The 72,089-nt window shown below is 38.9% G+C and overlaps 4 protein-coding genes across 4 annotated transcripts in view; all 4 read left to right on the top strand.

Annotated features, from left to right (window-relative positions):
• Positions 1 to 637: 637 nt before the first annotated feature.
• On the top strand, positions 638 to 27,919 carry LOC127438077 (granzyme B(G,H)-like). Its single transcript, XM_051693358.1, has 6 exons — positions 638 to 773; positions 21,365 to 21,460; positions 21,683 to 21,845; positions 24,609 to 24,750; positions 27,194 to 27,445; positions 27,693 to 27,919. Exons 1-6 carry the CDS (start codon positions 638 to 640, stop codon positions 27,849 to 27,851), a joined length of 948 nt encoding a protein of 315 aa, XP_051549318.1. The 3' UTR covers positions 27,852 to 27,919.
• A 5,058-nt stretch (positions 27,920 to 32,977) lies between these two features.
• Positions 32,978 to 36,857, top strand: LOC127438078 (granzyme E-like). The gene is made up of 5 exons (XM_051693359.1): positions 32,978 to 33,035; positions 33,167 to 33,317; positions 33,808 to 33,949; positions 36,423 to 36,677; positions 36,777 to 36,857. The coding sequence occupies exons 1-5, from the start codon at positions 32,978 to 32,980 to the stop codon at positions 36,855 to 36,857; spliced, it is 687 nt and encodes a 228-aa protein (XP_051549319.1).
• Positions 36,858 to 52,812: 15,955 nt separating this feature from the next.
• Positions 52,813 to 60,017, top strand: LOC127438079 (cathepsin G-like). The gene is made up of 4 exons (XM_051693360.1): positions 52,813 to 52,870; positions 58,649 to 58,781; positions 58,929 to 59,044; positions 59,992 to 60,017. The coding sequence occupies exons 1-4, from the start codon at positions 52,813 to 52,815 to the stop codon at positions 60,015 to 60,017; spliced, it is 333 nt and encodes a 110-aa protein (XP_051549320.1).
• A 5,959-nt stretch (positions 60,018 to 65,976) lies between these two features.
• Positions 65,977 to 72,089, top strand: part of LOC127437971 (granzyme-like protein 1) — a 9,026-nt gene continuing 2,913 nt past the window's right edge. Inside the window, exons 1-4 of the mRNA XM_051693157.1 lie at positions 65,977 to 66,604; positions 66,818 to 66,968; positions 67,117 to 67,249; positions 67,984 to 68,235. Coding sequence (XP_051549117.1) covers positions 66,550 to 66,604; positions 66,818 to 66,968; positions 67,117 to 67,249; positions 67,984 to 68,235 — 591 coding nt within the window. The 5' untranslated portion in view covers positions 65,977 to 66,549. The remainder of the gene's footprint in view (positions 66,605 to 66,817; positions 66,969 to 67,116; positions 67,250 to 67,983; positions 68,236 to 72,089) is intronic.

The following is a 72,089-nucleotide window of genomic DNA, read 5'->3' on the forward strand; positions in this document are numbered from 1 at the left end:
GTTCAGTGGAGAAAGCTTCATATGAGGAGCAACACGGATGCCGGTTATCCCACATCATCATTCCCCATTCTCCAATCCTCTCGGAGAGGAGTGTGATGATGCACGCAGTCTTCATAGTGTCTGAGGAGTACGTGGAGGGCTGCAAGGAGAAGAACAGTGAACATTGTGAGAGGAAAGCCCTAACAGACAACTCACCTGAGAATGGCGGTGGAGGAATGGCACGTGCCTCTGGTCGCCAGGGGGCGTGAGAAGCTGCTGGAGGAGTGGGGGATGCATCCTGTGCTGGACTTGGATCAGAGGGAGAGCAGAGCTGCTGAACCATTGTGGTCAGATTTGCGAGCTGAGACACCATTACCTCTATACCACGGTTAGAAGCAGATATCTAGTCTTGTTCTCATCTGAGCAAAGCTCCTTGTTGAGAGATGGCGGAGTGTAGAGTCATCTCCTCCGCTGGGTTCATCTGGCCAGTTTATTCTGTCACGGTTGGGGAGTGAGGAGGATAAAGGACCCAAAAGCAGAGAGAGAGTTCAACAGTATTTATTCACAAGTTCAAGTCAAGGTGCACCCTGCGCCAGCTGAAGAAGTCGGAGAACCAGTGGGCCACCAAGAGCTAGTGAAGAATGTGTTTATATGAGGAATGTGTGCGTTGTGGAAGTCTGGAGCACTCAGAAGAGAGTCTGTAGAAGCTGGTGAGGTGCAAGCGAAGCCCAGACGAATCTCCCAAGATGGGCAGAAATCGAGGAATCCTCCTCCACAGTCCTTGGCACCAACTGGTGAGAGTAAATGCAAGCAGACAGGTAACCGCACCTCAATAGAGAGGCAACCAACAGATACTTGAGCTTGTGAAGACGGTTCCTAGAAGCTGGTGAGGTGCAAGTGAAGCCCAGACGAATCTCCCAAGTCGTGGGCAGAAATCGAGGAATCCTCCACAGTCTTGGGCACCAACTGGTGAGAGTGAATGCAAGCAGACAGGTAACCGCACCTCAATAGACAGGAAACCGACAGATATTCAAGCTCGTTCCAACTACACAAGAGAGAAGAGTTAGGCTTCATCGTAAACAGCACACATGTTAACAGTAACAGGGAACAATAAACTGGTGAAGAAAGGGAGTAAGAAGGGAGTGCAATTAGAGGAAAGCAGGTGGCAGCAGGCAATTAACTCATCACTGTGAGCAGCATCTCCACAAGATCAATCAGCATTCCCATGGAAAAACATCCGCCAGCATACTTCCCATCCCCTGCCGCACCATTTGGACCTTCTGCCAAAACTAAGCCCCTCACTCCTCCCCCTTTTAGATTCTGCTAAGTGCAAAGAGGACTCACCCAGTTCACACTCATTTCTCCCTTTTTCTCAAACACTCCAAAACAGACCACTCAGGATGTGGTCGTAGCATAATGATATCTAATATCTCCAGCTTCTTCTGCCCCTAGACATCCATGGTTAAATATCTGCAAACTAGTTCACAATTCACATCTGACCCCTCAAATTTTGCACACTTATTCAGAATTGGTATGGCCAAAACCACTGCTCATCAAGGACTATCAGAATCCACAATCAAGATGTTTGGCCACTGGCCTTCCTCATCATACCAGAAATATATTCGACCCAACCCTCAAATCATCACACACGCTCAACTCTCCATCAGCCGTAAGTTTCATTCACCTGGTGGCAGCCTGGGGCCACTCACTGTTACATTCACACATTCCATATCACACAATTATCAAATTCAAGCATGTCTATCCTCCTGCAAGGATATCATATAATAATATCTGCCCTCCTCACCAGGGCTTAGACAGTACTAAGCATGGTTTGTCCTTTGCATAGGTACTACACAAGCCTAGCTCACCCTTATTAAAGGGCTAATGCATAAATGTTGTTCATCTTTTGACAAAAGGTATTGCACAACACCATCGACCTTATCGTCGGGCTTTATGCTATGCTGTTCATCTTTTGGCAAAGATATTCCACAAATAACATCCACTCTCATCTGAGGGTTCATAATCAAACTTTGTTTCTTTCAACAAAGGGTATTGCACAACAATGTTGCCCTTATCATAGAGCTTTATGCTACGTTGTTTTATTTTGGCAAAAAAATTCCTCAAACAACATCCACCCTCTTTGGAGGGCACATAATCAAATGCTGTTTATCTTTCAACAAAGGGTATTGCACAACAATGTCGCCCCAACATAGGGCTAACACAAACATTGTCCATCCTCTGACAAATATCACACAATTAACATTCATACGCAAGCAGGGCTATCCTCAAGCAAGTATATCACATGAACCATGGCCCCTTAAGGGTTTCATAAGGGTCATCAGCAAACGCAAGCACAGCTTATCCTATCGCTAAGGTATCGCACAACCATGCCAGTGATATTGCATAATTCATACACCAATGTATGTTTAGTTATCACATCTCCTTTTCTATTCTCCAGACTGAAACTTCAGCCACGAAGACCTAGCTCATAACTCATCTGGAACTCCTCCTCTCTTTGGGGGTAGTATCTGGTTTCTCCTTTTGGTATAGGCTTCTCGCCCCCTGCTTCCTATCTCCGGCAGGATCTGATGGTCCGAGTAGCAATCTAATTAGTCTGCCAGACCTTACACTAAAGAGAAAATATATTCTGTGGTTCAGTATTATTTAATCAAATAAATGTCATGTCAACTTTACCAGGTCTGCGAGTCTTTCTGATAGAAATTTAAGCATAGTTCAAGAGGGAGACTCGCAGCTGTACATCATCACGCCATTATCTAGTTAGCTCTTTGCCAATCACACATCAGCCATTGGTTTAAAAGCCTGCTTTCAATCTACTTCTTTGTTGTTTCAGTGTGCCAGCACGGAAACCTCCACCTGCCCACCACCACAGTCAAGTCCCGTCCTGCAATGGAGTAGGTTCCTCGCCCCCTGCCTTCTATCTCCGTCAGAATCTGATGGTTTGAGTAGCAATCTCATCGGACTGCCAGATGGGGCTTATGCCAAAAGAGAAAATATATTCTGTGGTTCAATATAATTTCATCAAATAAATGTCATGTCAGCTTTACCAAGGCTGCGAGTCTCTTATAGAACTTCTATTAATTTTTTTCTCTCTATACAATGAAGTGTATGATATGATGATTGAGGCTAAAATGATGCCTTGCATCTCCATTTGTGTTCCACGAGGGAACGAAAGTCATCCAGGTTTGGAAATAAGAGGGCGAGTTAATGATTTGAATAGGTGAACTGTCCCTTTAAGTGATATGCTAATCTATGTTTTTAAATTCTTAACAGGGGAAGTCAGGAGGTCCTCTGTTTGTGGAGACACTGCAGTCGGTGTCTTTTCACTCCTTAGCAATTTTGGCTGCAATTTACATGAGTACCCTGAAGGTTATACTAAGATTTCAGCATTTCTTCCATGGATCCACAAGATCACTGGAAATGTTAATTGAATTGAGATTATTTCCCCTATTTATTATCTCCAGATTGTTTTTCTATAAAAGTATCAACCATCAAATCATCCATGAGTCCTGTGGTCTTCATTTTTACAACCTTATAAAACTGCAGGAAATGCACAGCAGTTGTAAATGGCTCCTTCTACTACATTAATAATAGCATAGTGTCATAAAACCAATAAATTGATTTGAGATTAATGTGAGATTACTTTTTTATTTGTAATTCATTTGTACATTACAGTAATGGTATTTGTACTAATAGTAATGGTATACTCTTAGAAAAAAGGTTATTTGGGTATCTATATAGAACCCTAGGGTTCTTTACTTAGCTCCAAAGAAATCTTTATGTGAAAACGGTTCTATTTACAAAGATTTACAAAAAAAGAACCCTTTTTGCATATGAATTTTTTAATTCACACATCCATTAAACGTTATTCTGGTAATAATAAATAAATAAATAAATAATACATTTAAAAACAAAACAAAAACCAAGGGTTGCAATTCCATGTTGGGAACCCCTAAAAGGTTCTATAAAGAACCTTTTCACTTGGCATAAAGAACCCTTTAAGCCCTGTTCACACCACCTGCGACACGATCCCATTCCTTTTCAGTGAGAGCATAGCAACTTTCAGCGACACGAGCTGCCGCGGCCATTGGTGACAAAGATCACCGTGGAGAGCGACAAGACAAATTTGAGAAAATTTCAACTTTATGCAAATGATGAGCGACATTAGTGAGTGACTACCAATGAGAGTGAAGACAGCGGAACTAACGTCGTCTGTCTCCTGGCAGACTGAAGACGAGTGCAGGCAAGATGGAGAAGTTTCAGCATCGTGAGGGATTTACTGTTCTATATAATTTGTCTGTAACCACAGGCATGGATATAATAAAACAATGATGCATGGAAAAGCGTGTCAGAAATGGTCTGCATTCAAGTGAGTTTGATTCATTCATTCATGATTGATTGTCTTGTTAATGATTTATATTGACAGATTGATCACCTTGTTAATGATTTAATGCACTGAACACTGCAGCACGTTTTGTAAAACACTCTACACTGCATTCTGAGAATTGATTCCTTGTCAAATTGTAATGATATCTTAATCTCCGGTAAAATTAGGTCTCATCCATGATCACATTTTCAAAATCTATGGCCAGACGTGCAGTCCTCCAATAACATTACAGCGAATAACAGTAGGAATGCCCACTAGCGTCACAAATTGCAGTCTAGTGACACCAGTCCACAAAGTCGATGGCAGTGTGAATGGGGCTTTAGGCTTTTTTTTGATGGAACCCTTAAAAAGGGTTCTACATAGAACTTTTTAGGGGTTCCAAATATGAAGTGAGCAATAGAACCCCTTTGAGTTCTATATGGGACCTTTTTTCTAAGAGTGTAGAATAATATTTTTGAAAAAATATGTTTACAATCATGTACACTCACATGAGATGAAGACTCTAGCAGTCGTGGAGAAAAACCTGCTTTATTCTACATTTGGTGCTGGGCATTCATTCAAAATGAGAGTCGAATATTACTTTTTTTCCCCTCAATAAACTGGTGGAAATGGATGCTATCACCCGCAGAATAAATAAAAGGAAAAATCTGAGTTTAATACAAGTTGAGCCCAATTGATAGCATTTATGGAATAATGTTGATTACCACAACATTTTATTGACTCGTCCCTCCTTTTCTTAAAAAAAAGAATATTATATATAATTATATATAAATATAATATTAATTATACTGTTTTAAAAGTATAGTCATAAGACGTAAACAATATGCGTGTTAACATGATTTTAGTGTGATCAAATCACTTACGAACCTACAGTACAGTTGTATCCAATTTTACAACTTTGTTGCCATGACAACATAACACAGTAACCCCTGAAAAAACATCATTTTAAACAACTTTGCAGCTCAAATAATACATGAGTTTTAACCGAACAATTAATTTACATTCTTTTATAAAAATGATACACTTTTAAGCCACAAAAATATTACTGGTTTTGAACCCGTAATATTTATTTGATCATGACTGACTGCAAAAAGTGCGTTTTTTGATGACATCGGTAACTGAGAACTTCCGTTTTTTATGATGCTGCAGCTACGCCGCTAGGTGTCAGATTAACATACACAACTATTACTGAGTGCACATTTAAGGCGAATTAAAACTGCAGGTTTTTTTTACATTTGTTCTATGTAATGCAGTTACAGGCATTTTCATTGTTGTCACTGTTCTAGCACCACCTTATGTGGAAAGATAAGGATTTACAGTTTCACATTTTATACCTCAGTTTTATAACAGATTTTTATTTATTTTATTTTTTTTATACAGTTGACATCTCATTCATGGTATTTCATGAATATAAAAAAATGTCAACTTCAAATCCAAATAAGTTCAATTAAGACAGAATCAGATACATTTACACTGCATCATACAGACTTGACATGATAAAATAAATCTTTAAATTATGACTACCTCATCTTACATTCAACCGCACTCTTTTTTAAAGGCAACATGTGCGTGTCACACAGATATGTCGGAGCCTGAACCTTTAGTTCCCCCAACAAAGCGGTTAAAGTCAGCAGTGTGGGAATTCTGTGGTTACCCAGTTTGTAAAGTTTGTCACAAAAAGTATGTCGGATATACAGTATGTATTTTCACGTACTGGATCGTCTCGAGCGCTCAGACGTTCAAAGTATACTCTTTGGACAACAATTTACATTAAGAAAACAGATTAACATCTGGGCCCCACACAAACAGTCTGCATAGTTGACCAAATTTGCATCACACATTCTGAAATTAAGTTTATGAAGTAAAATGAAGCAGATCCGAGCCTTGAGCTGACACACTTTTTACGACAAACTGAGAAACATTAATGGTTCCTCATGGGTCTTTATCATCATGTACTGTATTTCACTTCTTGTTATAAGAAGAGATCTGAATTATGCAAAAATTGCAGTCATGGTGCAGTCTGTTGCTGATCTCTTGTGCAAAATACTCTGTGTATAAACCATCAGTTTATTGACACTGGGACCACAAATGTGACTGATGCCAAAGGCTGAGCTTCTTTTATCAAACAGTGGTGGTGATGAAGCATTCTGATTGCATGAGGCCACAAGTACGCTATCAACTTAAATCTCTCTTTTTATCACCAGTTACTAATAGCACAAGACGATGAAATAAAAGAAGGTATGGGAAACTCAAATGTCTCCACTCCCAACCTTATATTTAAACCATTTTCAGTGAGATCTCACTTATTGTCTTCTTCATCTTGACCACCATCTGTCTGCTTCTGAGCCACCCTACTGCCAAACCTTACCTTCACTGGTAAGATTGATGGAAGAGCATCATAATTGACACTGTTTTATTAGCATCAGATATCGAGGAGGAAATATAAGCAAACACACATTTTCTTAATTAGGCTTAATTTTAAAATCACATCCAACATGTCAGTATAGTTTCAGCAAAACTGTATAAACTGTCTCTCCAAAACTTTCTAAATAATATAAAGATAAGTAGTATGGTGTGAAAAAGATAGTAATACTAATATGCAAGCATCTCTTTCTCAGCCCATGTAAATGTGGGTATAGTGAATGGCACAGAAGTTAAGAATTTAAGGGGCTTCAAAGAATATTATGAATTCAATACAAGTTATGCTCAATCGACAGCATTTATGGCATAATGTTTCACAAAAATGAATTTCAGCTTGCCTCTCATTAAGTAAAAAAATCATGGTTACAGTAAGACACTTGCAATGGAAGTGAATGGGGCCAAGCCATAAACATTAAAAATACAACATAGTTTCAACAGTATAGTCACAAGACGTAAACATTATATGCATTAATATGATTTTAGTGTATAACATCACTTACTAACCTTATCTGTGTAAAGTTATATCCAATACCAGGATTACATGGTTTTGTTGTCATGACAACAAAGTTGTAATATTGGATATACAATTATATACCGTATGCCTTAAGAAGACTTAGAAAATGATGCACAAGTTGCATCATACTTTTTATGATACTTTGGGGTATGGGCATCACTTTGTTTATAAAGTGGTGGGGACATGAAAATTAATTCGGTTCTGTGCGAATAATGTCAAATAATCTTTTACTGTTTTAAAAAATTGTGATTCTTGATTACTGTGATGAGGAGGAGGGCGGGGCAGGGCTGTGAATATGCTCGCCCGGCCCCCAATCGGGCTAATCAGCCGAGGAGAGGGGTAAATGCAGCCGGATGCGGTAGTTCAGGAGAGAGAGAGCCACACGCAGTTGCCGTGTGTGTGTTTATGTTTGTGTCTTTTTGTTTAAGATCTTATTAAAATATTACTTTGACTGTTCAGCCTGTTCCCTCCTCCCCCTTTCCCATTTTTAACCCTGTTGCAATTACCAATTCAAGAGCTCCAATAAATATTTTCACATAATTCATTTGATAACTTGATAAACAGTACTAGGATTTTGCTAGTCAGTGGATAAATACATGGATAAGTAAGATTTTAGCCAGAATGACTGATTGGTCTCAAGGCAAAGTTTTCGCCTCTAGTACAAGAGTTATGGGTTCTAATCTGCCCTAATATAACTTTTTAATTTAATAAACAAAGATTTATCTGTTTGCATTTTCCTTTGCAATTTAACTGGAAAGGAATGCGCAACTGCAAAGCGAATAGAGCGCACGTCTGGATGCACAAGAGAACATAGCTGCCCACTGTCATTTAACACCACTGATAACAGACGCAACGAACACTAATTATAATATTAAAAATAATACATTATAGCGCTGGATCACCACTTATTATAACACAAATTAAATGGAAACTCCTGCTCAAGAATTGGGGATGTTTCTTCTGCATTAGACAATTACAGTACCTGACAAAAGCTATTTCAAAAAGTGGTGTGGACTAAATTGACAAAGGCAAAAAGTGGTAAGGACCTGTCCCACCCGTCCCTCCCATAAATTACACCTATGCTTTGGGGTTCTATTTTTTCTTTTTCTTTTTTTTTTTTTTTTTTAAAGCTGAAGTGTGTAATTTCTGCTAGCGCAAACAGAATTGCTAAAATAAACATTGTTTTCAAACAGCCTTCAGAATACACCCCCATCTGCCGCTGATCAAACATTTGTGTTCTGCATAAGAGAGTAATACGGGATTGGAAAGACATGAGGGTCAGTAAATTATGACGGAATTTTCATTTTTGGGTATGAACTGGTTGCACTGAATCCACAAATTAAGACAGCACTTTAGTGACGTATTTACCTGTGTTTACATTCTTAACAGGTGATTCAGGTGGTCCTCTGGTTTGTGGAGACACTGCAGTTGGTGTTAACATCCTTCGGTGACCCTGTTCTGTTCAGTTCACTAAAGTACCATGGATCCATAACAGCATTGGTAATGTTAATAATGTTACAGCCAGCCAGAGCTAGAAGTAACATAAAATGGACCACAACACTAATAGAGGCTCAAAAAGAGGTATTTTAAGTGGGAGAGATAAATACAAACAGAAAGCCAAAAGTCAAACAGCAACTCTTTCCACACTGAGCAGGTAAACTGGTGGCGATTTATGAAGGAGCTTATCTCCCCTTGTACTGCATCTAATTGAACAGAAGGAGAGGGAAAACAGATCAAAGGGCTGCCAGTAGGCCAGCACAAAAAAAAGTCAAACTGAGGATACTGCCACCAAGTGGACCAGAGGGTCATAACAACTGACTTTTGCAAATGAGGTAAAATGTTTGTTTAAAATAGATTTGAAATTTTATGTCTGAATCATCAATAAATCAACTGGTCCTCATTGTTGCAGTTCTTTAAATGTCAACCCATTTAATCTGAAAACATGTTTAATTGTTGCCTTAAATTTTCAAGTGGTGCCAAAATTACATCTTGCAGTGGTAAGTTCATAGCACTTTTGAACCACTTTTAATTTGATCACTAATGAAGAAAGTCTGCAGAGCTCTAGGAGATGGTTAATTCTGATAAAATGTTATACTGACAAGACGATCTGCTAATGAGGTTTTAACCACATTTATTAACATAATTCTGCATGCTGATAAACACTTCCTGCAGATAAGATGTGCTAACATGTGCTATGCATACAGTAATAATATATTTTATTTCTTTCTTATCTTTATTTTCTGTTATGACTTCACAATAATCCATAAATTATCTGATGTGAAACTGGGAAAACAGGGAAAAATAACTAAAAGGCTTGTAAAGTGCTTGTGGTAAAAGCACACTTTACATAAAATATGAATACTCACGAGACTATGTTGGATAAAGAAGTTGGCAAATTAAGTTGCCATGTTTACAGGGATGTTATATTAACCTTTTATCCACGCTACGAAAACTGGACATATTTGCGGTTCTCAGAAACCACAATGTAATGTTTGGAAAATGTTTTATGAACATAATTTTGTTAGCTGGGTTGTAAGTAAAATAATATTATGTGGAACAATATAATTTTATGTTTGTAAACCAGTTTATGATCATTTGGAAGTGAGTGAGATACAGGCCCGGTTCTTCGGGGGTGCTTGAGGGTGCTAAGCATGCAAGTATTCAAGTATTCATTAGATAAGTCTTGGTTAAAACCTGTTGATGTGCATTGTACCCTCCCTTGGACCTGACATCACTCTGCTTACATTTACAATACAATTTACCGTCCATAAATCTTATTAATGTTGACAAATTATACATCTTTTGAAAGATCTAAAAATTCAACATCAATATCCGGTCTGTTTCATGATAAAAATTCTCCAGCAACAGTAATGTAGTCATTTGTGTCAGGAGTACAAATCAAAACATGCTAAATCAAAATGGGATTTCATACCTTTATTATTAATAAGTGATCGCCAGATGAATCCAATCCGCCACACTTGGGTAAAGTCCATGACAAGCGTCCAGTGAAAAACATCTAATAGCACATTTTGTCCATAAATGTGATAAATCTGAGAAATATTGATATAGTCTCCATTGTTTACATGAGATTTCACCTGAAAGAATTACCTTTCCTCATCGTTTTCCAAAAAATATGCAATATGAGCAGTATTTATGTTGGAAAACCATACATGATCTTACACATTAGAGTCTCACAAACAAAATGAGCCCACCATCTTCTCTCTGCTCCTGCTGGCCACTCCGCTGCCAAACCTGATTTTTACTGGTAAGATTTATCAAACAGCTTATTAATGACATCTGTTTTATTGGCATATATCAGATATTGAGGGGAAAATGAGCAAATGTTAATGCATCTTGTTAATTTTGTTAATCATGATATATCATAGATTTCTCTTGTTCAGTATCTCTCTCTCACAGCCCTTGTGAATGAGGGCATAAATTACACAACAAAAGCGAAACCCTACACCAGACCTTACGTGGTTTCTCTTCTGAAGAACTCTCGACATATCTGTGGTGGATTCCTCACTTCCGATGAATCTGTCTTGACTGCTGCACATTGCAGAAACAAGAAAGCTTTTCATTAAGTCTGAGCTGTTTAGCACAAGTTTTCAGATTATTCAAATTCATAAATAATGTGGTTTCTTCTGGAATAACATGGACACACTTCTGATATAAGTATCTAAACTATAACCTCTTCCTCTTATTGATAGAGATGGATTAAGAATTATTATAATTTACCTTAATAAAAAAAATAAAATTAAAAAAAAAAAGACAGTAGCATAAGGGTTATTGTTCTGAAATGTCCATAATGACATTGTTACTAAATTACTAAATTAAAAAAATGTTTTTTTGAGGGAATGCAGAAAACTTTTGAAAATGTTGAATATACTGATCAATAATAATTAGTTTCTTTCAACAGTACTGACATTCTAAAAGTTCTGACCTAAGTACATGACCTAAGAAGTGGGTGGAGAGGGTTACGCATCAGAGTGAAGTCCTAATACAAGCATCCTTCCCACACCGAAAACCTTTTTCGGAATGACATTATGCTTTTGAGGGTAACAATCTGCATTCATAATATATATACACATACACTCACTGGCTACTTTATTAGGTACACCGGTACATCTACATATTCATCCGATTATCTAATCAGCCAATCATGTGGCAGCAGTGTAATGTATAAAATCACGCAGATATGGGTCAGGAGCTTCAGTAAATGTTTACATCATCCATCAGAATATGGAAAAAATGTGATCTAGACCGTGGCATGATTGTTGGTGCCAGATGGGCTGGTTTGAGTATTTCTGAAACTGCAGAAAGTTCTTCTGGACGCAAACGATTGATTATTTTGAGTAACAAAACAATACTTATATACTTTTTACAAATGTTCTACAAATGTTCGCTTACGTACATCTCTGTGACGTGCGCTCATGAGAGGGATGACGTAAGCTCGTTGGTAAGGTCACGCGTCATGTGGAGGATGAGGCAGGAAGCGCGTCATTGTTTACAAGAGAAACTTGCACAGAGCACAGACCAAGCGCCATTCACAAACCAAAACAATTTTAAAACAATATAAAAAAATTTTTATTTCCAAATAATAATAATAATAAAAAAAATGTAAACAATGACGCGCTTCCTGACTCCTCCTCCACGTGACGTGTGACCTTACCAACGAGCTTACATCATCCCTCTCATGAGCAGACATCACAGAGATGTACAGAAGCGAACATCTGTAGTTAAAAAGTATATAAGTATTGTTTTGTTTCTCAAAATAATCAATCGTTTGGGTTCAGAAGAACTTTATTTGTCGACTGGAGTCATGTGGATTATTTTGATGCACCCTAACTATGCATTTTGGACCGTCAAAAAATGGAGTACATTCACTTGCATTGTTTAGAGGAGGCGGCCTGAAATGAAATCCTAAAAGTCTTAAATTCTGTTTTGATGAAGAAAGAAACTCAGATAAATCTTAGATGGCCTGAGGGTGAGTAAATTATCAGCAAATCTTCATTTTTGGGTGAACTATTCCTTTAAGACTAATTCACACGCACTGTGTTATAACTGGCTTATATCTTTGGAATGCACATCTCGATATCGATTCTTAAATACCAAGATCAACCATTTACTCTATTCGGCAACCCTCTACAATGCGAGTAAATTACTCGCATATGTGACTAAATTTCACGCTATGCGACTAAAAATGTCTGTAATTAGCCACTGGCTGGTAAATCTTTGGATTTCAGTCACCATGATAGAGTAGTATAGTGGCGAAGAAGTTCACCAACAAGATCCTTCACTGCGTATTGAATGTAAAAGTTTGGTTTGATTCGTTCTTTACATTTACTGTACATTTAAATTTAGTCATTTAGCAGACACTTTCATCCAAAGCGGCTTTGTAATGCATGTCCAAAGACCTGATCCACACAATCAATTTGGCATTAAATAATGTCTATTTTAAAATCCTTTCTGTTCTTTACAGTCAGTTGTTAATCAAAAATAACAAAAATAGAAACATTTAATTCTAATCGCACATACAACAATAACATGATAATAACATTAATAACTTGATAATAACTAGAGGTAGACCGATATATTGGTTTTACTGATTAATCGGTGCCAATAGTTGCTTTTTGGAACTTTTGGTTATCGGTAAAAATCTGTTGCTAGTTGCCGATAGATTTTAGGCATTTCATAATTTCAAAATAAAAGCTCCTGGGCTTGTTTATACTTAAGTCATGCGTTATGCACCAAATGTTAATTTTTTTCTGGTTAATATTGGGATTTTGTGTTGTACAAAAAACTGCATCTGGGATTTTATTCATTTTGGACTCTTGGTCTTTGCCCGTCATAGTACAGTAAGGATTTATTTTTTTATTTTTTACATTTTATCAAAACTATCGGCCGATCCCACCACCTTAGCTATCGGTATCGGCAAAATCCACTATCAGTTGACCTCTAATGATAACAACAAAATATGCACATAAACATTTCATTACGCTTATGAGCGGACTTAAATTGAACCACTCTATTTTAGTCTATAACCGACTAGCCGGGTCAGTTATAACACGGGTTAACGCCATTAAATGCGTTGTTGTTGTTTTTTCAGTAAATATAAATAATAATACAAAATAAAATTATAAATGTTCACAATGTATTTTGATTTTCAGGAAAATAATTAAATAAGTAACATCTATGAAGCAACAGTTTTCATTTATTAAAAAAAGATGACATTTTAGCATTTGTTTCTATATACCAATTGAGACAATAACAAGCTATAACTTTAATGCTGCCATTAATTTTGCATTGATAGATCGCCTTCTACACATCAAAATGTAAAAAATACAATACAAATAATAATATTAACCATGTTAATCATAATAACTCACTTTTTTTACACATAATGGTGCCAAAAAACACGATGGTTCAAAATGTCTCTTTGCACCTCTTGGCGAGGATTTTGTGAACGTGTCTTACGTGTGAGAAATTAAAAGTTTTACCGCTGCGTTAATCCCTACGATTGTAATGGTACCACGGATCCGCCTGCCCCGGCTTCGTCCCTTGAGCCTCCCATGGCTCCACCTTCCACGACTTTGCTCCACGGTCCAACCAAGCCCGAGTTCCAAGTCATGGCTGCCAAGCCAGAGTTCCACGTCATGGCCGCCAAGCCCGAGTTCCACGTCATGGTCACTGAGCTTGCGCCACCTTCTGCCCCAGATCCTCAGTGTGCTCCAGGCCATGTCACAGCCACGCCAGAGTCAGCTCCAGGCCATGTCACAGCCACGCCAGAGTCAGCTCCAGGCCATGTCACCACCACGCCCTGCTCCATACCATGTCAAAGCCACGCTTGAGTCTGTTCCATGCCATGTCACGCCTCAGCCTGCTCCATGCCATGTCACAGCAACACCTGAGTCTGCTCCATGCCATGTCATGTCATGCCTCGGCCTTCTCCATGCCATGTCACAGCAACGCCTCAGCCTGCTCCATGCCATGTCACAGCAACGCATCAGCCTGCTCCATGCAATGTCACAGCAACGCCTCAGCCTGCTCCATGCCATGTCACAGCAATGCTCGAGTCTGCTCCATGCCATGTCACCGCCACGCCCGAGTCTGCTCCGTGCCATGTCATGCCTCGGCCTGCTCCATGCCACATCACAGCAACGCCTCAGCCTGCTCCGTGCCATGTCACAGCAACGCCTGAGCCTGCTCCATGCCAAGTCACACCAACGCCTGAGCCTGTCACCACGCCTCAGTCTGCTTCACGCCATGTAACAGCCGAACCTCAGTCTGCTCCATGCCATGTCACAGCCAAGCTTCAGTCTGCTCCATGCCATGTCACAGCCAAGCTTCAGTCTGCTTCATGCCATGTCTCAGCCAAGACCCAGACTGCTTCATGCCATGTCACAAGCAAGCTTTTGCTCCACAGTCCAGGCCCGCCTCCGCTCCACGGTCCAGCAGCCACGCCTGCCGCGGCCAACGAGTCGTCATCCACGCCTCCCATGCCTCCATGTCATGCCATATATCCACGCCACCCCCAACACACACACACGTCAAGTCACCATGCCCACCCCACCCCCCAACTCCCTCACAGTGAACTTTGTGTTTATGTTTTGGGGCATCGGGAGCCACCCCTAGTGGAGGGGATATGTCACATTTATATGTTTTGTTCTTGTTTTCATGTCTTTAGTTCCTGTTCCTGTCATGTGATTTCCTGTTTCCTCATGTTATCTTGTCATGTGTTTCCCCTGTTCATGTGTCTTGTTTTCATTGGTTCATTGTTTGATTACTTTGTTATTAGTCTTGTATTTTAATTTAGTCTTGTTATCTTGTTTATAGTTTAGTCTTGTGATTGGTTGTCTTGTTTACCTGTTACCCATGTCCTTGTATTTAAGCCCTCATGTTTGCCATTGTCTGGTGTCAGGTATTGTTAATGTAACGTAGTCCATAGTCAAGTCAAATCAAGTCATGTTTAAAGTCAAGTAAAGTCTAGCCTATAGTTATGTCATGTCATGTAAAGTTTAGTCGTTCATGTTTATGTTTTGTTTTGTTCACGTTTTAGTCAGGGTTTTGGGATTCCACGTTTGAAAAATAAACTGCACTTGGTTTCATCACTTCATCATTGTCATTGCCAGCAGCAGCCACTCGTTACATACACACACACACACATATATACATTTGCCGATATATATGTATTTTTTTTTTTTTTTTTTGCTGAATAGAGTAAATGGTTGATCTTGGTATTTAATAATCGATATGTATATATGCAATTTCGACCCCGTTTCAACCTGGTATTAAGATGTGTTTCGGGTGATCTGATCACATGTGGTCAGCCCTAAATACAGGTCTAAATGGGGTCTAAATGTTTTGTGATCGGATCACAAAAACCACATATGAATGTCGTCAGAACGCATGTGTCCACATCGCAGGTGTAAAAGCTAATCCATCCTGTATGCATCCCGGCAGCAATTAAGCGACACCCCTCACCTGTCAATCAACCGCTGCGCTAAAACAAGAGTTTAAACTTTGCCGATTACGAGCAGCTTTAAAAGGAAATAATCGTCTGCTCATAAAATTTAAAAAAAGCGGATACATACATAAATCACAAGAGCTTCTCGGATCTTCTGATATCTGTCTGATATCAACACAACAAAAGAAGCACGAACACTTGAAGCTCCTTTAATACAGGTAATACACTAAAATAATGGATAAAGTTGCAAGTTTGTACTTGGATTAAATTTCAACCACATCTGGGAGAAATAGCACGCCGTTTTATTTATTTTTTTTTCGTTTTCTTTGTCTTTTCTGACTTTGTTGCACTTTAATATCATGCATTAACACACTGACATAGTGACTGATATATGTAGTCATGAAACAGAGACCTTCCCTCCAAATCCCAACACTAGTGGTCACAGGAGATGCATTTAAGCATCCAGGTGTAAACAGCAATGTGTCTCACCTGAACACATGTGATCAGATCACCCAAGACGCATCGTAATACCTAGGGGCGCATTAATGCATGGGCTTACATGGGCTGAAGCCCAGGGGCCTACAACTCCCATGGGGCCCAGCCTGCGGCCATGGGGCCCATTTTCACTTTTCCATGTTCATGGGAGGAGCGCGTTTAAATGCATTCAGCAGGAGACGTGGTTGTAGACATGGTGACAGTGCACAACTGTTAAAGGCATCCGTGTAGTGCTTGTTCAATGCACATCAGTTCAAATAACAGTATATGTTCAAGAAAATGAAGTTTGACGTTTTTAGCCTCACAGATGATGTGCACACATGGAAATAAAGGACCCTGAAAGGTATGTAAAATATGTAATTTGATTCACAGAAGTCACATTATTTAATTGTTTTAGTTTGTGGTAAGTAGCACTTAGTGTGTCATTTTTGCACTACTATAGTGTCATCATATGGAATTGCAAATATAATATAATAGTTTTTAACCTCCCCACATCTTCCTCCCACCCCAAACTCACACAAATTGGACAAGCCACTGTTGTGTCAGACTGAACAGGCCAGATGTTTTGATAGCACCACAGAATTACACTTTTAGGTGAAATCAACCTGCAAGTGGCTTACTTATAGTTGACTCTTCATACTGTATTAAGCTGGGATATGAGAGAATGCTACAAAAAACAAAACAAAAACACATTTACACTAATGTTGATCTGTGCTTACATTCTTAACAGGGGGATTCAAGAGGTCCTTTGGTTTGTGGAGACACTGCAGTTGGTGTTGTATCCTTCTCTGCACCTGATCGCTGCAATTCAGATTTGCTTCCTGATGCTTATACCAAGATTTCTGCATTTCTTCCATGGATCATTTCCACAATTCAAAATATTAGGGATGAATTTGAACAGAAAGGGGAGAGTGTTTCTTAAAAACTCAATTGCACTTGGATTTGTTTTTAACAAATTTTCTTTCATTAAAAGTATCATGTGTCAAGCATCAATGAGTCATGTCGTCCTCATTATAACAACATAAAATGGTCCAAAAATGTTCTCATATTGTCTAAAAATTCTGTTGTCCATTTATCTTGAAATACACGGCATTCAGAATCCACCTTCTGTTTCTTTGAAAAAGACATTTTAACGATGCACAAAGATAACCTGTAGGATTACTTAGGTACCAGCTAATGTTACAGCCTAATTAACACAGATGCAAGGAACTCTAGTGGCGATAACAGTAACTGCATCTGCATGTGGGCAATTCTGCAACTGCATTAAATTAAATTTACTTCGGCTGTGGGCTGTAGTGAATCATCTGGCGACCCGGAGGTTTTGCATCACTGAGCGGGCCATATGTTTTGCACCCCTGACATAGATATTGACAGCTCTAAATGCTCAACAAAAACAAAACACTCTAGCACCACCTAGCCTTGTAAAACATTATTACACACATATGAGAGAGTTTCACTGCTGAAAACTTTTACGAACACATAATTTACTAGAAAGCATGAATGATATACTGTATATACTGTTATTCTTTTATTTTTATTTTTTTTTATTTTTCTCCCAGTTTGGAATGCCCAATTCCTAATGTGCTTTTTATGTCCTTGTGGTCGCGTAGTGATTTGCCTCAGTCCGGGTGGCGGAGGATGAATCCCAGTTGCCTCTGCGTCTGAGACCGTCAACCTGCGTATCTTATCACGTGGCTTATTGAGTGCGTTGCCACGGAGACATAGCATGTGTGGTGGCTTCACGCCACCACCAAGAACGAACCTGTTTAATTGCTGCCTTATATGGTGCCAAAGTTACATCCTGCAGTGGTAAGTTCAAAGCACTTTTTGACCACTTTTTGACTGAAGAAAATCTGCAGAGCTCTAGGAGATGTTTCATTCTGATAAGCAATTTCTGATGAAAAGACAGTTTGCCAATGATGTGTTTACCACATGTATCAACATGATTCTGCCCAATGATAAAAACTTCCTGCAGATAAGATGCTACCATGGCATCATGAAATTGCTTAAGTTGCTTAACTATTTTCTAATTGGGATACAAATTTTAAACAGAAGAAATTAAGAATTTGGAATTATTTGAACAGGCAATTTAATAGAATGCATAATAACAGATTTACTTATCTCTTATTTTTTAAATCTTTATTTTATATAACAACTTTACAATAATCCATAAATGATCTGAAGTGGAACTGGGCAAAATTACAAGAAGGTTAAGCAGTCCCATTATCCTTCCCACTTAACAGGGTAAGTTACAACACATTTTTTTTTTTTTTTTTTGTACAGGTTAAGAACAAAGATTGTTAAAATAGCATTAATGTAACATCCTTGTGTTCAATAAAAGTTCTCTCAATGTTATTAGTGCAACATTGTTCATACATACTTTAAACTATGTTACAAGTTTTTCATCAACAAGACTTTTTAAACTACATATCACCCCTACTATAATGTATCTTTTTGTTTATTTATTTTTTATTTACTGCAGTAACACTATTATTATGACAGAAATAATATTGATTCATATTAAATCTAATAGGGCAAATCTATTAGACTGCATTTAATTACAACTGGAAAATGTCTTATGGAAATAACATAAAATATTATACAAATATTTTTCAGAAAGACTATGAAGGGGTTTAAAGTTTGAACCTCCATGAATTATGAAAAAATAAATAAAAAATAAAAAATAAAAAAAACTGACAATTTCCTCCTGTTATATTCTACTCCTGTTCAAACTGACCATGTTTGCCTTCAGATATTCCAAAAGATGACTTAAATGAATAGGCCTGTGTCCTGCTAAACTCATATCATTCTCATCCAAATAAAATGTTCAAACAATTGTATTCAGTTACAGTCTCCAGTTACCTTTATTACTTTTTGTGGGGCAGGGGATTTTAGCTAGTAAAAAACTAACTTTGAAACACCACAAACCACAGTGGCCGATGAGCCAAAACGTTCATGTCAAGCTCTGTTTGAAATCGGACCGAATGTTTTGGTGTGAATCCGAATGCGATCAATATGCTCACTCGGGAAGCTGACATGTTGCTTCTGAGAGTTTAAGTACCCCGGGATCGGCCACATTATGCAGACTCATTAAGCACCATCTTCCATCAGACATTTTTGCATCGGCTTTCACGAGAACAAAAATTAGCGTTTCCCAATCAGTTTTCCAACCGCTTTACATGATTTGCTAACTATACTGAAATTCTCTACTTTCATTGGATAGTTGAAAAATTCCCATTCTGGTTTGACAACGGCCACAGACTGGGAAACGTGCAGTACTGTTCCGCAGAGATCTATACTTCCATGTTAACTTTGCCTTGTGGTGTGGCCAGAAGATTGTTGTGTCAAAAGTGTAAGAGATCTGGGTAGGGTTGTACCAGCTGTGCGTAAGGTCTCACTTATGTTGGGACGTAAAGTTCACACTAAGGGCTTAGTAACTACTAGTTAGTTTGTAACTAAGTCAGTGCTTAATTTGGTTGCACCATCTGTTCTTAAGGCAAGACTTAACTAGTAGGTCGTAAGCTCTCCGTAAGTAATGCGTAGTCACATAATATGACGTTTACCTGTATTGATCCAATAAACAGCCTTGAAATTTGTACACAGAAGTGTTAAAAAGCCGTTAGTTTCAGTTTTATCTTGTTATGGATGATGTTCAAACCTTGTTTGCTCACGTAACTGTCAGCTGTAATAAATTATATCCCCACTGAAATGTGATATGTAATAAAACAAGAATTCATTAATGAAATATTTAGCTTATGTATATAACAATATTCAATAACTGTATCTAAAATGAATAAGAGACCATAAATAAACAAATACTAATACAACAGGCTGTAAAAACAGACATTTATTCATTTTAAGATCTATTTTGTGTATGTTGAAACTTGACACTGGGCGAGGTACACAGGAAAGTGCACCTTTAGATCAGTTTCATGCTGAAGAGGTGCGTTTGTAACGAGTGTAATTGCCAACATCATCATATGTCAAAAGGACTGAAGCTTGTCAACCAAATCATGAGATCATTGATGTCATTAAGCGAGTCTGCATTTTAATTCCAACCGTTACTCCTGGTCAGATGCTTCCGTAAATATTTAGTTTATATGTAGGGTTATGTCCTACCTAAATTTAATGGTGCAACGCTCAAATATTTAGTAGTGCGTAAACTGTGACTTAGTGCCCATTTACGCCACAACTAGGCTAAGTTGTAACATACGTATAGCTGTTGCAACCAGCTCCTGGATTCTGACCCCGGGTTAAAACCAGGAAGTTATCGCGTTCGCATAATTAGTAATGAGCGCGATTTGGAGGTTGCATTTTCCCCCTATTAACATTAAATTTTTACTCCACTGATGGTTAGGTTTAAATTTGGGTATTCAGTTGATAAAATATGCATTCACAAGTCACTTCTGGCACCCCACTTTGGACATTTCACCCAGAAAATGGAGGTGAAGGCAAAGCTCCAAAAAGGGGCGGACATAGGGAGCCCCTTTAGGAGTTGGTGCAACCCCCTTTTGGAGTAACCACGCCTCTTTTGGAAATTCCGTCCCCGTTTGGAGACCTCCGGCCTGCAGCTATACCTACTTTGAAAATGGAGCTCACACGTGACCATCCCATTTGCCTAAAACATTCACTGCTTTGGCCACTAGGGGCAGTTTTTCTAATTTCAGTAAGTACAGATTGATTTTAGCCAAATAAAAGTCAACCTGCTCTTTCTGATTTCACTGTGAGATCAGTCTGGTGCAATTGCTGTGTTCATAAATGCCTTAACTAATTGAACTAAGGAAGTAAATGCACCAGGTTCCAAATCAAATGCTCCAAACAAAGCCAAGTGTGAAAACTTGTTTTAAAAAAATAAGAAAGATTAATGGACTTGTTATGCCAACCAAGAATGTGATTAATCATTATTTCTAACACTTATGACAGATCAGCTCTTTTTAAAGCTAATTTCGGAATATGAAACCACAAGGATTAAAAAGAAATCTATCTTTTCTATCTGTGTTATTGGTAACACAAGCTGAAAAAAGATATAGTTGTGTCCCCCAGTGTCTCCACCCATGTTTACCATATTTAAACTCCCGGAAAGATTGTTTTCTCTCTGAGATCTCACTGATTATCATCTTCATTATGATCGTCTTTCTGCTCCTGCTGGCAACTCTGCTGCCAAAACTGACCTTCACTGGTAAGACTGATCAAAAAGCTTATTAATTACCAAAGGTCAACATATTTCCTTAAATACTGAATGAATAACAACATGTCAGTATGATCTCAGAAACACTTTAGTAACTGTATCTGCATTTAACTGACTTATTAACAGAGTAATCATGGTTGATGACTTATAAAGATGTTTCTACCTGAATGTATGATCTGAAAAAGTTACTGATAGCATTTCTCTCCCTCTCAGCCCATGTGAATGTGGGTATAGTGAATGGCACGGAAGCAAAACCCCACTCCAGACCTTACATGGTTTCTTTTCAAGCCCTCTTGGGTGATACCTGGGAACATAACTGTGGTGGATTCCTAATTTCTGAACAGTTTGTCTTGACTGCCGCACATTGCCAAATTAAGTAAGCATTTTGTTTAGCCTGAGTTGCTATCATTAGTTAAAACCATGATCTCAGTAAATTCAAATAATGTAGTTTAATATTTCAGAGTACAATCACTTTCACTGTTTAAAAAAAATGGAGCTTGATTTAAAGTTGATTAGAATCGTACTGATAATTTTATACTGTAGAATTAATTACCAGTACCTATTAATCATGCAGAACAGGACTGGGCTCAAAATGTAGGACACAGCTAAATATGTAAAAAAAAAAAAAAAAAAAAAAAAAAAAAAAAAAAGATTAGTTAATAATAGTTTTAACTGCTATTAATTGAATATTCGGTGTGTTTGATATTTAAAACTACCTACATTTTGTGTTTGTTTCATATTAGCTATACAGTGCATCCGGAAAGTATTCACAGTGCTTCACTTTTTCCACATTTTGTTATGTTACAGCCTTATTCCAAAATGGATTAAATTCATTATTTTCCTCAAAATTCTACAAACAATACCCCATAATGACAATGTGAAAGAAGTTTGTTTGAAATCTTTGCAAATTTATTTAAAAAAAATAAAAATAAAAAAAAATAAAAATCACATGTACATAAGTATTCACAGCCTTTGCTCAATACTTTGTTGAAGCACCTTTGGCACCAATTACAGCCTCAAGTCTTTTTGAGTATGATGCTACAAGCATGGCACACCTATTTATGGGCAATTTCTCCCATTCTTCTTTGCAAGACCTCTCAAGCTCCATCAGGTTGGATGGGGAGTGTCGGTGCACAGCCATTTTCAGATCTCTCCAGAGATGTTCAATCGGCTTCAAGTCTGGGCTCTGGCTGGGCCACTCAAGGACATTCACAGAGTTGTCCTGTAGCCACTCCTTTGTTATCTTGGCTGTGTGCTTAGGGTCGTTGTCCTGTTGGAAGATGAACCTTCGCCCTAGTCTGAGGTCCAGAGCACTCTGGAGCAGGTTTTCATCAAGGATGTCTCTGTATATTGCTGCATTCATCTTTCTCTCAATCCTGACTAGTCTCCCAGTTCCTGCCACTGAAAAACATCCCCACAGCATGATGCTGCCACCACTATGCTTCACTGTAGGGATGGTATTGGCCAGGTGATGAGCGGTGCCTGATTTCCTCTAGACATGACACCTGCCATTCAGGCCAAAGAGTTCAATCTTTGTTTCATCAGACCAGAGAATTTTGTTTCTCATGGTCTGAGAGTCCTTCAGGTGCCTTTTGGCAAACTCCAGGTGGGCTGTCATGTGCCTTATACCGAGGAGTAGCTTCCATCTGGCCACTCTACCATACAGGCCTGATTGGTGGAGTGCTGCAGAGATGGTTGTTCTTCTGGAAGGTTCTCCTCTCTCCACAAAGAAATGCTGGAGCTCTGTCAGAGTGACAATCGGGTTCTTGGTCACCTCCCTGACTAAGGCCCTTTACCCCGATCGCTCAGTTTGGCCGGGCGGCCAGCTCTAGGAAGAGTCCTGGTGGTTCCAAACTTCTTCCATTTACAGATGATGGAGGCCACTGTGCTCATTGGGACCTTCAATTCTGCAGAAATTTTTCTGTACCCTTCCCCAGATCTGTGCCTCGATACAATCCCGTCTCGGAGGTCTACAGACAATTCCTTGGACTTCATGGCTTGGTTTGTGCTCTGACATGCACTGTGAACTGTGGGACCTTATATAGACAGGAGTGTGTCTTTCCAAATCATGTCCAATCAACTGAATTTACCACAGGTGGACTCCAATCAAGTTGTAGAAACATCTCAGGTGCATCCTGTTTCCACTGATCATCCTTGAGCTCAATTTTGAGTGTCATGGCAAAGGCTGTGAATACTTATGTACATATGATTTTTTTTTTTTTTTCGTTTTTTATTTTAATACATTTGCAAAGATTTCAAACAAACTTCTTTCACGTTGTCATTATGGGGTATTGTTTGTAGAATTTTGAGGAAAATAATTAATTTAATCCATTTTGGGATAAGGCTGTAACATAACAAAATGTGGAAAAAGTGAAGCGCTGTGAATACTTTCCGGATGCACTGTAAATGAGTGCATTTACATGAACACCAATATGCTGAAACTACCAATAATCAGTTTATTCAAGAAATCTGACAAAGAAAACCACATTAATAGTAGATTTGAAATCTTCTGATTATTCTTCTTTAGACATCAAAACATAAACGTGTGGACAACACTTGCGCACACTGGAAAAGCCAGTGAGAACAACGGTGAAAGTGTTTACATGCAACGCAAAATCTGTGTAGATCTGTTTTGCTTAAACTATTTATGAACTTAAGAAGGAAAACCGTAACCTACAGGGCTTCTATACTACACTGCAGCAGTTTAGAGGTCATTGACTGTACTGTGTAGGGTATGTACTGTATCACGTTCATGACACTTGCTCCGATAATTTGTGAAAATGGATGTCTACATTATTATATTATTATTTATATTGCTATATCAGCAAAACATATAGCGACTGACCTGCAAAATTCTCCCTGGTTGATAGAGGTGTGTTTTACATTTTCAGAGGGATCATGATGTGTTGTGAGCAGTGTCGTGCTTGCTGGGTTTGTGTGCAATTTTAAGTCAATGTTTAATTTTGACAGAAAATAATATGTTTTTGAGTGAATTATTTGATTTTGAGGTTTGTACAAATTGGTGTGTAGTTTTGAAATTGTGTTTATAGTTTCAAGAAAATAGTGAATATGTTTTAAGAAATGTGTCTTAGCACTCGAGAAAAACTGTAATGTTAATGATACCTATTTCTTTCAACAGAACAATGCCTCTGACCGTTGTTGTAGGTGCTCATGACCTGAAAAGTACAAAGGAGGGTTCTGACCGCATCAAACTGAAGTCCTGCCACCCGCACCCAGACTATAATCCAGATCCAATACAGAATGACATTATGCTTTTGAGGGTAAAATCATTTTGATCAGGAAACAGTGGTTCTAACAAGACATTCCTACTATATTTTTCTGCAAAGAGTATATTTTCTCTATTAGAGCAACACATTGACGTGAACATCTTTTTAAAGACATGTCTTTTTAAAGACGACTTTCTGTCTTTGGGTGATTCCTGGATGCGGTCGTTATCTCTCCGCCTCTGATGGCCACGGGCGCTGCCTCACGTGTCTGGTCCGCGATCACACTGAGGCAGCGTTTGTGGATGGTTCATGTTCTCATTGCGAGAACATGACCATGGCAACGTTGCAGTCGCGGCTTTCCTTCCTCCAGGGGAAAGCCACTCCAGCCGCCCCCCGCGCTGGGCCTTCTACCTACGGGTACGAGGCCGGCCCGGCTGGCACTGGAGGCGATTTGGGGATTCCAATGGGTGCGGTCTCGCCAGGTAAATCCCCGTGGACCTCCCGTTCCCCAGCACGCTCATTTGCCCCCATCGAGTTCAGAGATGAGACCAGCTCGCCTCACATCCAGCTTAACGTCTCTTTCAGGGCTCGTGAGCAGGTCGAGTCCTCGATCACTGCAGCGGAGAGCGCGCTGGTGATGTCGGACGCCGAGGACTCCGCCCAGTTGGAGTCTGACGCAGAGCTGATCGCCATGCTTGCCCAGGCCGCTGCGAGTGTCGGGTTGGACTGGAACCCTCCACCCTCCCCTGAGCCCTCGTGGCTAGATGATTGGTTCCTGGGTTCGGTGCGCCGCTCATGGCCGCACCCCCCCTCCCCCCACTGTAGGCTTTGGTCGTCTCTAGCGACAGTGTCGCTGGACAGGCCGCCTCCGCCCTGCACGCCATGGTCCTCCTGCAAGTCAAGATTGCACGGCTCAAGGTCCTGTACCCTCTCTGCTCACCGAGGGCGTCCCCCTGCGGCGGCGAAAGCCCAGGCGGCTCCGCCACAGCCTGAGCCCAGTCCTCGGCCCCAGGGTAGAGCCCTCCGCAGGAAGCTGACGCCCCCTGCCTTACGACCCGGAAGGCTCCTAAGTGCACCTGAGATGTACGACCAAGGGAAGGAGACATCAGCTGGAACCATGGAGCTGGTATCCAGACCACTCCATCCCTCGGTGGAGGGCCGGAAGGTAAATCTTATGTTCCCTTTTGTTTTGTGTTCGCCGCACCCCGAATGGGTTGCAGTACCCACATTTTCAAAAAAAGAGTGGTTTCCTCACTCCTTGGGTCACACAGCCGGTGTATACGACCGCCATCATCACGGCGACCAGACACCGAACACTCGCAGTCAGGGCCCCGCGAACGACTGAGGTCGGATGCGCTGTCGTGGCAGGCGAAGCTCAGCAGAGAGTGGAGACCCCAAATCAGCTGAACCACCTGGGGGTGGAGTCAATTCGGCAAAGCACAGGTGGACCTGTTTGCTTCCCAGGAATCCTCCCACTGCCTGCTCTGGTATTCCCTGATGGGAGCCCCCCTCGGGACAGACACACTGGCACACAGCTGGCCCCGGTGGCTGCGCAAATACGTGTTCCCCCAGTAAGCCTATTTGCACAGACCCTGTGCAAGGTCAGGGAGGACGAGGAACAAGTCACCCTCGTGGCCCCATACTGGCCTACCCAGACTTGGTTCTCAGACCTCACGCTCCTCGCTCCTCCCTGGCAAACTCCCCTGAGGGAGGACCTCTTCTCTCAGGGATGGGGCACCATCTGGCATCCGCGCCCAGACCTCTGGAACCTCCATGTCTGGCCCTTGGATGGGACATGGAAGACCTAAGTGGCCTGCCACCTGCAGTGGTAGACACGATCATTCAGGCCAGGGCTCCCTCTACGAGGCAGCTTTATGCCCTGAAGTGGTGTTTGTTTGTGAGTTGGTGTTCTTCCCAAGGCAAAGACCCCCAGAGATGTGCAGTCGGGTCCTTGAAGGTGTATGTGTTCACGTAACACAGTTCAGCTGTTGTGGCATTTTGGCATAGGGACCCCTAGTGTCACTACATTGACACAACGTCGAATGAGTGACAGAAGGGGAACGTCTTGGTTACTGTCGTAACCTCCGTTCCCTGATGGAGGGAACGAGACGTTGTGCCCCTCTTGCCACAATGCTGTACTACCCAATGGAATGTCCGGGACCCTGTCTCGGCTCCTCAGCACAAAACCTGAATGAGTGGTTGCGAGCCAGCTCCTTTTATACCAGTATGTCCGGGGGAGTGGCATGCAAATTCCACTCACCAATTCTCATTGGCCTTTTCTCAAAGATAAGAGGTGTTTGGGGCTCCCAAGAGCGACCCCTAGTGTCACTAGATCGACACAACGTCTCGTTCCCTCCATCAGGGAATGGAGGTTACGACAGTAACCAAGACGTTTCAACACAAAGTAAACAAGGCAATAAAATTAACTGCTGTTACATTTTATAGAATATGATTAGATCTGTCTGATTCTAATGATCTCAGTTTTTTAAAATCTCAGTTACAGAGAAAAGTCAGCAGAAACAAAAATGTCAACTGGATTTCCATACCAACAAAAGAAGGGGACATTAAAGCAGATTCTGATTGCAGTGTTGCAGGCTGGGGAAGACTGAGCACTAATGGCCCAAGAAGCACATGCCTCATGGAGGTCGATGTGAAGATTATGGAAAACAAAAAATGTGAAATTAAATGGGAGGAGGAGTACTCAGCTTCCCAGATGATGTGTGTATATGGTAATGGAGCAAGCTGTGAGGTATATACAAAAGTCATTTGATTCACAGATTGTTCATATAAAACATGAATTTGCTTCAATAATACCAAAACATGGGGTAGATAACCAAAAAAATGTAAATTAAATTATTAACTTACCCACATGTTGTTCTAAACTAACATTTCCTCCACATGTATGTAAAGATATGAGGGTGAGTTAATTATTTAAATTTTTGGGTGAACTGTCCCTTTAAGTGATGTGCTGATCTATGTGTTTACATTCTTAACAGGGGGATTCAGGAGGTCCTCTGGTTTGTGGAGACACTGCAGTCGGCGTCACATCCTTCGGTAGCAAATATGACTGCAATTCACATGAGCACCCTGAAGTTTATACGAAGATTTCAGCATTTCTTCCATGGATCCACAACATCACTGGAAATGTTAACTGAATTGCAAATAAAAAGTAAAATAAATATTTCTCCAAATTGTGTTTATTAAAAGGATCAAGCATCAATCATCCATGAGTCATGTGGTCTTCTTTGTTACAAACCCATGAAACTGCAGCAAGTACAGTACACTACAGTTGTAAACAGCTCAACTTGGAGTTGATTAAAGTGGCTAAAATGGCATCTTCTACATTAATAATAGTGTCACAAAACCAGTACCGCCGCTCCCTATACGTATATTTCTCAGTCAGCATAGGGCACCAACTCCCTAGGGGGTCACCATCTTACCCTAAGGGGGCAACAGAAACTTCACCGGCTGCCTTTCCTCCCACGTTATACATTATTCAACGACCCAATATCAGTCGTGGAACATAGACAATCTCCTGAAACTCGCATCACCTGAGTCATCGCCTGTGACTGTGTGTCACCAGTCAGTGCGCAAGTATGTTTGAAGTCATCCAGAATTGTCTCTCACTCCATGAGCACCTGGATTACTACTGCACTACAGCTGAGAAATAGAGTTAAACTAACAGCTTCAGCATTTCTGCTGACCACAGCTGAGAGGCAATAGAATAATAAAACACATGCAAAGTGCCTACCTGATACCCAGGGGCGCATTAACGCACGGGCTTACATGGGCTGAAGCCCAGGTGCCCACAAGGGGCCCAGCTCGTGGTGTCCGCCACCCCATTGTCCCCTATCGATGTTTGCGGGAGAAGCACGTCTAATCGCTTTCAGCGGGAGACGTTATTGTAGACACAGAGATGGTAAGCAACAATTAAAGGCATCCATGTAGTGCATTTTCAAAAACAGCAGTTCCACCAGCACTTGAACGTGAGTGAAATACTAGTAAGATAATTCTGATACCACATATGGCAGCATCACTTCATGATCAGAGCATGTTACTATCACACTGCAGCTGAGGAATAGAGTTAAACTAACAACTGCAACATTACTGTTAATAACTGCAACAGATGCAGGTAATCACACGCTCAGTCTCACTCTCTCTCTCTCTTTCTTTTTCTCTTTCTCACACACACATCCTTGTTTCTCCAATAACTTGTTAGAAACTGCCCAAGCTGTCGTTAATAGTTCTAAAATGTGGTTTTCATATTAGTAATGGAGGCTTGTGCGCATCTTTTGAACTAGCAATGTCAGACGCTGAATCCATGGATCTGTGGCCTTATGCCCATGGCCAAATAACAGCCGTGCTGATAGATGGACAAACAGCACTCTTGCTTGTATGATACTGCTTTAATAACTATTTGACAGCTATCAAGCTAAGTAAGAAAAGTAAGAAATAAGAAAGGTTCCAACTTCCAATATAGAATGACACAAAACTGCTTATGCAATATTTGCTGCGCATTCAAAAGTGCTAAACTGCTAAACTGTAAGACTGCTGGTTCACAACATCCAGCAGTTTAAACCTTTTTTACTGCAACTATATATTTAAGCAGTGTCAGACAGAATCAACAAAATACTCCACAACGCCTCACAAATACGGGAACACGCTTATAAAATGTCGCAAATTTGCCACACGTTATTTTCACATGCAAATGAACTTTTGATTAAACGCAAATGTTGCCAGACGTTTGCAGCTCTTCGCTGGTAGTGGTGAACCTCCGGCAAACCTATGGCAACAATGGACAATCTGCCGCAAGTTTGCCGCAAAGCTTATTTGCATGTGAAAATGATCAGTGGTGAATTTGCAGCAAGTCTGCAGCAAATTTGCCATGAACTCACAATTTTCGAAAGAGCAGTACTCACAGCAGAGGATTTAACACCCAACAGTGATTCTCTTGAAATGTGTTTTTGATGCACCATATTGATGGCTGTAACAGTAGCAATGCATAAAAGGACTAAACCCAAAGTATTAAAGAGACAAGACTCCTCCTTGTAAAGGTTTTACCGTGCTAACTATTTCACTGTTAAGCACAGCAGGCTATCATCCCACACAAATGCTCACCGAGAAGTGGCATCTCTCAATTAATTAATCACCACCACTCATTAAAACCATCACCACTAAAAATATGAATGTTAGTAGTCGATTTCACAGTTGAAGCATGACTAGTTGATTAGTCGACCACCCTGGCACATTTCGAAATTCCACATATGACCTGAGTGGGATCTGAGAACTCCTTTCTATGATTTAACAGACAAAGTAATAGCAGCATTTTATTTCTCATCCTAATTTGCTCATTTTCCTTCCAGTTTTCCAGTTAATACTGGTTAAAATTACCACAAAATAACATTTTCTCTTTTAAACGCAAGGCATTTTTGGTTCCTATGTCTAGACTGAAGTCGAGGGTCGACCGTGCTTTTGCTATAGCCGGCCCTAAATTATGGAACAGTCTACCTATGTCCCTCAGAACATTTTCGACAGAAGCGGCATTTAAATCAAAGCTAAAAACCTATCTTTTTGATCAGGCATATAATTAATCTTAGATTCCGTCTTGGGTGGTGTGAGCTTAAATATGTGCTAGTGATGTCCTTCTCTTGCATTGTGGTTGTACAGCAAGTTTTGATGTGTGTGTGTGTATGTGTGTGTGTGTGTGTTATGTGTGATGTATCTTGGGATGTCTTCATTATGGTTGTACAGCACAGTGGTTCAACTTTGTTGTTTTTATTGTGCTTTAAAATGAATTGAATTGAAGCTTATAGAGAATTTTCAAAATTCAATACTCTACATTCACAATATTCATGTTTTTATAATTCTCTGCAGACCACACATATTAATTCAATAAACTAATATCTTCATTGTCTAGTTTACACCACAAATTAACTCAATATTTTAGTTCAGCTTTAAACTATACTACACACAGGGGCTACACACTCAAATCCGTTATAAATTGAAATGGAAATTAAGTTTGACTCTATGTCTGGCGTTTAATGATCATTTCTTATTGCTGACTGTCATTTTTACTTGCATCTCTACAGCATAAATGCCATTGTATGAACTCAAATTCAAATAAATAATACATCTACACGTTTCTATCAGCCACAGACTAACCGTGAAATGTCTGTATTAAATATTTCTCAGTTTTAAATCTTGTGTTTTCTTGGTACAATGAACTGTGAACGCCCCTGGACCTACATTAAAATGTGTGTCAGGCAAGTAGTGAATAAAAAAATAGTTTTAAATAAAGTTTCCATCCAACGAATGTGATAAGACAGAGGTCATTGTATTTGGCAACAAAGGCGAAATTCTCAAGGTGAACACATACCTTGACTCCAAGGGTCTAAAGACAAAAAATCAAGTAACGAATCTTGGTGTCATTTTGGAGTCAGACCTTAGTTTCAGTAGTCACATCAAAGCAATAACTAAAACAGCCTACTATCTTCTCAAAAATTTAGCCAGAATGAGATGTTTTGTATTCAGTCAAGACTTAGAGAAACTTGTTCATGCATTCATCACCAGTAGGGTGGATTACTGCAACGGACTCCTCACCGGCCTTCCCAAAAAGACCATTAGACACCTGCAGCTCATTCAGAATGCTGCTGCCAGGATTCTCATCTGAACCAAAAAATCAGAGCATATTACTCCAGTCCTCAGGTCTTTACACTGGCTTCCAGTTATAATTAGAATTGACTTTAAAGTACCATTACTCGTTTATAAATCACTCAATAGTCTAGGACTTTAATACATTTCAGATATACTTGATGAATATAAACCTAACAGACCTCTCAGATCATTAGGAACAGAGTCAGTTAGACAAACAGAGGGTTCACTCAAAACAAGGTGAGACAGCATTTAGCTATTATGCCACCTGCAGCTGGAAACAGCTTTCAGAAAAGGTCAGATGTGCTCCAACAGTAGCCACATTCAAATCCAGACTGAAAACACTTCTGTTTATCTTTGCATTTACTGACTGAGCACTGTGCTGCACTTACTAATGGCATTGCATCATTTTATGTCTGTATTATTCTTCTTTTTTATTCACTTTAATCATTTTTACTTATTTTTTAATGTATTACTTTCTTTTTCTCATTTCTTGTTCTTAATTGTTTTTTTTTTTTATTAATCTTATCTTTATCATTTATATGTAAAGCACTTTGAATTGACATTGTGCATGAAATGTGCTATATAAATAAACTTATCTTGTCTTGCCTTGATAAAGAGCACCTCTGCTGTGAGTCTCGTACTGTACATGTTGTATTTATCAGCAAGGAGAACCTGTTTCAACATACCAGAGAAACTGACGTCGAGTACAGAGGTTGTGAGGCGTTCTGGCGCCAAATTACTTTAACCTGTTGGCCAGACACGTGACTGCGCGATTATTGTAGCGCCGTGCGCCACCTACAGGATACTTTTAAAACCGCAATGAACATCATTCACAGTAACATTAATTCAATTCACACATACTTTTCAAAACTAAATGGAATGTCTGTACTGAATGACAGTAAATGTGGAGGGCACTGAGCAAAAATCCCGTTTTATGTCTTTAGGAAAGAAATATAAAGGAAATTGTGAATAGTTTTAATATTAATGTTTTGTTTGAGAACATGAATGTCATTGTATTACATTAAATTACACAAATGTTTACTGTAAATTCTATACTATAATTTAAAACATATTATATACGTTTGGTATAGTTTATAGTTATCCAGTTCAATTAAAAATTATACAAAATGTATTTTCATTTGTACATTCAAGAGCATTGAGAGTGCTACATATGAGAAGAGCAAACTGCCTTCATGAATCGTATCTAAACAACAGTATCTAATTCTCTTGACAGAGAACAGTGTGTGACAGTCATGGTCAGAGCTCATGAGTCCAGTTGTGGTTGTAGCTGTACTGAAGTTCTACCTCATCCATCTTGGGCATTCTGAAATTGGTCTGATTTTGCAATACAAACCATCTCTTCTTGGTGTCAACAACTGATCAGCATACAGCATACATCACATATACTATGTGCATACAGTATGTATGGCTTTAGTCTTGTGGTCTTCTTTAATAAAACAGATGGTGAAGAAGAGTTGATGACTAGAATCAACAAGAAATATTTATTTGTGTTATCAGTGTAACTGATATGAAAAGATGAGAAAAGTAGAGCTGTGGACAACTCCACCCATTCTTAGTGTATGTATACTGTTTTCTCTCTGAGATCACACTGATTGTCTTCTTCATCATGACCATCATCTCTCTGCTCCTGCTGGCCACTCTGCTGCCAGACCTGACCTTCACTGGTAAGATTGATGAAACAGCTTATTAATCTACATTCATTTTTGATTTTTAAAGGGAGAATACATACAGAAGTCAATATACTGTATCTTCTTTATGTTCTGAATATAATGACTGAAAACAAAATCTCTCTCAGCCCATGTGAATGTGGGTATAATGAATGGCAAGGAAGCAAAACCCCACTCCAGACCTTACATGGTTTCTCTAAAGAGGAACAGGCAACATGTCTGCGGTGGATTCCTAATTTCTGATGAATTTGTCTTGACTGCCGCACATTGTTTGAAAACGTAAGCATTTTGTTTAGTCTGAGCTGTACTCATGAGTTAAAATCATTATATAAGGTAATTTAAAATATTCTTATTAATAATGGGGTTTCAGACTTGGACTGATAATCAACATAAAATCATCTATATGTTTTTTTTTATTTTATTTTATTTTTTAGATGAAATGATTATAGAATATTGGAATTTTGAAGCAGGGGTCTTCAACCTTTTAAGGTCAATGAACCATTGGTGAATAATAAGACAAAGCAGTGACCCCCTGTTACATTAGTTTAACAAAATTAAGTGCTGCACTTTAGGCACTTTTCAATAAATTCTAACAATAATAAGAGCAAAATTAAGTGCAAAGCTTTCAAATGTATTAGATTTCGAAAGGTTAACATAACTTTAAATTTGAGGGGGTACCTCAAATAAATAATTTAGTTCAAAGAGGTTCTGACAAAAAAGTTTGACAACAGTAAGAATATGCCAGTATACTAATAAGACCATTCAACAGAAATAAGATTATGACAGCTGTGGTTGGTGCACATAACCTAAAAAATAAGACAGAGGGATCTGTCTGCATCCGAGTGAAGTCCTACCACAAGCATCCAGACTATACTGATGGCTCTTTTCTGAATGACATTATGCTTTTAAGGGTAACAATCTGCACTCATTTCAATTATTCAAAATCTGATCAGAAAACAGAGGTACAAAACTGACTCACACTAATTTTAACTAACTGTGTATAATTGTTTGATATTGTCATAGCTTGACTATTTGTAACAAACACAGTGTTATTTAATTATTATCTTGTATTAAAGACCCCATGAAATGAAATTCTGGATTTTAGTCCACTTCTATTAAATTTGAAGCCATTTATATGCTACTGCACTTTTTAACGTTGACAAAATGGACTTTTAGCAGATACTGTATACCAGTGTTGGGTGTAATCTGATTAAAAAGTAATTCATTACTGTAATTGAGTTACATTTGGTCAAAAATTAGTGTAGTGCATTAAATTGTATTTTTTCGTAATCAGATTACAGTAACTGAATTTCAATTCACTTCATTACTTTTAAGAACATTTCTTGGGTTACACATTATTTTGAATTCGCTGAGTGGCAAAAAAAAAAAAAACTTTTCTGTGGAAAGTGTTTCAAAAAAAGAACTTTAAGCGATAATTTTTTATGAAGTAATCAGTAATTAGTAATTTGTAGAGGATACATTTTTTGAGCAACCTACCCAACATTGCTTATACGCATATAAAATTGCCCATCTCTGTCTTCGAATACGGACCAAAAATATCAGAATAAGAATGAGCTTTATTGCCAAGTATGCTTACACACAAGCAATGTGTCATGGTGACAGAAGCGTCCAGTGCAAAGAGAATACCAAAAATATGCATATACAACATATACATACAAACATTTGAAATATACATATAAACATATACTGTATACTGTGCAAAAGTCTTAGGCACATAAGATTTTTAACAAAAACATTTGTCTTAAAATGGTTATTTATATCTTCAGCTTTAGCGTGTCAATAGGAAATATACATTTTAGAATATACATTTTAGACTCACAAACATTCCTTTTGCAAATAGAAGAGAATAGAATAGAAGAACAGGGAGAACTGCAACAGATGCCATGGCCCTCACAGAGCCCACCACTGAACATCGAGTCAGTCTGGGTTTACATGAAGAGACAGAAGCAATTGAGACAGCCTAAATAGATAGAAGAACTATGGTAAATATGAAGAGGTGGGATATGTCAAATAAATATAAATGGAATATTTCATTCATAAAATGAATGAATAGTTGAATATGCACATGATTGTATTGCCACAATGGAGAGTACTGAGGGCAGTTTTAACTGTTCATAAGGTGAATGGCCTGAGGGAAGAAACTGTTCTTGTGCCTGACAGCTCTAGTGCTAAGTGCTCTGTAGCTCCTGCCAGAGTTCAAAAAGGTAGTGTGCTGGGTGAGTGGGGTCCAGAGAGTTTTTGCTAGCTCTTTTCCTCACTCTGGAGGTGTACAGTTCTTGGAGGGTGGGAAGGTGAGAACCAATAATCTGTTCAGCAGTCCGGACTATACTTTGAAGTTTTCTAATGTCTGGCTTGGTAGCTGAACGAAACCAGACAATTATTGAAGTGCAGAGGATGACTCAATGACTGCTGAGTAGAACTGTATCAGCAGCTCCCGTGTTAGATTGAACTTCCTTAGCTGGCGAAGGAAGTACAACCTCTGCTGGGTCTTTTTCACAATGGAGTCAACATGGGTCTCCCACTTCAGGTCCTGTTAGATGGTAGAGCCCAGGAACATGAATGACTCCACTGCTGCCATAGTGCTGTTTAGAATGGTGAGCGGGGTCGATGCTGGGGTGTTCCTCCTAAAGTCCACTATCATCTCCACTGTTTTGAGCGTGTTCAGCTCCAGGTTGTTTTGACTGCACTAGTGAGCAAGCATTCAACCTCCCTTCTGTAAGCAGACTCGTTGTCATTTTGGATGAGGCCGATGACTGTAGTATCGTCTGCAAACTTCAGGAGCTTGACAGAGGGGTCCTTGGCAGTGCAGTCGTTTGTGAACAGAGAGAAGTGTAGTGGGGAGAGCACACATCCCTGGGGGGCACCTGTGCTGATTGTACATGTGCTGAAAGTGAATTTCCCAAGTCTCAATAACTGCTGCCTATCTGTCAGAAAGCTGGTGATCCACTGAGAGATAGAGGTGGGAACCGAGAGCAGGGTTAATTTATTCCATAGGAGAGCAGTGATGATGGTGTTGAAAGCCGAACTGAAGTCCACAAATAGGATCCTTGTCCCTGGTCTGTCTAGATGTTGCAGTATGTAATGCAGTACCATAGTGACTGCATCATCCACCAACCTGTTAGCTTGATAGGCAAACTGCAGATATCGGCGTAGCAAATATTGTATATGTCCCACCCCAACTTTCTGTTTCAGGACGAAATACATCAACACAGCAAAGAAAACTGCACTCATCATGCCAGTTCACAGGGATTTAAAATTCCCCACACAGTAGAGTAAACAAAGATGATACAGACAAATGCAGTTCAATTTTATGTAATACAATAAATCTGTCTATTAATGATGATCCTTTTTTATGAATTACAGCTGGAGAAAAAAGTCACACAAAGCAAGAATGTCAAGTGGATATCCATACCAAAGACTAAAGGGGACATTAAAGCAGATTCTGTTTGCAGTGTCGCAGGCTGGGGAAGTCTGAGCACTTATGGCCAACAGAGCAAAGTTCTCATGGAGACACACGTGAAGATCATGAACAACACAGAATGTGAAAATAAATGGGGGCAGAAGTATTTCTCTGGTTCCAAGATGATATGTGTGTATGGCCATGGAGGAAGCTGTACTGTATGTAAAAAGATTTTTATTTTATGCCCTTGTTAAAAAACCATCAATAGTGACAGTGTTAGTTGAATGATGTGTTAATTTGTGTTACATTCTTAACAGGGGGATTCAGGAGGTCCTTTGATTTGTGGGAACAAGTTTACACTAAGATTTCAGCTTTTCTTCCATGGATCTGCTCCATAATTACAAATGTTTAGTGGCTTAAAAAAGGATGAAATATCTGTAGAAACAAAGTTTTCTTTTCTTTTGAATTCTCCAAATCTTCTTTCAATAAACATGTCAAGCATCAATAAGTCCAATGGTCCTAATTACAATGTTACAACCTCATAAAACAGTTGCAAATACAGTTGTATTTGTGCTTTTCACAAATCACAAATTTCACAAGTAAATTTGCCACATTTTGGGACATTTTAATTGCAAAGAAAAATGTCTGAACATCTTGCAAGTCACAACTATTGACTATTTAGTGGAATTATGGCCTAGATAGCACACGTACACCTCTGAGATATCTGTTTTAGATCTTTTCATCTTGAAAGCATCACAATCTAATTAACATATGATAAAAATCTAAAAAAACGATCAGTTTTACAAACATTGTAAATCATAAATGTATGGGATGCAATTAGACTCAAAATGATTAACAAATGCATGCATACTTAACTAGATGTACTTACTTAAAAGGATAAATGTTGCAAATGTATCTTACAATCCACAGACAACTTGTGGATTGTAAGATACATTTGACCTTTCAAGACCTTTCAACTTGTGTCTGTGAAATTCAAAATTAAATGAATGTGCTGGGATTTGTACAAATAGACATATTTGTGAACACAAATGTTCCTTTTTGTATAAATGTATCACATTCCAAATCAAACACAAAATGGTCTTGTGAAGTATTGAATGCACATTTGTGGATCAAGTGACACGCATGCATTCACTGATGTCTATTTGTGTTGATACTGTTTGATTCATTTGAATTTTGAGACTTTTGTTTCAGCCATTTTTACCATGGCCGACACACACACAAACAACCTCCAATGGATAAGTCCTAAATTTATTCATAAATGTCTGCATATCTACCCATTAATTTAATTTGTTTTTTTAACAAATGTGTATTTCATTCCTCCAAAAAATGCATTTCAACTTGTATCTTTGAAAGTTATCATTACATAAATGTGCTGGAATTTTTAGAGATAGAGACAGATTTGTGAATACAAGTGTTCCTTTTTGTACAAACACATCACAATTTGTGTGTGCAACCAAAGGGAGATGTTCCAAATCAAACACAAATTGTTCTTGTGAAGCATTGAATGTGCATTTGTGGAACAAGAGTTACACACACATTCATTGCCATGCATCGATTCCCTTTGATTCATTTGAATTTTCAGACTTCCTTTCTCTGGTTTTGCCTTGCACGATCCACACGTAACTTTATGTAAGAAAAGTAGCTACCACTAGATGGCAGTCTCATTTTACAGCAGGGGCGGACTGGCCATAGGGAGACCCGGGACTTTTCCCAGGGTGCTGGCCACGAAATGGGGCCGAACAGGGCCGAACAGGGCCGGACAGGACCAAACGTTCGGCGATAAGATGAAATGGGCTGCCGCGTTATGCCGTACAGGCCACGACACCCCGGTCAATGAGCAAGCACTCCACACTTAAAGCAAACAGAGGCTGACATCAGCAGAAAGGATCAAAGGTTTGTCTCAATTTCTCTCATATATAACCAAGGATAATATCATATTTTAAAAGGAGAAAAAAGCCCATTTTAGAGTGCAAGTCCTGGTGACAATGCGTTTGTGTTACATGTCAGTAGCTTCTAGTTAACAGGATTCCAACACCTGACTAACTGTGTCGTTGTTTCTGGCACCAGTCAGCGTTAAAGGCTGTTTTAATCTTAACAAAGTTTATATACTGACAGTGGATTGCACCTACAAGGAATCTGCTAAGTCGGTTGCACTAAACTTTAAAGCTTGTTTAAAAATAATCACGGTTACATTTGCATATACGATGGCTCATCTTGTTGGCAGCACAATTCCCCGCTTCCCCATTGTTTACATGCAGAAATATGGGACAAACGGATCTCTCGAAGGGAGGGAGAGTGTTAATTCGGCAATTAACGAGAGCGCTTACAAGTGACAGATGTTTGTTATTGCTTCCCTCCTCTCTCATACTTGCTTCAGTCGGCAGCCCACGTTCTTTATTTCTGACCACAACAGTAACGCTGACGCGAGGGGAGGTGGTCGATCCGAGACCCGTCTGGTCCTTTTTTCTTAAATTATGCTGACATATTTAAGGCTTGTGACATTGTACATGCTGCGGAGACGTTTGCTTAACCTGCTTGATCGGCCCTGTGTACTGTGTACTAATGATCTACTGATAGGTTCAGAATTCATCAGGACGAACAAAATTAATCGCAGATAAAGGTTTAATCATGGGTTAAAAGTTAAATCTCTGATTTGTTAAACCCTATTTAAAATTAAGTGGTGCAACACAACACAACTCAAATGAAAATCAAATTGATATCAACAAACACTGGATTAGCTCTAAGCTCTGCTTACTTTAATCCTTATCGGTGCAACCCACCCAGAAACTTTTGTCTACATAACTGTCAAAGCATTTTGTGAGAATACAGTTCTTAATGTTGTAGTGTCCAAACACCTCGCACTGTTGCATCCTTTCTTAGGTTTGACTTTGAGAAGCCGTTACTTATTGGTCTCATGTAACACAATTAGATTGTACAACTCAAACTGTATTGCTTTTAATGAAAATAGAATGAAACTTGTCATCATTTACTCACCCTCATGTTGTTCCAAACCCATGACTCCTCTAGTCTTTTTACATACCTCATAACCTCTTTCATGGGATGTGGGTAAACGATGACAGTTTTAATATTTGGGTTAACTATCCCTTTAAATATGTAAATATTGTTTTACCACAGCATTTAAAATAAGGATTTTAGAAAGTGTCTGTTTAAAAAAATAAAAATAAAATAAAAAAGACTCAATTGCAAGTAAGATCGCTGAAGAGGCATTTAATTTAGTTGTGTTTTACACAATATACACATATGCACATATACAACATGTCGTACAACTAAGGAATGTGGTACGTCTTTAGGGGAAAAATCTAGGGTTCAAATTGTAATTTATGTTACTACGAAACAACAAAATTTGGGTTAAATTTTATATAAAAAATACACTTAAGGGTAGTTTACACACATATCTAATAAATGCATGTGTACATCTACAAATTAATATCAATAGAAAAAAGCGAGAAAAATACTTGCACACTGCTAACTTTACAGTTTAATGACAACGTTTCGACTCCGCATGGGTCTTCATCAGGTCAGATAAAATGAAGCATTTTGTTTGTTGTTTGGGTCAAATCAATTACATTAAATTGGAATGTCAGCAGTGTGCCAGTATTTTTCTCCCTTTTTTCTACACATTTTATATACTGTACACACAAACAATGGAATAGAAACTCATAGCTAAAGCTCCGTGTCATTTTGCTTGAGGATACCCTTCCTCATTGCTACTGCATGGTGTCGTTTCAATTGTCTGGGACTGATAGATACCTCTAGTCAGGGCAAGAGCAATCTGGGCAGATAAATTTAAAATAATTAATAACTACACAAAAACCTGTTTAAAATGTTACACAATGAAACAAGGCTGTTGCCATGAAACTTTGTTATGCCTTACCATTTGCACAAAGGTGCTACAGCAGTGTCAATCTTTTTGTGATGCAGAAAACACAATTACTCCAGTGTCCTCCCAATTCAGTCCTCCTCACAGCCATATACTTCCCGATAATGGGCCTCATTCATTAAACATTTGTAAATATATGAGTACATTCTGAGTAATTTACACATGATATGTACCTTTCCAAAAACGTTCTGCCGGATTCACGATTCATACTCCCCAGATTTGTTAATTAAACATGTGTATGTTAGTGAATTCCAAACAGGAGGATGTCCACCACCATACCTTCTCTGGTTCAGTTGAGCGCATCGCCAGCGTCATCTGTGAAACTTCTCAGGTAAGGCCTAAATCATGATGGTAACAGTGAAATACTTGCAACAAGAAGAATCTTCAGAGAAGTTAATAGAATGCCTGAAGAAGATCTTTGACCAAAACACTGTAAGATATCACATATTTGCAAGCTATACGACAGTGTGCAGGCTTTTTACATTTTTTCCCCATTGTACTGTGTACGCACCTGCCCGTGATGTGTTTATTTATGGGTTTAACAGCATTAGCATTAACCATAAGTTTTCAACTGAACGCGACTTACTAAACCTGAACTAACTGAACCTATACTAAATTATGAAACCTAAATTATAGAACTCATTAAAAAAAAAATTTTTTTTTAAAAATGGTCCAACCAGTCATGTTAAAGGGCATTAATTTCTTCGAGAAAAATCAATCACTTCTGCTGGAAAAACGATAAACAGAGTTATACATTGAAAAAATTAATTCAAGCAGTAAAGAAACATTTCTAAATAAGTAGGCCTATAGATGAAATTATTTGACGTCACACCACAGGAAACCGTATTTCTGGGTTCTTTCAAGCAGCAGATTTCAATAGTGGAAATAGGCAGCGCTGTAGTTTTAATCATCTTTTAAGCTTTATAGAATGTAATAATGTCTTTTAATGTCAATAAAATGTATTATAAAATAATTTCTATGGTTTACAGTGAAGAAAGTATGTGGGTTCTTTTCTGAAATATCAGCAAAACAGTTTAAACTTGGTTCATTGAGCCTGTATGATTACGTAACAGGTTAATGAATACACATACTCACATGTTTAACACACTTCTAAAGTCTAAGAAATGTGATTTATAAAAATTAAAAATACCACTAGTCATGCAATATGTGTCTTTACTGCTTAAATTATTAACCCACATACAATAAATAATATTTTACTTCAATATGATCATATTCCATATCAAAACTTAATAACAGCCATTTCAATTGAACAATATTATTTACTGCATTAAAAATTAATGCAAAGACATAATTTTCGCAGTATGACATTATTTTTATTCACTTATCCTTTCACAAACAGTAGTCCATGTTCTACGGTGGTGGAGACGGGATCTGTTCCTCCCGTTATATCTCATATGGTGGTCTTGATCAGATAAGATCATCGTTAGATTATATTTGACCTCATATCTGTCACAGTGTCTAATTGAGCAGATGTGGTAATAATGATGGTGACCCGTGAATTATCATCATTTATGTAAAATCCTGAGTTTTTCCTGATGCAACGATCTGGTGGAAATTTAAAGAAGCCCTACTCCAATAATCTGTGGGAAATGGGGTGTTTCAATCTCACAAACAGCACTTTTTGGGCAGTTTCAGCGCAATTTGAGTGAAGCGCCCATAGACAGCAGCTCTCTTCTGGGAAACCAAACGAACCCGTAAGGGGCGGGGTGGAGCGTTTGTTTTTAAACAGTAACTTCATCTATAGGCTATGGTTCTTTAGTACATTTTTTCATTACTTATTTAATTTAACTTCTATAAAAATGTACACATGGCAGTTTACCTGAAAGCATACAACACCTTCGGATGTCTTACACACAGGGGCGGACTGGCCATAGGGAGAATGGGGACTTTTTCTGGTGAGCCAGCCACGAAACGGAGCCAAACAGGTGGCGATAAGCTGAAAATGGCCGGGGATAACCCCTATCCTATCCTATATATTGAAAATACAAAAACATTCATGAATCCGAGAATTGAACAAAAATGTGTTCCGCTCGTGTTTCATGAATGAGGCCCACTGTTTAAAAGGTTATGTCGAAAAGGCCACAAAACTGCACTGCGATATGCAGAAAAGGACGGGGATAACCCCTAACCACCGTTGTATTGAAAATACAAAAATGTTCATGAATCTGAGAATTGAACAAAAATTTGTTCTGCTCGTGTTTCATGAATGAGGCCCACTGTTTAAAAGGTTAACAGAACATTTGTATTTCTAATGAATAACATTGAACTGGTCTACCATAACAACACAAGAGTGTTAAAGAGAAGAAGAAAGTCATACACATCTGGGATACCAGGATGGTGAGAAAATCATGAGAGAATTTTCATTTTTGGGTGAACTATCACTTTTAAGAAATTCATTTTGAAATTCATTTTTATAGCCTTATTGTAAAATCATTTTTATGAAATACATTTACATAACATAAAAACCAATTTCTACAACAGCAGATCTTGTATAAATCTTAATATAAAGTATGTACTCTTCAGCTAATCGTCTGTAATCATGATTCATGTTTAATGCAGACACTTGTAGCTGTGCTGCTGTTTTTCTGTATTGGTGCCTTATATGACAACAAGAAGTAACAGCTTCTGACATCGATCCGTGAGAAGTGATGTAACAGTATAATAAGAAAAGGTCTGCACACTGAAAATGTTTCTAAATGAGTCTTCTATTATTTAGCAGGAGGGGTTTTAAAAACAAAACGTTGTCATTAAACTGTAAAGTTAGCAGTGTGCAAGTATTTTACTCCCTTTTTTTCTATGGATATTAATTTGTACACATGCATTTATTAGATAAATGTGTGTGTGTAAACTACCCTTAAGTGTATTTTTTATATAAAATTGTACCCAAATTTTGTTGTGTTTCATAGTAACATAAATTACAATTTGAAACCTAGATTATCACCATTTTTTCCCCTAAAGACGTACCACATTCCTTAGTTGTACGATGAAATTATGTAAAAGACACTTAAGTTTCACATGTTGTATATATGCATATAAAATTAAATGCCTCTTCAGCGAACTGACATGCATTTGAGTCACATAAAACCTTACTTTAAATGCTATGGTAAAACCATATTTACATATTTAAAGGGATAGTTAACCCAAATATTAAAACTGTCATCGTTTACCCACATCCCATGAAAGAGGTTATGAGGTATGTAAAGAGACTAGAGAAGTCATGGGTTTGGAACAACATGAGGGTGAGTGAATGATAACAACTTTCTTTCTATTTTCATCTTCACAAAACAAATTCCTGGCAAAAGACGACAATGTTAATTATTTATGTAAACGTTTATTGCACTTTCATTTGAAGACATGGAAATATAACTTAAAAAGTCTGACTTCACATCAAAGAACAATAAAGGATCATATTCATTTTAAAATGTATCCTGTACTGGAGCTGGAACAAGTGAGTTTGGGAGCAGGTGAGTCAAGTGTTGTTGATGGGCAATGCACGGGAAACATCTGAAAAGGTATAAGCAATGAGTTAATGATCATTATCTGAATCTGAAATAGTATATCATGGAATTCATATCTATTGCCTTATTGGGGGAAAAACGTATTTATTATTTACATTTACATAATGTGGAAACCAATTCTTACTTCAGCAGCTCTTGTATAAACCTAAATGTAAAGTATTTATGGTATGTGCTCTTCATTTTATCATCTGTACACATGATTCTTGTTTTATAAAGGCAGCCGTGCTGCTGTTCTTATGGATATTTACCTTGTTTTTGGTTTTTTCCAATAACAATTTAAAAGCAATACATTTTGAGTTGTTCAAAGTCACGGCTTCTCAAAGTGAAACCCAAGAAAGGATGCAACAGTGCCAGGTGTTTGGATACTACAACATTAAGAACTGTATTCTCACAAAATGCTTTGACAATTATGTAGACAAAATTTTCAGTGTGGGTTGCACCGATAAGGATTAAAGTAAGCAGAGTTTAGAGCTAATCCAGTGTTTGTTGATATCAATTTGATTTTCATTTGAATTGTGTTGTGTTGCACCACTTAATTTTAAATAGGGTTAAACAAATCAGAGATTAAACTTTTAACTGTGATTAAAACCTTCATCTGCTGTTAATTTTGTTCGTCCTGATGAATTCTGAGCCTATCTGTAGATCGTTAGTACACAGGGCCAATCAAGCAGGTTAAGAAAATGTCTCTGCAGCATGTACAATGTCACAAGCCTTAAATATGTCAGCATAATTTAAGAAAAAAGGACCACACAGGTCTCGGATCGACCACCTCCCCTCGCGTCAGCGTTATTGTTGTGGTCAGAAATAAAGAGCGCGGGCTGCCGACTGAATGAGAGAGGAGGTAAGCAATAACAAACACCTGTCACTTGTAAGCGCTTTCGTTAAATGCCAAATTGATGCAGTCCTTCTCTTCGAGCAACATCACACGGGAGGTCGACATGTTGTTTTCCGATAGTTCTGATACACTAGGATCAGCGACATTATGACGACTCATGGACCACCGTCATGTCCTGACAGACATGTCTGAAACGGCTCCAGCTTAATTGCATCTGGATGCGCCTCACGTCAGCGGGAAACACCGTGGATCAAATCCCATTGTGATCAGGGAGTAATCACAATTGCATAATCAGTGACTGCCGCACTGCGGACGTTGCATTTTCACATCTAACATTACATATTTCATACACTAATGGTTAAGGTTAGGTATAAGTTTGGGTTGAAGACTTTACAAAACAGTCATTCCTCATATGTGCCTGTACAACAGAAAACAACTCACTTCGTGGACATTACACCTAGAAAATGGCACTCACACGTGATCATACGCCCAAGAACACTTACCGCTTTGGCCACATGGGGCAGTATTCAGAATTTCGGTAAGTATACACCAATTTTAGATAAATAAAATTCAACCTACTCTTTCCGATCTCACTGTGAGATCAGTCTGCTTCGAGAGATCCATTTGTCCCATGTCTCCACATTTAAACAATGGGGAAGTGGGTAATGATTATTTTTAAACAAGATTTAAAGTTTAGTGCAACAGAATTATCAGATTCCTTGTTGGCACAACCCACTGTCAGTATATAAACTTTGTTAAGATTAAAACAGCAGACTTTAATGCTGACTGGTGCCAGAAACAACAACACAGTCAGTCAGGTGTTGGAATCCTATTGACTAAAAGCTACTGACATGTAACACAAACGCATTGTCACCAGGACTTGCACTCTAAAATGGGCTTTTTTCGCCTTTTAAAATATGATATTATCCTTGGTTATATATGAGAGAAATTGAGACAAACCTTTGATCCTTTCAGCTGATGTCAGCCTTCGTTTGCTTGAAGTGTGGAGCACTTGCTCATTGACCGTGTGAATAAACCATGCCCCGCCTGATAGTATTTCTGTAAAATGAGACTGCCATCTAGTGGTAGCTGCTTTGCTCACACAAAGTTACGTGTGGCTTGTGCAAGGCAAAACCAGCGGAAAGGAAGCCTCAAACAGAATCAACACAGATAGACATCAATGAATGCATGCATGTCACTTGATGACTTCACAAGACCATTTTGTGTTTGATTTGGAACATCTTTCTTTGGTTGCAATCACAAATTGTGATACATTTATACAAAAGGGAACATCTGTGTTCACAAATATGTCTATATTTGTACAAATCCCAGCACATTCCATTAATTTTGTATTTCACAGACACAAGTTTTAAGGCATTTGTCTGTGGATTGTAAGATACATTTGCAACATTTATCAAATTGACAGATACTGTAAGTATGCACTCATTTGTTAATAATTTTGAGTCTAATTTTATCCCATATCAACGTCTCAAAGACTTCTGCTGAATGTCTTCTTGACATTTGAGACATACATATTGGCATGCGTGTTATAGAGATATTGCAGATTAGCAAACAATGCAAAAAATAAGTCTTCAAGATGTAAACACACATCAAATACCTGTAGAAGTTTGGGTGATGTATGTGTGCTATGAAGGGGTGGACTCTGTGGAAAGAGGAAACGGCTATGGATTTTGAAAACACTGGACATATGTTGTACTTTGAAATTCTCTTTCACGTATGAAGTACACATTTAAGTGTTTAAATGTGATACAACACTCCCCTACAGTAATCAGTGAGATGTTTTGAGGGTGTATTATTTGGGAGTATATTCTGAGACCTCTTTAGTTCCAGAAAAGTCAAAACTTTTAGAAGTATTTTAACTTAAGAGACATAATTCAGTCAATTAATTGAGTTACTTAATAAACAAATACATCCTTGACCAAGAACCAGTATGCAGATTTCAATAAAGGCAAACAGTATCACTGAACACATCTTTAAAAATGACAACCAAAGGAGAAACACACACACACACACACACACACACAATAAATAAATAAATAAATAAATAAATAAAAATAATTAAAAGTCAATTGCTTAGCATAGGGGACATGTATTGTCCTGAAATGGATCACAATATTATTATGCTTTATATACAGTGGCAAGAAAAAGTATGTGAACCTTTTGGAATTTGCTGGTTTGCATTAATTGATCAAGTCTAAATCAAGTCACAAGTACAGACAAGCACAATGTGCTTAAGCTAACAACACACAAACAATTATAAACTTTCATGTCTTTACTGAACACATCCCATTAAACATTCACAGTCTATGGAAAAAGTAAGTGAACCCTTGTATTTAGTAACTGGTCGATACTCCTTTGGCAGCAATAACCTCAACCAAGCGTTTCCAGTAACTGCATATCAGACCTGTACAATGTTCATAAAGAATTTTGGACCATTCTTCCTTACATAACTATTACAGCTCAGCCATATTCTTAGGATGTCTGGGGTGAACGGCTCTCTTGAGGTCATTCCACAGCATCTCTTTTGGGTTAAGGTCTAGGCTCTGACTGGGCCACTCCAAAAGGATTTTTTTTTTTTTAAGCCATTCTGTAGTGGATTTACTTGTAGCTCCATCACCCAACTTCTACTGAGCTTCAGCTTGCACACAGCCACCCTGACATTATCCTTTAAGATATCTTGAGAAATGCTGCTCTGTTTACATACACACACTCACAGCTATTTTTAGCCTTCACGCCTTGTGCAACATTTGAGCACTACTCACGAACAACATCTCAGATGTAGATGCTCAATAGTTCGGTTCACTTATAATATGCATTCAGAATGGTGCCGGAGGTGCATTTTACCAGAATTTGAATAAGAAGCGAATTAAACTACTGTGAACTTGCCTACAAACAGACACATACAGGACTTCATGGAGAGTTCAGAATGTCAAAATAAAAGCCAGAGCGTTTTAAAGTTAAAGGTGCACGATTGAAATATTTTACTGTTGTATTTCAAATACTAAAAGTCAATAATAATAATAATTATAATGTATTATTATTATTATTATTATTATTATTATTCGTTTACAAATTATAACAATATTAAAGTTTAATGGGTTCCAAAAAATAACTGTGAATGAAAAGTGAACTGATATCTTACAACTAAATTGAACAAAAAAAGAGATCTGAATCCTTTAATGTCCAGATACATGTTGAATGTTTTTTGCAACAAAAAAAAAAAGTCTTTTCAACTGAACATTTATACTGGAATTACTTTTCATTTTGCTGCAGCATTAATCAGTAGACTAGTTAACAATAAAGTTTTTCTTAATAGTTTGTACATTTATATTGAAATAATGTGTAGTTAAAGGTTTGTGTTTCTTTACATATAATTAGCATCACTCAGTAAGGTATAGATATTCTAAACTCATTATGAAAAAAACAACACTGGTATCGGATCGGTATTGGCCGATACTGAGATTTCAGATAACGGAATCGGATTGGAAGAGAAAAAGTGGTATCAGTGCATCCCTAACAAGAACAATACAATAATTGTTATTAGTTAAAACAGATTGAGTTTGATCATTTTTCTAACTAAGATGAAGATCAAACCAGATCATACTTTTTCTTGCCACTGTATGTAAATGTTCTTCACCCTATTTGGAAGTGATGACAGGTTAGAACTAAAGCCACACATCAGACCCAACTTTCATGAGAAATAAGGAACATGTTTTGGGTGGCTTACTCATTTCTGAAGTCTTTATTTAATACAGGTGTCAGATCTTACACATCTAAGTTGTAAGATAAAGCGTTTATGAAATCTACAAAAAAAAAAAAAAAAATAAGTGATATAAAAGGAGAGAAAAGCACCACTGAGGAGCTAAAACTTCCACAATCTTATGGCCGCTTTTTGCGCTATGATTGTTATCTCCTTGCTTGTGTGACTTCCACTGTAAAAAGTGGAAACTTGCAATTGTTACCTTAAGGAACTATTTCTACTTGATCTAACCTTACAACAAATGTGGACAGTGGGAATGAGTTGTGAAATTTTAAATAATACCAAGATATAGAATGTCAGATTATTTTTATTTTTTAATCAAACTGTTTAATATGTTTTCAGGAGTGCTGGTTATTCATGTTTTTGAGACGTTACAAACATTACATTAGAAATAAGCATAATTAATTCTGATTCAAAGTAATGGCCAGCATCATCCAATCACTGCCAACCATGTTCAAATAAAATTATACATTTTGAATCTATGTACTGATTACCATTGTCCCATGTCTGCCAAACATGTTGAGTGGTCCAAACATCATCTGCAGCCTGAAACTGAACTTTTGGTCAGATTTTAGGAGTGAATGCACTTAGCATAGAGAGTTATAGGATGCTCCTTATTTAGTGAATGACTTAACCTCCAGTGTGCTGTCTGTCTGCACTGTTCTCAGAACAGTTCGAAATGCACCTTATTTTCCTCGTAACTCCATATAAAGCCTTTGAAAGCAAAATTTTTCAGCTTTGAATGAAACCATTGATTCTCAGTGTGATAATGCACAGTAAATACTGTATAGGAAAAGTACACGTTAGTGTATATTGTGTTTAGCAGCGTGGCGTTTCGCAATAAATCACTCAAATTTTACAAATGGCATTTCAGCTGAAACTAGAGACTCTTTTGACTCAAACAGGTTTCAATGTAAAAACTTAATGTTTCTTACTAGATGTAGTTTTGTTGGCGTTTCTCCCAAAGACAAACTCCGCTGTGGTCAGTGCCATGTTGTTTATCATATGACATTTTGCGTCGAAAGTTTAACCCTTTACTGACAGCACAGTCTCCTGTATTCAGATTGATTCAGTGGCGTTAATAATATTTTTGACTTGAATAATTGAGATGTTACCATATGAAAAAAACTTAGTTTTCAGTGTTCTCTACTGCCATATTTGAGCTTCTCTGGCAATTTTGATGTATAATTACTGAGTTATATTGCATTGTGTCTCCCCAAACAGAAACCTAATACTAACATATATATATATATATATATATATATATATATATACACTGCCGTTCAAAAGTTTGGGGTCATTTACTCATTCTTTATTGTATTGTTATTTTATTTATTTTTTTAAATATTTTTTTTTATTTTAGAATAATAGTAAAGTCATCAAATCAATGGAAGAACAGAAATGGAACAGGAAATTATGTTGTGGCTAAAAAAAATCAAAAATAAATCAAAACTATGTTATATTTTAGCATCTTCAGAGTAGCCACCCTTTGCCTAGAATTTGCAGACATGTACTCTTGACATTTTCTCGACCATCTTCTTGAGGTATCACCCTGGGATGCTTTTTAAACAGTATTGAAGGAGTTCCCATCTATGCCTGGCACTTATTGGCTGCTTTTCTTTATTATTCGGACCAAGTCAACCATTTCAAAAACATTTTTTTTTTTTAAGTTAAAAATTTTTTTTGTAATGAAATCAATTAATTTGTTGGCACAATTATATTTTTGTCTACAAACACAGAACATTTATTAATGGTTTTCACTAATATAAAAAGCCACATACTTGTACATACAGTATATGACACATATATTTTAAAATGCTACAAATGGCTGTTTTCTTATGTACTGTATTCAGTATATGTGTGTATGTGTGTGTGCATGCATGTGTGTGTGTGGCTTTGTATATCAGTGAAAACCATACATAAATGTTTTATATATGTCCTTTATATATACAGTATATATGTTTCTGTTATATTAGGTAAGCAATTGCACAAACAATTTCAAAAGTACATAAAAAATAAAGGTTACAGATCTAAAAAGGGGAGAAAGTTAAAGCTACACTTGGGAGCTGAAGCTTTCACAATCACATGGCCTCCTTTTGCACAAATATTTTTATCTTCCTGCTTTAGCTACATTCAGGGTTGGGCAGATTATGTTAACAATGTATCCTGGGCTGAATACTAAATATTCTTTATTAAATGTAATCAGCAAAGTATTCTGAATACATCATATAAAAAAGTAATATATTCAGAATACTTTTATAATACATATTTATAAAGGCAAGGCACAGTTGGAAGAATTACATGTGATGCCATTATTATCTTATCTGAACCTACACTATTAACATCTAAGTTAATCTGAATAGCTAGTTTCTTTAAATTAGATGTGGATTTGGACACTTACATTTTTCTTTATGGAAGACAGAAGGCAAACAGAAGGCAGTCAACTACAAAATATTAATATTTTAACATTTTAACCCATTATTTGATTGGACTGATAAAGAATAGCACATTTTGACACAAAATAAGATGAGAAATGCCAATAAACCATATTTATTTATTTTTTGATGATAACTGGATGCCACTTGCAGAAATTAAACAAAATAGTGAGGTCATTTGACAACAATGTAGTAGGCTATATTTTTACTAGGTTTGCTTGCATATTTCCACACAAAGGCATATTTATTAATTTTATTTGATTTTATTAAATACACTTTTATTTTTGGGTGCTTTTGATTCTTTAACCATTCTTTGTTTCATTTTTATTGTTGTATTATATTTTTTGTGAATCACTTTCTTATTAGATGTTTTGCAAAAAGTGAGATATAAATATTAATAAAAACTGTTTCTTACTTGATTGACAATAATCTTTTTCTTTCACATCTGCCCTATTTTGTGTTCATTATAATAGACATTTTCTAAAAGTATTCTAACAAAATGTATAAAGTAACTGTATTCTGAATACAACAGCTTGAAAACGTAACAGGGGCATACAGTGACTTCATTTTTGTATTCTGAATAGGTAACAGCGTTATATGTATTCCCTTACAGCCCAATCCTGGCTACAATGTCTTGTGTTTTAAGGTCATTTTAATGGACAATTTCTCTGTCCTTTTTGGGTAAACCTGCCTTTGGTCATAACTAAACTTTGGCAAATTGTGTAGTTACTGCATTTTGCCTTTGCATTTTGTCTGTTGCATTGTGTCTTCTAAGGGGCCTATCACATAAATACATTTTGCATCTGTCTGCACTGTTGTTTTTCTATCTAAACATGTGCTAGACGAACGTCATTGACCATTGTGCTGCATCTCGCTATTTTTCAGTGTCTTTTTAAAAGCACGTCTTGAGACACTTGCGTTTGTTCTATTCGTGCGCTGTATCCAGCTTTGTGTGCACAAAAATGTGCTCAGTCCGAAGGGCATCTAAAATAAAAATACAATTTTCAGGTTTTGCACTGCAAAACATGCAAAGTTTCCCCACTGTTCTTGATGTATTGATAAAAAGTAAGCTTTCTTATTTAATTTGCAAACTTTACAATAATACACATTTAATCTGACCTGTTATTGAGTAGAAGACTTGAAATATAGCGCACAAGCCATATGGACCATGTTTATGATAATTTAATGGTGCTTATTTGTTATTTTGGACCCTCACTCAAAAAAATTATGATTTACGCATTTCAGTTTTATAACAAAATTCCATCAAACTGAATTAAGTAAGCTTAAAGATTTGTTTTATTAGTCATTTAATTTAGTTTAAAAATACACAATTCAATTTGATGGATTTTTGTTCCAAAATTAAAATGCATAAATCTTAAAAATAGGCTAAAATATTTTTTTGAGTGTTGACTGCCACAGTCCATTTTAATTTTTTAATATATGGAAAATGTGGCTAGGATATTCCTCAAAGTTTCATTATTTGTCACACATAAGAAAGTCGAACAGGTTTGGAACAACCTGGGGGTATATAAATGATGACGTAATGAAGGATATTTAGTCATTTTTGGGTAGACAATTCCTTTAAAGCAGTTTCCATATACAGACACTGCAAAACAATACAGCAATATTTAATGGCTTCAGTCTGATGATATCATATTCATAACACAGAGGGTGTGGACGACAAAGATTGACAAGAATAATATCATCTCACAATCAGTATTACCGATAACACAAGCTGAAGGAAAAGGAGTTGTGTCCCAATGTGCTGAACTTTATGTCTCCACCCAATGCCTCCTTATATTTATTCTCTTGTTTTGTCTGTAACATCTCACATCATCATCATGACCATCATCTCTTTGATCCTCCTGGCCACTTTGCTGCCAAACCTGGGCTTCACTGGTAAGACTGATTGGAATATTAATCACCAAGAGTCAATTTACCTTCTTAATTATTGTATGAACCATATGAACTGGCATCATTGGTTTGGTTTCAGAAACATTAAGTGAATAGTTCACCCAAACATGAAAATTATGTGATCATGTACTCACTCTTATATCCAATTTTTCTGTGGAACACAAAAAGAGATGTGAGACAGAATGTTAGCCTCAGTCACCATTCACTTTGATGCAATGAAATTGAATAGTGACTGAACATTCTGCACAACATCTCCTTTTGTGATCCATTGAAGAAATTAGAGAGTCTAATATATAATAAAAATACAAAGTTTGCATTTCCTGTAAATGCCTCAATAATTGATTGTTATTGTTTTCCAATGAAAGATATATATTTATATTTTTTTAGATATATATGTTTTCTAAATGCATTTTCTAAAGAAAAATCAGTAAAATTATCCATTATGACTTATATTCAGAGAATATATCCCACTGGCATTTTTACTGGAAACAAGACAAAAATACAGATTAAGAAAATATACCTCCTAATAAAAACTTCTTGCTTATATAATATTAATATAATATTATATATTGTAATGCATACTGTCTAAACACACACACACACATACTATATATACATATATATATATATATAAACTGTAATGTATATACAGTATATATCATACACAGAAGCAAATATAGGCTAATGCACTGCAGTAAGTAATCCACCACAAATTACTAACTACTTCTCTAAAATTATAATCTGATTTTTTACCGATTACTTCACTGAAAAAGTAGTCACATTAATAATTACTTTACTTTGAAGTTACTTTCTAAAACATTTCTATTTTTTTTTCTGCTCAACAAATTCAAAATAATGTCTATTTTCTCCTTGTTCATTGTCGCAAACCCTTCAGTTGTAACAGAAACTCAAACAGACGTACATATGAACATATGAATTCACATTTTAATTGTAATACACGAATACTTTTTAATAAAATATTTGTAACCCAAGTAATGTACTTACGTAAAAGTAATGACTTTCACTGAAAGTCAGTAACTGTAATCTGATTACAATAATTTTAAATGTAATGCATTACACTACTTTTTGTTCATGTTAGTAAATAGATTACAGTAACTATTCACTTTGTAATCCAGTTACACCCAATACTGACTGCAGTTCAATATGATTAAGCCTGTCTGTTAATTAATGCTTTTTCTTAATTACAGCTAGAGAAAAAAGTACGAAAAAGCAAGAAAGTCAACTGGATATCGATCTTGCAGAAAACAGATGACAACTGGATATCGATCTAAAATAAGACGAAGCAGATTCTGCTTTCAGAGTTGCAGGCTGGGGAAAACTGAAAACTAATGGCGAAGTTAGCACACATCTCATGGATGCAGACATGACGGTCCTAAGTGATAGAGATTGTGAATCAAAATGGGGGCAGTATTTTGTAGCCTCAATGATGATGTGTGCAGTCGGCCGTGGAGGAACCTGTTAGGTACGTACTGTAGAGACAATATCATTTGATTCTCAGATAGATTGTTATGACAATGTGTGTCTCTTTGAAAATAAAATAACAAAAAAGGGGGATTGATTGCATTTTAATGAAACAAACCAAAAAAATCTCTTGAATTTTCCCCCAGATCTTCAAAAAATAAATGTTTTACGTGTCAAGCATCAATAAGTTGTCTTTATTGTTACAAACTCATTTCACAAGATTCATTTCGCATGTTTATATTTACATTTTCAAATTCTTGCATAAACACACTATGGGCAAGTTGTCACATTAAAAAGCATATAGGCTTTTAGCAAAACTTCAACAGTTTTGAAACAATAAACAATTTCACTAGTATTAGTAAGCAAGCAAAGAATAAGTGCAGCCCAACAGTACACTGACACTAAATTGGCATTAACTTTCTCAAAAAATACCCTACTTCAACCATTTATAGAAACTAACCATACACTAATGTGCAAAATTATCCTTATAAACAACAACCCACAAGGCAAAAACCCAATAAGATAAGATAAACAGTTGAGTCATAACCCAAAAATAGGTCGCTGGTCAGTTCTGAAAGTGTCATGGAAAACAGGGAAAAACCAGTGCTATATGCAAATGATCAAATGTAACTAAGCATATAATCATGCAAACTAAATAGACTTATCAACTTTTAAAATGGAAGACAAAACGCTTTCCATATCTTTCGTAGCTGACCTCGAAAACTGTGCATCTGATCAAAGTCTAGGATTTTTGGTACAAATTAATTTGTCACTTGGAAGAATCTAGCAAATCTACAAAGATGGATACCTTTTTAAAAAGGTAAAAAAAAATGTTAGCCGTACTACATTAAATGTGGGTTCACTTGTTAAATGTCGCATGCGACTCTTGGAGTTCTTTCTTTGTCACCATGATTATTGCTTTGCTAAAAGGCGGGATGAGTCAAAATAATTTTTGGGGTAATACACACTATGCCGCAAATGCTGTTGATTAGCATGTACTGAACCCGGAACATTCCTTTAACAATAGTTAACTAATGTTGACAAATACAGCTTTATTGTAAAGTGTTCTGATTTTCAAATTGCACATTCTTATCTATTTAATTGATTGCTTAATTGATTTATAAACTTATTTCTTGATTTATCAGTTGATGTAACGATTCTCCAATTTATTTACTGAATTCTCAAATGATTAATGAGAGGCATATATGGGCCCCCTTAACTTTCATTGCAGAGCAACTGTTTGAAGAGGATCTTGGCTGTGTCTTGAAGGTATCCCTCTGGCAGCCAAAGTCTTGCGAGAGGTTCAATTGCTGTAACTAAGGTTAAGGTCAGGGTTAGGTTTAAAGTTAGGAGTAGGTGTAGGATTGTGGCAGCGGGGCCGTGGTCGAGCGTTCGTCCGGAGAGAGAGAAAGCGGTAAGGGTGCATACACCTGAGCCAGATAATGACTAACACCTGTTTCCAATTGCAGTGAGCTTGGGGAGAGCGGTATAGAAGAGCGACCACGCCAGAAACGAGGGAGAGAGCTACCGGTCTGAAAGAGACTGTGTGTCTACCCAGAGACTGAATGTGTTTAAGCATTGGTGTAAAGCCATTTGAGTTTGTTTATTATTAGGGTTACCTTCTAGACATGACCGAGAATCTTGATATGCATGTCAGTCAGGCCACATTAACACTAATACATTTTCATTCGAATATGCATTAAATTCGCTACATTCACTACACTCTCATTCACACTTTAGAATGACAATTTTCTCCACCAAAAACGGGGCATTTTGAAAATGATCCCCATTACATATTTTTGAAATTGATGATGTTAGGAACTGAAAATGTAGTTTTCAAATGAAAAGTCAGTGTGGATGTGAACCTAAATTCAACATGTTTCTAGCAACGTACCGGAATATTAATAATACATATAGTTTAATGAAACAGACATTTTAAGTCTATCACTCTCGAGTACTGAGGTTTGATACCGCCAGACAAACGCAAAAACAGATTTTAACACTGGCAATGCATTGGACAAGCTCTCATGTCTGCATTTTCGTACCTGCGAAAATATGTTTCTGGTCCATTGTTTTGGAACATTTTACTTTAGTCTTGGCATTGGGGGCGGATCCATGCACCTCTATGACATGGTCCCAAATGGCAATTTTTGTCTGGCCCAGCTCCGGTCCACATATTCTGTTTTTCCTCAGCCCACATACAGCAATGAATTACGGCCCTCTAGTGGCCCAGACCGGATTTTCAGATAAGAACCACACATCAGCCGTAACTGGCACAAATCTCAGCCGATCAGTAGCCCATAACCGGTTCTGCACTGGGCAAGAACATGTATAATATCAGTACTGAATCTCAGCCTTATGTATACCAAATAAACACCAGCCTTTAACCAGAAACCCCATAACTGAGCCACACCAAAGCCTCATCTAACCCAATTTCTGAACAGAATCTCTTCTCAGCCATAATATTCCCAAATCATGTACATGTTGAATAAACCACAAAACAACTATTGCATGAAAAGTTTTCATTTTTGTATATAAAAAATCAGGTCCTGTAAACAAATTACAATTTAGTTAATTTTGAAAAGTAATCCATATGACTCAAGTGGTTAAATCCATATCTTCAGAAGCGGTATGATAGGTGTGGGTGAGAAAGATCAACATTAAGTCCTTTTTTTTTTTTTTACAATAAATCTCCACCTTTGACCAGCACCGACCAGTATGTGGCTGAATGTGTGGAAGTCACTTCCACACAAGAATGTGAAAGTGTATATTTACAGTAAAAATTGATGTAAATATTGATCTGTTTCTCACCCATACATATCATATCACTTCTGAAGACATGGATTTAACCACTGGAGTCATATGGATTACTATTATGCTGCCTCTGTGTCCTTTTTGGACCTTCAAGGTTCTCATCACCATTCACCTACAGAAAGACATACACATCTGGGATGGCATGAGCATGAGTACATTTTGGGTAACCATTTCTTTTACTAAATAGATGCATACTAAAACATATATACATTTCTGCACTTGTGATTTTAAATCATGCTGCATTATCAGAACCTGCTAAAAATAAGATAAGCACCTGAACAATAAAGCACTGTAAATTATAACAGATTATATCACTGGAGATGGGAGATAAAGTAACTTATGGTCAGTGTTGGGTGCAACAGACTACATCTGAATAATACAATCGATTACTGTTTCATTATGATAACATATTGATTACATTATATATCAGGCACCACAATAAATTAGTAGCTAAGTAATTTGTTTGGTAGGCCTTGTGTGATAGCATTAAAATACTTAAAGTGGTCTCGTTCCTCATGTACTTAGACTACAAAAATAACAACTTACAAGAAGACACAAGGATAATATCACAGTGCAATGCAGTGTTATCATAGAAACATTGCTTACCTCGCAACACTCATGGAAGAAAAAGAGGCATACAGACACACGTGCCTGTGTGGTTTTGATTCACATTCGGCGGGAACAGCAGTTTAAATTTAAACACCCAACTGCCAGTGATCCAGATGTAGAAAAGAAAGTCCCAACTTAAAGGTAAGAGATCCTATCACATTTTAGATTCAGACATTGCCTAACAGTCAACTCGTGTACGCGCATGCGCTTTAGCTGAACCAGTCAGAAGTAGTTTTTTTTTTTATTTTTTTTATGTAATCTGTGCTAAAGAAGCTCAATTTTAACTTTGGAGTCAGATATTACTGCTGAATTTAAATGTGTTCTTTGAATGTAATCTTAACCTATTTTTAATAAATATCAAACATTTTCAATATTTAACAAATGTGATGGAAAAAATAAATATATACAAACATAGGTCATGCATGTGGCATACGAAAGACTTATAACAATGGACAATGTCTTGATATTTTTGATTATCAATTATTTTAACATTTATTGAAATTATTATTTCTGAGAAGTATAATAAAATCTAGGGATCCATTAAAAATATATATAAAATCAACCTAACTTTTCAAATGTGCCTCATGATTCATACGCCTGATCTGGGCCAGACACCTCCCACCAAAAATCGGCCCTCATGTTGTTTGCCATCACGTATGAAGAGCCACTATTGCCAGACATGGCCCATCTTTGGCTGACAGGAAGCATGCCATTGCCGACATGAGGCCATCAGTCCCAGCTTGAGGCCACACTCAGGCGAAGTCTGTCTTAAATGACTTAATAACTGAGTTTGTTGATGCCTCATGTAGAGGTTTCTCATGTAAAGTATTATTTGAATGTTATCCATCTTTTTCTCAGCTCATATAGTGTTTGACAAGGAAGAACAACCCCACTCCAGATCTTACATGGTTTCTCTTCAGTACTATGGGTACCATATCTGCAGCGGATTCCTAATTTCTGATGAGTTTGTTATGACTGCTGAGCATTGCAGGCAAAAGTACGCAGGCAGAAATGGCCATAACGTATTTATTTCAACCGAAAGCAGCATATGTCCATTAAGGTCTTCTGAAAGAACACAAACTGTGATTTGTTGTGAAGTTGATTGTATTGTATTAATAATACATGTTTTTTTCAACAGTTATGAGATTCTGACAGTTGTGGTAGGTGCACATGATCTAACGAATTGGAGGGAGAATTCTGTCCATATCAGAGTGAGGTCCTACCACAAGCACCCATACTTTCCTGAAGATTCCAGTTGTTTAAAATTTGATCTATTCAGTACTACTAAACTGACTCATACTAATTTATGCCATGTCTGTTTGTTTGCTCTTGTAAAACTGAAGGCGATTTGCTACCTTCATTTTAAAGGCCAAGTTTAACTTTCCCAGTTTAATGTGCAAAAAACGTCTACAAGCAAGCCACTGGGAGGCTTACAAAAATCGTAAGTTCATGGTAAATTTGCTGCAAACATGCCACAAATTCGCCACTGTTTATTTTCAAATGCAAATTAGCTTTGCGGCAAACTTGTGGCAAATTGTCCATTGTTGCTAAAGGTTTGCTGCAGATTCACCACTACTGGTGAAGAGCTGCAAACTTCTGGCAAACATTTGCGGCAGATCACAAGCTCATTTGCATGTGAAAATAATGAGTGGCAAATTTGCGGCTACTTTGCCTGAACTCTAGACTTTAATCAAACTCACAAACATAACACAGAAAACAAAGTGAAAAATACATTACTGCCAGACTTATTACACAAATTTGGCGACAGTAGGTTTAAAGTTTTTCCGCTTAAATCGGTTTGTGCTTCCTGAAATTTCAATCACTGCCCCCAGTGGCTGAAGCTGGAAGTGTTTTGAACATATGGGCACATGTGAGCACCAGTTTCCAGGTGAAATGTCCATAGAGTGGTGCCAAAAGCAAGTTGTTTTTTTTTTTTTGTTGTTGTAAATTATATAATACTGTATTTTATTAACTCTACCCCCTAAACTAAACCCCAAACCTAAACCTAACCTTCAATGGAGTAAAAATTGTATTTATAGGAAATGTGCAACCTCCTAATCATGCTCAGTATTGATTATGTGAACACAATTCATTCCCGGTTTCAATAGAGGACCAGAACCTGCATGTTCGAGGTCAAGTCTTATAGAATATGATTAAATCTGCCTGTATATAATTGTAATGATGCTGTTTTTGGATTACAGCTAAAGAAAAGAGTCAAGCAAGATGAAAATGTCAAGTAGATATCCATACCGAAGAAAGAAGAGAACGTCAATTCAAGTTCTGTTTACAGTGTCGCAGGATGGGGAAGACTGTGCACTACAGGTCCAGTGAGTGATTGCCTCATGGAGGCAGATGTGAAGATCATGAACAAAATAGAATGTGCTAATAGATGGGGTGGAAGTACTCACCTTCACAGATGATGTGCACGTATGATGATGGAGGAAGCTGGAAGGTATTTTTAAGCAATGTCATTAGATTCACAGACAAGCTATATGTAAAAGATGAAGCGAGAAGCAGTTTTTCCTTCTTAAGGTGAGGCTTTATTTCCCCTCTTCCTCGACACCACTTAACAGTTTACCTTTATGCACTGAACTAAACACTAACACACACTGCTTTCACAAATAAACTTTCATTATTAGAAAAATCCTTGCTCTGGCTCGGCTCTGTCGTATCCAGTCTCTCTCTCGACTAAGTGTTGTGTCGCTCTATTTATGCCGCTCTCCCCGTGCTCACTGAAATTAGAGACAGGTGTTAGACATAATTTAGCTCAGGTGTAAGCCCCCTTACCGCTTTCTCTCTCTCCGGAGAGATGCTTGACCACGCCCCCGCTGCCACATATCCCCACCGCCCGACTCAGGCCGGGGCGGCATCCGGTCTGCCTACCACTCCCCCCCCCATTCCTGGAAAGGAAGTCGGCGACAGCCATCTGCGCCCCCGGTCTGTGGACCACCTTGAACTTAAAAGGCTGAAGAGCCAGATACCAACGGGTGATCCGGGCATTAGTATCTTTCATGCGGTGGAGCCACTGGAGTGGGGCGTGATCCGAGCAGAGGGTGAAGGCCCGCCCCAGCAGGTAGTATCGGAGAGTGAGGACCGCCCACTTGATGGCGAGACACTCCTTTTCCACGGTGCTGTACTTAGTTTCCCTTAACGAGAGCTTACGGCTAATGTACAGCACCGGGCGCTCCTCCCCCTCCACCACCTGCGAGAGTACGGCCCCCAGCCCCCTGTCTGAAGCATCTGTCTGTAAAATAAAAGGGAGAGAGAAGTCAGGTGAGTGTAAAAGCGGCCCCCCGCAAAGTGCAGCTTTATCTTGCGTAAACGCCTGTTGACACTGCTCCGTCCACTGGACCGGATCTGGAGCTCCCTTTTTAGTGAGATCAGTCAGCGGGCTGGTGACATCCGAATAATTAGGTACAAACCTTCTATAATAGCCAGCCAGCCCCAGGAACTGTCTCACCCCCTTTTTGGTCTTGGGTCTCGGGCAGGTCGCAATCGCCGCTGTCTTGTCAATTTGGGGACGCACCTGCCCGTGGCCCAAGTGGAAACCCAGATACCGTACCTCCACCCGTCCAATCGCGCACTTCTTCGGATTCGCTGTGAGTCCCGCTCGGCGCAGTGATCTCAGAACTGCCCTCAGATGTTGCATATGCCGCTGCCAATCATTGCTATAAATGATGATGTCATCCAAATAGGCAGCGGCGTAAGCTGAATGTGGTCTGATGATTCGGTCCATGAGACGCTGAAACGTAGCCGGGGCCCCAAACAAACCGAACGGAAGTGTCACAAATTGTTGTAATCCAAACGGTGTGGAGAAGGCGGTTTTCTCACGGGAAATTGGTGTCAAGGGGATCTGCCAATAACCCTTCGTCAAATCCAATGTCGAATAAAATCGAGCAGTACCGATTGAGCAACTCATCAACGCGAGGCATTAGATACGCATCAAATTTAGACACCGCGTTGACTTTCCTATAATCCATACAGAACCATACGGACCCATCGCTCTTAAGCACTAGAACAACTGGGCTGGACCAATCACTGTGGGATTCTTCTATTACCCCCATATCAAGCATCGCATCCAATTCTTCCCGAACAATTTTCTTTTTGTGTTCGGTTAATCGATAGGGGCGGCTACTTACCACCACCCCCGGCTCGGTCTCAATGTGGTGATGGATGAGGTTTGTACATCCCGGTAGAGGGGAGAACACATCCGCAAACTCCTGTTGCAACCTAGCAACCTCCGCGAGTTGGCTCGGTGAGAGGTGGTCTCCGCAAATGACCGGGGTGAACTGTTTATGTTTTGAACTCACCTCCGGTCCAAGCTCCGCCTTATCGGGAACTACAGTGGCCAACGTCACGGGAACCGCCTCCCTCCACAATTTCAGGAGATTGAGGTGGTATATTTGACGAGCGTCCCCTCTGTCGGTTCGTTTAACCTCATAATCGAGATCTCCCATTCGTCGTGTGACCTCAAAGGGTCCTTGCCACTTGGCGAGTAATTTAGAGCTCGATGTGGGAAGCAATATAAGCACTTTATCTCCCGGTGCAAATTCCCTTAGCTGAGTTCCCCTGTCATACAGTCGGCGCTGTCGTTCTTGAGCTTGGAGCAAATTCTCCTGTGTTAGGTGCCCCAAAGTGTGGAGCTTTGCTCTAAGATCAAGAACGTACTGAATTTCATTTTTACTGTTTGAAGGTCCTTCCTCCCAGGCCTCTCGCAATACATCAGCACGCCGCGTGGGCGTCGCCCATACAGCAGCTCGAATGGGGAGAAGCCAGTGGAGGCTTGCGGGACCTCTCGTACTGCAAATAACAGGGGGTCGAGCTATTTATCCCAGTTTCTAGCATCATCGTGCACGAATTTACGAATCATGTTTTTGAGGGTTTTATTAAATCGTTCCACCAGGTCATCCGTTTGAGGATGGTATACGCTGGTGCGAATCGATTTAATATTTAACAACTCGTACAGTTCGCGTAGTATCCATGACATAAATGTTGTGCCCTGATCGGTGAGGATTTCTTTCAGAATCCCCACCCGGGAGATTATTTTGAAGAGTGCCTCCGCAACACTGCGTGCTGAGATGTTGCGAAGAGGCACTGCTTCCGGATATCGCGCTGCATAGTCCACTAGGACCAATACAAAGCGATGTCTGCGTGCTGACCGTTCTAATGGCCCGACGAGGTCCATTCCAATTCTCTCAAAGGGGACCTCGATCAGAGGGAGAGGGCGCAATGGCGCTTTTGGGGTGGCCGGTGGGTTAACCAGCTGGCATTCGCGGCATGCCGCACACCACCTGCGGACATCGCCGCCAATGCCCGGCCAATAGAAACGGACTATTAGACGGTTCAATGTTTTCCTTTCTCCTAGGTGACCCGCCATGGGATTATAATGAGCCGCCTGGAATACCATTTCCCGGCGGCTCCTTGGAATCAAAAGTTGGGTTGTATCCTCTTTGGTCCGAGTGTCCTGTGTCACTCGATACAACCGCTCATTTATAATTGCAAAATAGGGGTATGAAAGTGCGATGTCTGGCTGGAGTCGTTGACCATCGATGACTCTCACTTGGTCAAAGGCATGTTTGAGGGTTTCGTCTCGCGACTTCTCCAAAGGGAAATCCCCGTCAGGGAATTCCCTGAGAAGGGGAGGGGCCGCAGCCTCTCCCCCTCTCTCGTCATCATGACGTGGAGCTGTCGAGGACGGCCCCGGCTCCGCCTCCCCTGCCAGAGCATTGCACATCACACATCTCCCTATTTTCATACAGGACCCATCCACGCAAATTCCCTTTAATAAAATTCTAAAATCAGGCCAATCAGTCCCCAAAATCAGCGGATGGGTGAGGCGGGAACTAACCGCGGCCTCCACTCTATGCTTTTTCCCCCGAAATTTAATTGTCAGGGTCACCACCGGATACTTGTGAATATCCCCATGTGCACATTTCACCTTCACCGTTTTGGTTGTGACCAATGCCTTGGGTTGAACCAGGAGTTGGTGAATAGTGGTTTGATTACACCCGGTATCCACCAACGCTTGGTGAGTACCCCCCTTGACACTTACCGGTATCCGATACGCTCCGGCCCGGTCGGGGGCAGCCTGTGGGAGGTCAGAGACCCGAACCACCGTCCCCAGCTCCATCAGAGGGCACTGACCTCAGAAGTGGCTCGGGTCTCCGCACCTCCAGCAGGCCGGCCCAGGCGCTACGCCCGCACTTGCGTCGGCGGGCGCCCCCCCTGAGGGGGAGAGCGGCGGAGCATTGGAGTAGGGGAAGGTGTCGCCTCCCACACCCGGGGAACTGGTCTCAGGGGCTGAGTTCCTCCTCGTCTGCGTGGGGCAGGAACAGGACCTGGAGAGAGAGCAGACGAGAGAGAGAGAGGGGAGGGGGAAGAAATAGAGGGAGGAGAGAAAACATAGGAGGGATCTTCCGCCCTAGGGATCGCCACCATGTGGTCCTCCGCAAGTCGGATAGCTTCCTCCAACGACGCTGGGCGGTGGCACTGGACCCACTCCGCCGTCCCTTTTGGCAGTCGAACTGTGAACTGTTCCAGTACCACCTGGTCAATAATTCCCTGGACGTCGTGATCCCCTGCTAGCAGCCATCTTTGGCAGGCGTCACAGAGCCACTGGGCAAAGACAAACGGGCGGTTGGAGTTTTCCAACTTCAAGCTCCGGAAGAGTTGACGACTTTCCTCCGGAGTGTGACCAACCCGTTGCAAGATGGCTCTTTTTAGATCTCCGTAGGCCAGGAGGCTCGACGCTGGCAGTTGTTGAGCCGCAAGCTGGGCTTCCCCGGACAATAGCGGAATCAATCGTGCTGCCCATTGGCCGAGCGGCCAGCCCCAGATCTCGGCGGTCCGCTCAAACAAATCCAAGAAGTCCTCGGGGTCGTCCGCCGCCCCCATTTTCTGTAATGCTGGTGGGGGTAACGGCGTGGGTGTTTCCGGGGTCACGGCTGAGGATGCCCCCTGGCTGAGGAGGCTCCGGATCGCCTGCCGGTCCTCGGCTTGAGCATGCATGAGCTCGACAAACCGGCGGTCTTGATCTTGTCGGAGCTCAAGCAGCGTTTGTTGGTGGTTCTGATGTAGGCTGGCGAGGGCTTGGAGGATCTCCACCAACTGGGAGGACTCTACGGGACGACCTCCATCCATCTTCGACCCAAACTTCGATCCCGGGTTTCGGCACCAGTGTAAAAGATGAAGCGAGAAGCAGTTTTTCCTTCTTAAGGTGAGGCTTTATTTCCCCTCTTCCTCGACACCACTTTACAGTTTACCTTTATGCACTGAACTAAACACTAACACACACTGCTTTCACAAATAAACTTTCACTATTAGAAAAATCCTTGCTCTGGCTCGGCTCTGTCGTATCCAGTCTCTCTCTCGACTAAGTGTTGTGTCGCTCTATTTATGCCGCTCTCCCCGTGCTCACTGAAATTAGAGACAGGTGTTAGACATAATTTCGCTTAGGTGTAAGCGCCCTTACCACTTTCTCTCTCTCCGGAGAGATGCTTGACCATGTCCCCGCTGCCACACTATAATAATGAGAAGTAGAATTTAGTGATGTGTTAATCTGTTTCTTATAAGGGTGATTCAGGGGGTCCTTTGGTTTGTGGATATACTGCAGTTGGTGTTACATCTTTCGGTAATAGATTTTTCTGCAATTCACTGCAATTCCCTAATGTTTATACTAATATTTCAGCATTTCTCCCATGGAGCCTACGAGGAGGGTGTGGCTGGGCTGTAACGGTGGACGCCCGGTGCTGAATCATCCCAATCATCCGGGAGAGGGATAAAGGGGAGCAGGAGATGCCAGTTCGAGAGTGAGATATGCTGTAAAGCAGTTTGTGTGTTGTGTTAATTAAAGTCTTCGTAAGTGTTCAACCAGTTCCTGCCCACTCTGCCATCAGTGCCTCAGCCAGCTGCACTGCCCCCTGGCAGACAGCAGCGGCAAGGACTCCATGACAGCGCAGAAAATGGTCTCTTCTTAATGGAAATGAGGAGGCGGTAACCAGATGAACACTCATGAAGACTTTAATTTACAGCATAACAAAACATTGACGCACACACACACAGCTTTGTGCGTTTCTCTCTCTCTCTCTCTCTTTCGAACTGGCGTCTCCTGCTCCCCTTCATCCCTCTCCCGGCTGATTAGGACGATTCAGCGCCAGGTGTCCATCGCACTACCCAAAAGTGTAATTGGTTTGTTGGACACTTTTCACTTACCTTCTGATCAGACTCTTCTAACAGCAGCTCGACAACTCTAACTTAGAGTCATCCATCCATTATACTCCTTTCTAATAATTTACCACTGAATCTTTTAAGCTCTTTTAAGCCCATTCTACCCTTTTCTTCTTGTTTGCTAGTGTCAAATTTAGCTTTTTTTTGAAAGTCTGTCAAAAATGACAACATTCCATGAACATTTTTTAATGAACACTATTGGATAGGTTTAGGCATTGGTTAAGGGTAAGGATGTCTGTTTTGCTCAACTCATTTATCTTTATGAACACTATCGGTTAGGTTTAAGCATTGGTTAAGGGTAAGACTTACTGTTTTGATTACCTATCATATATCTTTTAGGACCAAAAAACACAAATATAGCACACATATTGGCCACTTTTGTGCAAAGCGAGACAAACAGCAAGCTGTGAAAAAGGAAGTGCCGGCTGTTATACTGGGGTGGGGGGGTTGGCTGAACCTGCCCACTTTGCATTAAATACTATTTCACTGAGGAGAACTCAACCTCTTCAGAGAAACCTTCCCAGAGCATCATCATGATCATCTCGCTGCTTTTGCTGGGCTCTCTACTGCCATATCTGACACTCACAGGTAAGTCTGATGTAAAATTATTGACTTCTATTCCATTGTGTTTCCTACTTTTATAATACGTTTGTAGTTTCTATGTTTTTAGCAAACTAGTTTAGTAAAGTTCACAGTAAAGTGAATTTGAACTTCAAGCAAAATTAAAATGGAAAGTGCAAGTTTACTTAATCTTTCTAACACAACCAGCCTAATTTCTGACCCTGTCTCCATCTCTTTCAGCATATGTGAATGTGGGTATAGTAAATGGCACAGAGGCAAAACCTCACTCTAGACCTTACATGGTTTCTCTTCAGCATAATGAGAAACATACCTGTGGTGGCTTCCTTTTGTCCAAAGAGTTTGTCATGACAGCTGCACATTGCTTTAAAGAGTAAGTGTCCTGTTTAGATAAGACAGTCCCAGTCTAGAACATCAAACTGTCCTAATTGTTTTTTATTTTATTTTTATTTTTTTATTTTTTTTTATCCTTTACATTTTTCTTGCTGTTTCTTCTTTCCCCCCTCCCCCCATTTAAATAGGAGACAGAATATGACAGTCATGATTGGGGCTCATGAGTGCAACAGCGGTTCAAGCCGCATGGCTGTGAAGTTCTACCACATTCATCCTGGGTATGACTCGAAAACTCTGCGAAATGACATCATGCTACTTCAGGTAAATGACTAAATTCACCAGTGTCAAACTATCTTCTAATGTTACCCTATGTATCCTAACTGCATAAGCTATAGTGTTTCCCAATCTGGTTTCTTGAAGTGTACAGTGTAAATCTCTTATTGGCCCCAGAATTATGAGAGCTCTACAATAATAATTTAGAGATTTGACCTCAAATTGGCTTAAATTCAAACCAACATATAAAGCAACGTGAAGGATCAGGGTATAAGTCTAGGAGAGCAAATGAGTCAACCAAGAGCTAAAAGTGTCATAGAAGTACCACAAAATGATGTGGTTGCTTCAGTAAATGTTTTTCATCTCATATTTGCTTTTTCTGATACAATCAGTTAGATAAAGATTTAAGGTTAAATGTAGGGAAATGGGTTTTGTTGATTTACAGCATTAACCTTCAAAACCTCACCTGTTTGGGAAAATATTTAACGCACTTTTAGCGCCACTCAGTGAACTTTTCACCTCGAAAGTGTAATACAGTCAATCCACGTGTAAGGATCAATGTGATGTTATGTAATTTTCATGAATTTTCAAGTCTCTTCAATTAACGTTAACCACAGACCGTAGTGTACGTAGTGAACAAAATGAAAACTGCTCTTATAAAAACATATTGGAACCCATGGCAAATTAGCCTTCAGGATTGACCTACAATTTGACATCATGAGTGAAAAGCTCTATTTATGGTCATTTAGAATCAGTATTGGTAATTTTGTTGTTGATTTTAGCTGAATGGAACAGCCAAACAGAGCGAAAAGGTCAATTGGATCTCCATACCGAAAAAAGATGGGGACATCAAGGCCAATTCCAAATGCAGTGTTGCAGGTTGGGGGAAAAACAGAACCAATGGCAGTACAAGTAACCGTCTCATGGAAGTGGATGTCACCATCAAGGACAAAAAAACATGTAAGAAGTCCTGGGGACAAACTTACTCCACCTCAAGGATGGTGTGTGCAGGAGGTCATGGAGGATTTTGCCAGGTATACAAAGTGTATTCTGAACAAACAGGCATATTATCATCATTCTGCTAAGTTTCAAATGTGTTTCAATATTTTATGCTCATTCTGTAAATCTAATGGCTTTTCTCAGGGAGATTCTGGAGGGCCTTTGGTGTGTGGGGGCACAGCAGTTGGTGTTGTTTCATTCAATGAGTTTAAAAACTGCAACTTTCCAAAAAAGCCGAACGTCTACACCAAAATTTCTAAATTTCTTACTTGGATAAATGCTGTACTTGGAGGTTTAAAACAAGAACTTGATTATTTTTGATTAAACTTCAGTATTATTTGGGCCTTATATCCCAAATGCAGTGTAACAGGTCACCAAAATCTATTCACAATAACGTTAGCTGCATATATAAAAAAAATGGATGAAATGCATATAGTCTGAAACACCTGCTACGCAAGAATTTGCAAATGTCATGGAAGATGTTTATATATATATATATATATATATATATATATATATATATATATATATATATATTTAATAAAGAGAATTACAGAGATACAATACAATTCACATTTTTTGTTATATATAAAAAATCTAAAAGTACAATCAACTGAACAAACTGAAATAACTATTTGAAGAATATATATATATATATATATATATATATATATATATATATATATATATATATATATATATACATATACACACTTGGCTATATATAATTTGTGAGATGCTCAAAACATCTCGCTAAAATGACAGATTTTTATGACTTAACTATCTCATTATTACGAGAAAATAAGTTGTTTTTATGATTTACACTGATGAGCCAAAACATTATGACCACCTGCCTAATATGCTGTTGGTCATCTGCATGTCGACAAAATAGCACCGAACCGCCAAGGCATGTACCCCTGAAGGTGTCCTGTGGTATCTGGCATAGTGATGGGAAGTCCGATTCTTTTCCACGAACCGGTTCTTTCAGATGGTTCGTTTCAATGAACTGGTTCAAAAAACCGATTCACCAGTTCATTTACGTCATCACGTAATGACATTACTCAGGCATTGTAAAATACATGCACAAACACATTCAATTAAGCCATATGTCAGGGCATATTGCTGATTATAACATTTTATTTGATTAAGTTATAATACTAAGGGTGTTTATTGTCATCAGTGTTTCATTCAGTGATCTTACAATACATCCTACATTAAAGTTTTGCACCTAAATCACCCAATACTGACACTGATATACCAACACGGATGTTCTACACATGTTTAAAGCCTAAAAAGTGATTAAACTAGTTTTAATCAACTCACCCTTTTTTTACAGAAACCATGATCCAGCTCATCACAACTTCGAAATCTGCATGCACAATATTCTATAGTAAAATTTGTTTACATCTCTTGACTGAAACGGTTCGCCCCCTCATTCAAGTCCTTGGTTCACGCATGCTCATCAGCTGCTCCCTGATCAGCAGTTCTCAGTATTATGTCCAAAAGAGGCGATTCTCAGTTCAGTGTACTGGTGACTCGCAAACTGCTGTGATCGACTCAATGTACTGCTGACGTGAGAGTTGCTGTACTCGGATCAGTGTACTGTTGACTAGAAAACTGCTGTGATCGACACAATGTACTGTTGACTCAAGAGCTGCTGTCCTCGGGTCAGTGTACTGTTGACTTGAGAACTGCTGTGATCGACTCAGTGTACTGCTGATGCGAGAACTGCTGTCCTCGGATCAGTGTACTGTTGACTCGAGAACTGCTGTCCTCGGATCAGTGTACTGTTGACTCGAGAACTTCTGTCCTCGGATCAGTGTACTGTTGACTCGAGAACTGCTGCAAATGACTCAATGTACTGTTGACTCGAGAGCTGTAGATTGGATCATCTTCATACATTGATAAAACGGTAATACAATCAAGTCATAAATATATTTCCAGTATGTTTTATTTGTTACAATCTCTGCTGTTCAGCAAAATACACCTGAAACATACATTTCGCCCCTTAATCACACACATGCTCAATGTCAGCAGCTCAACGGTTCTCAGGATGTCGGACACCTCCGAAAGAGGCGATTCTCAGTTCAGTGTACTGTTGACTTGAGAACTGTTACGAGCTACTCATTGTACTGTTGACTTGAGAGTTTTTGCGACCCGAGTGTTCAGTCCGATTTGTGAACTAGTTGGAGCAGTTCATTGCAAAGATGTGTTGGCAAAAGCAGATATCACCAGTTCTAGGATCATATTACTCCTGGTTATCGGCTCATTTCGATTCGGAGTGTCAGACACGTCCGAGAGACAGGTTAAGATAGAGTAACATGTGGATCAGTGTTGACTTGAGACGCGAACTGTTTCAAACGATTAAATCCGATTTGGTGAACTAGTTCAACTCGTTCACTAAAAAGAACCGGTTCAAAAGAATGATATGTTCACGAACTGGACATCACTAATCTGGCACCAAGACATTAGCAGCAGATCCTTTGAGTTCTGTAAATTGGGAGGTGGAGCCACCGTGGATCGGACTTGTTGGTCCAGCACATCCCACAGATACTGGGAAAATATGAGGAATTTGGAGGCCAGGGCAACACGCTGAACTATTCATCATGTTCCTCAAACCATCCCTGAACAATGTGTGCAGTGTGTAAGGGCGCATTATCCTGCTGAAAGAGGCCACTGCCATCAGGCACTACCATTGCCATGAAGTGGTGTACCTGGTCTGCAACGATGTTTAGGTAGGTGGCACGTGTCAAATTGACATCCACATGAATGCCCGGACCAAGTGTTTCCCAGCAGAACATTGCCCAGAGCATCACACTCCCTCCACTGACTTGTCATCTTCCCACAGTGCATCCTGGTGCCATCACTTCCCCAGGTAAATGGCACACACGTACACGGCCGATCACGTGATTTAAAAAAAAAAAATGGGACTCATCAGAGCAGGCAACCTTTTCCACTGCTCCAAGTTCAAGTTCTGACATTCACTTGCCCATTGTAGGAGCTTTCGATGGTGGACATGGGTCAACATGGGCACTCTGACCGGTCTGCGGCTACGCAGCCCTATACGCAACCAGGTGCAATGCACTGTGTGCTGTGACACATTCCTCCCATAACCATCATTACAATTTCCCATGACTTGTGCCACAGTAGACCTTCTGTCGGTTCGGACCAGACGGGATAGCATTCGTTGCCCTCACGCATCGATTAGACTTGGGCGCCCAACACCCTGTCGCCGATTTTGTAGTTTGTCCCTCCTCGGACCACTGTTGGTAGGTACTCACCACTGCTGACTGGGACCGGGAGCACCCCACAAGCCTTGACGTTTCAGAGATGCTCTGACCCAGTCATCTGGCCATAACAATTTGGCCCTTGTCAAAGTTGCTCAGGTCTTTTCTCCTGCCCATTTCTCCTCCATTCAACACGTTGTGCTGACCAGTTAATCTACCCAGACCTTGACATGTGTCCTTGTTAGGAGATAATCAACTTTATTCACTTCACCTGTGAGTGGTCATAATGTTTTGGCTCATCAGTGTATATCGTTATTACGTGAAAAGATGTCATTTATATGACATATCACATTATTACAAAAAGACATGTAGTTTTTATCACATAATATCTTGTTATTATGAGAAAAGATGTTGTTTTATGACGTAATATCTTGTTACAAGGAGAAAAGGTGTAGTTTTTACAAGATACTAAGATATCTCGTTATTATAAGAAAAGATGTAGTTTTTACAACAAATTATCTCACTATTAGAGAAAAGATGTTGTTTTTACAACATAATATTGTTATTACAAGAACATATGTAGTTTTATGACATAACATCTCATTATTACGAGAAAATATGTCGTTTGCGCAACATAATATCTCGTTACTAAGAGAAAAGGT

This window comes from Myxocyprinus asiaticus, chromosome 49 (assembly GCF_019703515.2).
Source record: "Myxocyprinus asiaticus isolate MX2 ecotype Aquarium Trade chromosome 49, UBuf_Myxa_2, whole genome shotgun sequence".
Classification (NCBI taxonomy): domain Eukaryota; kingdom Metazoa; phylum Chordata; class Actinopteri; order Cypriniformes; family Catostomidae; genus Myxocyprinus; species Myxocyprinus asiaticus.

Bases quoted from the DNA above. Each gene is read 5' to 3' on its own strand.
- LOC127438077 (XM_051693358.1), top strand. From the start codon at position 638: ATGTGTGCGTTGTGGAAGTCTGGAGCACTCAGAAGAGAGTCTGTAGAA. The intron at 774-21,364 runs GTGAGAGTAAAT...ACTCCCGGAAAG, and splicing joins ACAGTCCTTGGCACCAACTG to ATTGTTTTCTCTCTGAGATC. The intron at 27,446-27,692 runs GTATATACAAAA...CATTCTTAACAG, and splicing joins GTAATGGAGCAAGCTGTGAG to GGGGATTCAGGAGGTCCTCT.
- LOC127438078 (XM_051693359.1), top strand. From the start codon at position 32,978: ATGACCATCATCTCTCTGCTCCTGCTGGCCACTCTGCTGCCAGACCTG. The intron at 33,318-33,807 runs GTAAGCATTTTG...ACCATTCAACAG, and splicing joins GCCGCACATTGTTTGAAAAC to AAATAAGATTATGACAGCTG. The intron at 33,950-36,422 runs GTAACAATCTGC...TATGAATTACAG, and splicing joins ATGACATTATGCTTTTAAGG to CTGGAGAAAAAAGTCACACA.
- LOC127438079 (XM_051693360.1), top strand. From the start codon at position 52,813: ATGACCATCATCTCTTTGATCCTCCTGGCCACTTTGCTGCCAAACCTG. The intron at 58,782-58,928 runs GCAAAAGTACGC...TTTTTTCAACAG, and splicing joins ATGACTGCTGAGCATTGCAG to TTATGAGATTCTGACAGTTG. The intron at 59,045-59,991 runs GTTGTTTAAAAT...TTTGGATTACAG, and splicing joins ATACTTTCCTGAAGATTCCA to CTAAAGAAAAGAGTCAAGCA.